The sequence below is a fragment of the Myxocyprinus asiaticus genome, chromosome 11 (genome assembly GCF_019703515.2).
Source record: "Myxocyprinus asiaticus isolate MX2 ecotype Aquarium Trade chromosome 11, UBuf_Myxa_2, whole genome shotgun sequence".
In the NCBI taxonomy this organism is placed as follows: domain Eukaryota; kingdom Metazoa; phylum Chordata; class Actinopteri; order Cypriniformes; family Catostomidae; genus Myxocyprinus; species Myxocyprinus asiaticus.
Genome location: NC_059354.1, coordinates 23059251 through 23125525, shown reverse-complemented (window position 1 = coordinate 23125525; position 66275 = coordinate 23059251). Strand labels below are relative to the sequence as shown.

The window sequence follows — 66275 nt, the reverse complement described above, 5'->3', positions numbered from 1 at the left end:
GGTTAAGTGCAAGTTTTTTCAGCAGCTGGGTTACTCGAGCCTGCTTAAATGTAGTGGGGAAAATGACTGTAAGTAGACATGTGTTAATTATGTGTGTGAGTGCATGTAGGATGGACGGAGAGATGGCCTGGTGAAAGTGGGAAGGAATGGGGTCAAGGGAAAAGGTGGTGGGGTGGTTGAAGAGGAGGAGTTTAGAGACCTCAGTGTCAGTCAGAGGAGAGAACATAGAGACAGAAGAGCTGCATACAGGAGGCAGATGTTTGACAGAATGTGGTGCTGAGAATGTATTGCTGATGGCTGTAACCTTATTAGTACAAAATCTGGCGAAGACATCTGCTGTCAGTGATGTGTCAGGCAGTGGAGGGGGAGGACAGAGAAATGTGTTGAATGTTCTAAACAAGCTGTAAGTGTCTATGGTGGTGTTGATCTTGTTCTGGTAATAGGAAGTTTTAGCAGATTTAACGTTATCTGAAAAAGTTGCAAGCAGAGACTGATACTTACCCAGATCTGCTGGATCTTTAGATTTCCGCCATCTCCTCTCAGCCGCCCTGAGGGATGTATCCATGTTTCTGTCAGTGCAAGGATTTTGAGGTTGGACTGTGTGGTGAAGGCTGGAATGAAGTCAGCTTTTGTTCATAGCTGACTAGCAGAGTCCCTGTATTCATTAATAGGTAACTATTCAGGAATTCGTGCAGGATTAATGAGTAGTACTACATTAACACTTTAGTTACTACTATTAACAAATATGGAAACATGATTAACCAATCAGTTAGTAATAGCAAACTGATGACTGAGGTAGTTCACTGTTGGTTAATCAATAATGACTGAATTTAATTTTCCTCATTGAGAACTATCAACTAACTATGGCTGATTAAAAATAACTACTAATTAATTACTAATCAAAACATTAACATGTGTCTAAAATGTGAATGATTATGTTTTTATTGTGAACATGTTCATGAAATGCTCCTTCAGAGAAACATGTGCCTCATGTGTGTTCTTTGCTGGAATTAATTTATGAACATAACAGCTCTCTAAATCATGGCATCATAGTCAGCTTACAGATGTATGTGCCCAACATGTGTATTCCTTGGGATATCTCTTCTTTTCATTAAAAATTATTAACTTCACCAAGTTTGATATTGCTGGAGGTCTTTTTAAAATAATTTTGGTAACCCATAAGTAATGAGTCAAGTGTTACCACATACTGTAAACATGAAGGAATTACTAATTGTATTGAAGTAGAATTAATGAATACTTTTGTTTTTTTTCAAAATATTTTTAAAATCATTTTTTTATTCATAGATACTGTAGGTAAATCTTACAAGTGTTTAATTTTATGTGAAGCGCTTTTTTTTTTCCGAGTAACTTAATGGATCCAATGAAAAAAAATAATGAGTGTCACGTCCATCAAGCTTCTAATTCAATCAGGGTTCGCCATATTCAATGCTTGTACTAAAACTGAAAGAAGAGTGAGTGTGATTTTGCTCCGCCCTCCCGTCGATCCGCCAGCACACGATAAACTTTAACATACATTCTGTTCTGTTCATACTGAACATTGGCAAAGGAAGTACAGTTTTTATTTTGATAAAAAACTGTACATATTTACAGAGTGGTCTGTCTAGGGCGGAAGTACACATGCGGAATCGGCCTCATGCTGCACGCCGGTTTTCTTTCCGTTTTCTGTTGAAGTCTTGTGGAGATCAACACACTTGTCCCTTAGACACATAATTTTATTATTTTACTTTATGTTAAGAGATAAGACTTTTAAAACATGTAGTAACCATGAGCACCAGCAATTAAAAGCGTTATCCTGCCAAAGGTTTGTAGCCTTTGCAATTATGTTCAGTTATTTCAATGGTTCATAATTCAATGCCAGAATTTTTTTTTTGTAATGTCTGTGAATGTTTGTTAACCATCTGTTTGATTAAATTAATAAAATGTAGGAACAAACACTTGAGTATTCATTACTAACTGACAAGTAACACCTCAGTTACTATTAATGGTTTATAATGTGTTTTCACTTTAGAATAATGGTGCAGATAACCTTTAACTCCCAAGGAAGGAAACAGTAAGATCTCATTAATTAATAATGTGTTACCATGACCCTCACTTTAAAATAATAGTCTAGATAACCTTTAACTCCCAAGGAAGGAAACAGTAAGATCTCATTAATTAATAATGCGTTATCATGACCCTCACTTTAGAATATTGGTCCAGATCATTAGGAATTCCTTCATACTTATGTGGTAACACTTGACTCATTACTTATGGGTTACCAGAAATATTTAAAAAAGACCTTCAACAATACCAAGGAATACACATGTTGGGCACATACTATATCCTTATATTTCTGTAAGGTAAGCAGACTATGATCATGGCCGTAACCACCATAGACATTGAGGGGGACAATATTCATTCATAATATTGGTCTACTGATGTTTTTTTTTTATTGTAATTTGTTTTTAAAAAAATTTAATTACATTATTAAATTTGGTCCCCATCAGTCCTGAATATGTGGTTACATTCTTGACTATGATACACTACCAGACTCTGTAGCCTTGATTTAGCGACCTGTTACATTCATAAATTAATTCCCCACAAAGAACCCATGCATGATCTTGTTAATAAAAACATAATCATTCACATTTTAGACACATGTTAATGTTTTGATTAGTAATTAATTAGTAGTTATTTTAAATTAGCCATAGTTAGTTAATAGTTCTCAATGAGGCAGATCAAATTCAGTAATTATTGATTACCTAACAGTGAATTACCTCAGTCATCAGTTCACTATTACTTACTGATTGGTTAATCATGTTTCCATATTAGTTAATAATAATAACTAAAGTGTTAATGTAGTACTACTAATTTGTCCTGCATTAATTCCTGCATAGTTACCTATTAATGACGGACCATTATTATAAAGTGTTACCCATTTTTTACTTCTGCTCAGAGATACTGTATGTCATGTTGTGGTGTTTTTTTTTTTTTTTTTTTTTTTTTTTTTTTTTAGATACATGTAAATGCTTGAGAGACATAATTTCAAATTAAATCTCAGATGCATATTTTTCTGTTACTAATTTTTCTGTTCAGTGTTAGATGTTCTGAATACTTTTTGGGGTCCTATACTTTTACAAGGCCTGTATTCGTTTTTCAATATCAATCATCTGCAAATCTGACCACTGCTCAGATAACTTGATTGAAAATGTAAAATTTGTTTTTATTAATTTAAAAAAATACAGTTCTGTGCAAAAGTTTTAGGCACTTAAGGTGTTTCACAAAAACATTTGTCTTAAGATGGTTATTTTTATCTTCAGCTTTAGTGTGTGTTGGGCCTCATGTATTCAGATAGAAGACAAAGGCAGGCCTAACATAGTCGTAAAAACTAACTCAAGCCCCCACATTCCAAGTCGTAAATTATACTGATAAAAATCGCGCCAAAATCAAACAAAGGGAGTCCAAAAAGACTACAAATCCCATGAAGCCTTGCTCACTAAAGGATCGAACTCTCAACTCCTATTGGATGAGGCACATAACAGAACGTCCCTCAAACATGACATCATCAGGAGTTGAAATACCTCTGAAATGCTCCCAGAATTTGCTTCCAGCGACTTTGTTCACCAAGTATAGACGTAGTTTATCGCTGCTCTCAGGTGCAACCTCGTGGCACAAGGAAGTAATGTCCGACTTGAAACTGTGGCCATAAAATCTCCATCTCGCTGGACGAGTTGAGATTACTCTGTGTTCAACTGAACACTCCGAAGGAGACCGCCGAGCAATTCGCATCTTCATCCGTTTGCCTACAGAAGTGAAGAGATTAAAGATTTCTCTTCCATCTTCAATCAAGTCGACATTTCTGAGTTCTCCGCCAGCCCGCCGAGAATCAACAGCCGTACCGCCCGCCGACAGAGCGGGGAAACGGCCTCCCGTCATCACCCGAGCCTCAAGGAACCGGGTCAGAGTTAAAGGACGGAGGAAAACACATTCTACCTGTGTCCTCATGCGATTCAAGTAAGAGGTTTACGTCTGGGCAGAGATAGAATATTATAGTGTGTTATTCTTGTGTTTCAAGGTTTTTGCTTGTACAGTTTACGGACCGCCATGTCCGCTCATTATTAATACTCAGGGTATTAATTATCACAAATTTGTTTTGCTGTATTGTGGTCCAACCAAATTGGATTGTTGTGCAATTTCGCCATTGCGGGTGAGACAGCAACTGAGTTCATCCATTAAAGAGTCAAATAACGCGGGACTGTTTACGAGCCGTCCACCGCGTCTCTGAGCGATGAACTAACAGCTGTATTCTCTCCCACGACCGCGACGGCTTTAGGGCCGTCACTTCTCTCTCTCGTACTAACCACACACGCACACATACACGCATGCGACCCCTCACAAACATTCTGACACACATTTTTGGCGCATAGATAGCTTAAATGCTAAAGCCCAGCTTTGTCCCTAAACTATCGTACAAGCGGACACACGCTGTAATTGGTAGACGCCATCTCCGCCCCCATTCGCGGTCATATTCCCTGGCCGGAAGTCTCGCGTGACATACTCTCCGCGAGAGTCACGTCCGCCATTTTGAGCGCATCCCTCCTTACACACACACACACACACACACACACACACACACACACACACACACACACACACACACTGTCACACACACACCTTATGTGTTATAGGATTATTTTATTTCCATATCTAATCATATCACTGTTTAGTTTGTAGTTGTAAGTCGGAAGTTTATTGACTGCATTGTATTAATTATAAATTGATATTACTGCATAAATAAACTTTGTTTATATTACAAAGAGAAGTGTTTTGGTTTGTTTTGCATACGCCTGTGTCATGCTGACGGGATGTCAGTGCTCGGATTCAAACCTTCATTCATTGTTTTTTTTTCTGGAAAATCGCTATTCTTCGGATGTGGATTTTCCTAAGAAAACAATCTAATATTGAGACTGTTTTACTATTTGGTTATTAGTCCCTGATTTCAGGGTGGTGCCCCGTCAATGTTAATCCTTATTAATATTCTACTGATTTTTGATAATTGATAATTATCTTTGATGATTGAATTTGAATGATCAATAAGCTAGTATTAATTTTAATTAATGTTTCATCGATATTAACAATTAACGATTATCTTCGATAATTGTTGATTTAAAGGATTTAAAAAAGCTAATTCTATTGATTTTAATAATTAATAATTATCTTTGATAATTAATAATTATTGCTAATGACCAAACTTGCTCCTAAACATAGCACACTACATTTACTGGAGCCCCATATGAGGTTTTAATGAGTTAGATTCAATTGATTAATTCAAATATTAATTAATAACTACAGAAATAATTATTAATTATTTCTGATAGTAACACTGATCTAAACAACCAGTAAAGCCCTACATGTGTCAATAGGAAAAATAAATTTTAGACTCACAAACATTACTTTTGCAAATAGAAAAGATTAGAATAGAAGAACATGGCACTCTGCAAGAGATGGCATTGCCCCCACAGAGCCCCCACTGATCACCGAGTCACTCTGGGATTACATGAAGAGACAGAAGCAATTGAGACAGCCTAAATAGAGAGAAGAACTGTGGTGAATTCTCCAAGAATCTTGGTACATCCTATCTGCCAACAACCTAGGAGAATTGGGGCTGTTTTAAAGGCAAAGGTGGCTACACCAAATAATGATTTAGCTTTTTTATGTTTACTGGACTTTGTATGATGTTAACTGATAAATAAAAACTATTTATGGCATTATTTTTGAAGACATCCTCACTATGCAACATTTTTCACAAGTGCCTAAAACTTTTTCACAGTACTGTATATATACAGTAAGTGTCCAGAGAGAACAATTAGGAAAATTTGTGGATTTTCTGTCTCTGAATAATGTTAGTGGTGTAAATGGTGGCTGTCATATGTCATCTCAAGAGGCAGTTAGTTGCAATGTGCCTGTTTTATAATGTTCAAAACACCCACAAATATAGTGTTTAACAATTTATGTGGCAAAAACAGGCAGTCCTGAAGAAAAGGTTGACGGAATTAAAAAACAGCATCCAAATTCATATATTGTGTTTATAATTTATATAATGTATAATATATATTGTGTTTATATATATATATTATTGTTGTTATTATTAGTAGTAGTAGTATTAGTATGTGAAATTCTTATCTCTAGAAGAATAAAGACTGCAATCAAAGAATAGTGTATAGTAATGTACCTTTTTAAAATGAAAATTAATTTGTGAGTCTCTTTGAAAAAAAAAAAAAAAACAATTGAATGCATAAAAGTGGTACAGAATTAAGATTATTTTGACAGCATAAATGAGCCAAAAAAATAAAAATAAAAAAATAAATCTGAATCATTGTCATTAAACAAAGTTGGAAACACTGATGTGAACTAATCATAAAACTTCTATTAAAATATTCCCACAGAAGTTGGGTCAAAGGTCTTCTGAAGAACAATTGAAGGGAAAATTACAAAAGCATGTTGGTTGTATGTTGCCCTCTATTCCAACTTGCACAGTCAGGAATTGACTAACAAAAGACACTGTTTCATCTTTAGTCTCAGTCTACTATAAAGGTACGAGTGACAGCGTCAGTCAACAAGCAGAATCAGCTTCAGCTTCTTCTTTGTGGAACTACTGAGGATCAGCTAGCACAACCATGATGGGCAAGGTAAACTTGTTCCAGATACCAGTTTCCACTTTCACTCAAATGACTTTGATTTGGTATATTTCACTTTAAATCCCTAAAACATTAACTCTTAATTTTTCAGGTCATCTTCTACGAGGACAGGAACTTCCAGGGTCGCTCTTATGAGTGCATGAGCGACTGTGCTGACATGTCCTCCAACCTGAGCCGCTGTCACTCTTGCAGAGTGGAGAGTGGATGTTTCATGATGTATGATCATCCTAACTACATGGGAAACCAGTATTTCTTTAAGAGGGGCGAGTATGCTGATTACATGTCTATGTTTGGAATGAGCAACTGCATCAAGTCCTGCCGTATGATCCCCATGGTGAGCTTCATTTGTGATAAATTAATTCATTTGAACAAATGTTATTTAAAAGGAATATTCAGTTATATATATATATATATATTTGGATTTCGGAAAGAGAGGGAGAGCTAGATTTATGTTAGATTTTAATCCATTATTTTTATTTTTTTTTGGCTAATACACTGAAATACAATGGACCTTTCTCCCAATACAGTACAGGGGATCCTACAGAATGAGGATCTATGAGAGGGAGAACTTCATGGGCCAGATGTATGAGATGATGGATGACTGTGATAACATCATGGACCGCTACCGCATGTCTCACTGCAATTCCTGCCACGTAATGGACGGTCACTGGCTCATGTATGAGCAGCCCCACTACAGAGGCAGGATGCACTACTTCAGACCTGGAGAGTATAGAAGCTTCAGCAATATGGGTGGCATGAGATTCATGAGCATGAGGCGTATCATGGATTCTTGGTACTAGTGTTCCAATAAAATAATTTCTCTATAAAACTAAACATTGTGTTATGAAAATGATAATTTATCCAAAAAAAACACCTAATGAGTTAATTAAATAAAAATAAAATAATAAAATAAAATGCAAATCATGGATTAATGTTTTCAAAAGGCCACATGCCTTGATTAATGATGTCTTTAAATGATTTTTGCTGATACTAGTAAAGAAAAAAAAATACAGTACATACAGTATACGTGTATATGAATATAAGTATTTCTCTCATATAGGGGGTTTGTTTTCTTAGTAGTTAAAGATCTGTGCTTGTTCAAAAGCCAGAAAGGGTAATGAGATACCACCATTGCACCTTTGACTGTGGCACTTAACTTCATAAACTCATAAAAAACTTTAACCTAATCATTTTTTAAGAGGGCATTGTTTTTAAATTTTAATGCTTCCTGAATAATTATCAATTTATCTTATCTACAAAACAATTCAAGTATTCTTAGCTAATGTGTCAGTATAACTATTTCATAGTTATTTTCTCATTTTCCTGCAACACCAGTTATGTAATTTTTTCACCATGGGACACTTACTGTACACATGTACACACAAATATATCTTTAATTCTTATTACCACTCCTGTATGTGGTTCAAGAACATTTCCATACAGGTCCTCAAAATGTATAGACAAAAATGAACTGCAGTAAATCTGCAGTCTGGTTGCAGTAGTACTGCAATCTATGTAGTAAAAGTGCAGTTTTGTGTAGTACAATGATGCTGTACTGCAAAATGACAAACTATACTGCACATCCAATGCCTTTTAACTGCAGTACTGATATAGAGCACTGCAATGCAATTGCAGGTCAGTGAAGTATACCTGCATTCCACACTGGTATAACTGCAGTACAATGCAAAATAATAGCAGTTCAGTATAGTACAATTTCAATGCAGTTGAGCTGTAGTTTGTGTAGTTCACCTGCAGTTCAGTGCAGTTAAACAGCTGCACTGCAGTATAAATGGAGCTTCAATTGCAAATGTAGTTTTTACATTTAAAAAAACATCTCCGGTTACACATGTAACCTCGGTTCCCTGAGATGAAGGGAATGAGACATTGCGTTACTGCTATGGGGGAAATCCTTTCCCCAATGATCTAGTTGAAACCCTTTTCAATAATGCCAATCCTCTGATTGGCAATGGTGCTTGAGCCCCGCCCCTTCAGGTGCGCAGTAGGTGTATATAAGCAGATGCTCAAACACCATTACTTCTAACTGAGGGACAGAGCATACTCCTACCTCAATCGTCTGAAATAGTAGTGCGGCCAGCTTTTGCAATGTCTCATTCCCTTCATCTCAGGGAACCAAGGTTACATGTGTAACCGGAGACGTTTCCTTTAGATTCAGTTCACTTGACATTGCGATACCGCTATGGAGAACAGAGTCCCATCCCGCTGCACTACGTAACATTACACCGCCAGGTGGTAAAAACACTTAATAGGTATATGTGTAAGGAGAAACAGGCCATGGGCCGATGACTTATGAGACATGAATTAAGTGTACATGTAATGAATATTCCCACATGGTTACAGCCAGATGGGAGCTAATGAAGTCTGGGAATCTATATGTATAAATAGACACACAGTGTAATTTTAACCGTTTTGCAAATATAGCTGGGAAAAAAGGCTTTATTGTATAGGGAGTGCTGGCTAATTAAAAAGGGGTTTATTATCATCACAGCTGATGTAGCGTAAGCTGCATTCTTTATAACTGGCAGCAGACCCAGATTAAGTGTAGGGTTTACCACTGAGTACAAAAAAGCGCTCTAGACAGAGAGGACTTGTGAGTGCGATTGCATCGACAATCCAGTGCGAGAGCCTTTGTTTGGAAATGGCCATGCCTTTTGTGTGACCTCCAAAACAAATATAGAGCTGATCCGACAGTCGGAACTGGTGGATGCATTCGACATACGTGTTCAATGCCTGCACCGGACATAACATATCCATAGACTGCTCTTCGACCAAATTAAATGGTGGGGAACAGAAGGCTTGTAGACGGATTACCTGAGCACTGAAGGTCGTAGATAACACCTTAGGTACGTAGCCTTTTTTAGGTATAATAGTGGCTTTCGAAAGATCTGGTCCGAATTCCAAGCATGAGCTGACATTCCACAGTTCCTGCAAGTCGCCCACCCATTTAACTGAGGCCAGAGCCAACAGGAGTGTGGTCTTTAATGAGAGCACACGCAATTCTCCCGAGTCCAAAGGTTCGAATGGAGGGTCTGTGGGTGCCTTCAGCACTAGGTTTAAGTCCCAAGTAGGCACCGTAGCAGGGCGAGCTGCCTCGCTCCTCTAAGGAATTTTATGGTCAGATCATGTCTGCCTGTAGAGGAACCCATCTCTTGGGCATGAAATGGCAAGATAGTTGCCACATAAACCTTAAGCGTTGATGGGGTAAGACAAGCATCTAATCGCTGTTGAAGGAATGTAAGGATCTCAGCCATGGGGCAATTCAATGGGTCCTCGCAACGTGAAGAGCACCAGTTTGAAAACGCCTGCCATTTCAGTGCATAGAGGCGTCTCTTGGACAGTGCTGTAGTCTGTAAGATGGTATTTAACACCGACTGAGACAATTCCAGCCGGTTCAGTGTGCTCCGTTCAGGGATGCCAAATCGGGGCCGTCTAATATCTCTATCATATCTGGAAACCAGGACTGATTGGGTCATTTCTGTGCAATTAACAGAACTGTTCCCTCATCTTCTCGGACTTTGCTGATGACAGAATGAAGGTGGCTTACCGGGGGAGATGTGTACTTGCGTTCTGCTGGCCATCTGTGGGCCAATGCTTGGGACAAGGAATACAAGAGGGAACAGTGGGGTGAATAGGTCAACTTCCGCTTTGCCGAATATTTCCCAAATCCTCAGAACTGTCTGAGGGTGAAGTCTCCACTCCCCTGGTAGTGCTCCCTGGAGCAAAAACAGATCCTTGCCGTAATTCAGGTGGCCTGGGACATATGTCGCGGAGATGATGACGCCCGCTCCATTGGAGGAACACTACTGTTGTTTTGGTCGATCGAATCAGAACGTGGTGATTCACAACGTCAGAATGAAAAGCCCTCATGGCTAGAAAAACAGCCTGTAGTTCTAGACGGTTGATGTGCCATGCTCATTTCACACCTGTCCATACCACGTAACAACCCATGTTGGACGCATCCATGGTCACCACTTTTCATCTGAATACTTTACCCAGCATCACACCCTGATGATAGAAGACTGGAGCTGTCCAAGGTGCTAAAGCAGCCAGACAGTGGCTAGTTACCACAATGTTCATGCGTCCGTGGCACCAGGCATGATGTGGTACATGTTGTTTGAGCCAATAAAGGAGAGGTCTCATGTGTAACAGACCTAACGGAATGATGGCAGATGCTGCTGCCATAAAACTCAATGTTCTCTGAAAAGACTTCAGTGGACATGCTTTCCCCAGTTTGATCTGGGAAAGACACTGAAGAATGGCCCGAACAAGCTCGCTCGTGAGGTGCGCATGCATGGTCATGGAGTTGAGCTGAACCCCTGAAAAGGAGATCTGTTGGCTGCAGGAAAGTGTGCTTTTCTCCCAGTTGACATTCAGGCCCAGGTTTTTTAGATGACAAAGCAATAAGTCCCTCTGCTCCCTCTGTAGTCGTCATTTTTATTTGTATTGTGCTTTTCACAACACACATTGTTTCAAAGCAGCTTTACAGGAAATCATGCATTAACAAAAAAATAAATAAAAAATGAAACTGTAATATCTATAATGTCTTACATTGATCATTATGCAGTTTGATGAAATATGATTGTCAAATGTGTATAGAAATTAAATAATTAAATAATAATTGTATTTAGAACCCCTGTGATCAAGCTGAAGGCGACTGTGGCAAGGAACACAAAACTCCATAAGATGTTGGTTAATGGAGAAAAATAACCTTGGGAGAAACCAGGCTCACTGTGGGGGCCAGTTCCCCTCTGGATAAACAACATGAATATAATGCCATGGATCTAATGTAAAGTCATGGTTTTAAACCACTGTACCATCTCCGATTTGGCTAGTAACAGCCAATTGTCAAGGTTATTCAATACACGCACACCATTCATCTTCAACGGGGCGAGCGCCGCATCGATACACTTTGTGAACATGTGAGGAGCAAGAGCCAAACCAGATGGAAGGACTTTGGATTGATACGCGGTTCCATTGAAAGAAAATCTCAGAAAAGCCTTCCACTGCGCTTCCAAAGAGGCCATTGAGCGACACTGGAGTGTTGAGGAGAGTGGCTTTCTTTGCATCATGCGTGTCCATAAGAGTCAGCCAGATGTGAAGATCAAGGACCACCAAGTTGCTTATCACTTTTCCAATAGCCTGAGCGGTGGCCTTAGTAGCTTGCAGCGCCAAGTCTGTTGCTGCGTGAAGCTCTGTCTCTGGATCAGTGCCTTACTTGTTGATGCTCTTGTGGAGCATAGCTTGAAAGACCTGGAGCACCACCATGCTGTGAAGTGCTGATCCAGCTTGGCTGTTTATGTTACTGTTTCTGTACACCACATTTCATTTTTTACTTTAAGCCCCAGAAAAAATATCAATATGACTTCAAATTCAAAAATATGCTCATCATAGAAGAGTTCTATTCAAGTATATGTTTAGTGTGAATTGCATTTTTATGTATTTTTAGCTGAATAGATCTGGACAAAAGAAAATGAGCGTCATGTCATTGACCCTTACTACACATGGCCATAACATGCAACTGTTACCCTCTGTTGTTGTATTTTAGTACAGTAGAATCCATGTTATGATCATGAAAGAAACAGACACACACATTTTTTTCTACTCTAATAACCAAACTAGTAATGGAAGTTTGGGCTGTTTCTGTGAAGGATGCTTAGTGGTTCAAAAAGTTGTTCTACACACAAAAGTGTTTTATGGGCGAAACCCTGTAAAATTATTTGATTTAAAAACATGTACATGGTTGTAACTGTACATTTGTCATAGTAATATCTTACCTTCTGTTCTCTTCTTTTTAAAGAAAGACAAAAGATTTGTTCTCTTGGCCATTTTTGCAAGTCTGTGAAACTTTTGAAAACTTGCATTACCTTCAGTGGCATAAGTTTCATGCGATCAATAAGACGGACAAGTCAACCCATCATCGCTAAACTCTGACATACCTTTTTGCCAGTGTTTTCAGAAACCAGATTGCACAAATAAAGCATCACACTGGCAGAATATTTTCAAACTGTGCATGTGTACAGATCTGATTGGGGGATTTCAGTTCTTGAAATCTGGCAACCCCAAACGTGTCGAAATCTAATTCTGATCGGCAAATCACCAATATTTAAAGTCTGTTATTTATCAAACATAGATAATTAAATATTTTACTTGCATTATTAGTTCTAAGTAATACATGTCACAATTGATCTAAAGGGGATGGTAAGGGGGGATGGTGGTTTTACAAGTGTGATGGTATTTGGTATTTCTTGCAACAAGGGGGATGGCATCCCCTCGCATCCCCCCTCAACCTGAGCCCTGAAGGCAGGGCTTCGAAAGACATCTGCCAATGAAATTGGCGTGATGGAAAACCATTCAGAGAGATCAGGGGTTCAGGAGTGACCCCTACCGTTGACTCGACGTAACGTCTCGTTCCCTCTTTTCAGGGAACCGGGGTTACCATAGTAACCTAGACGTTTTTCTTGTTTGAAATCTCGCAAGCTTTCAGTATACAGCCTACAGAGCCCTTCTAATAGAGGAGCCTACAAGCTTAGCCTAAAATAGCATAACGTGGTGCTCCCATAGACATTCTATGGTGGTTCACTGGCGAGGAGACAAGAGTCTGTTTTTTTAGGGGGCCAAGCACCAAAGGTGCTGGAACCCTATTGTTTTTGTACTGATTTTCCGGTTTTTCATATTATTATTTTTCTGCACTAAAAGTATCTGGGCAGCAAAAACTGTAAGTCTTAGAGAACCCAAACTTGGCATGATGGTTCCAGATGCGCAAAGCAACTCCGGCATAAGCACACACCTCCATTTTACCCTAGGTGGCGCTATAATAAGCGCTTTAACGTTTTTGCTCATATCTTCACAACCGTAAGGGCTAGAATTAAAATTCGAGCCATAAAAAACGTATACCTCTGCCATTTAGAATTTCTGTAAAACCTACTTTTTCTAACTCCTCCTAGGCAGTTAGTCCGATTTGCACAAACATTTTTATACATCATCTACCGACCCTCCTGACAAAAAATGATCAAAAGAATTTTGATACGACAAATCTTTACGAAGATATTAGCAATACAATTCCTTCGTTTGAATGCACTTTGATTCATTGATCAATATCTACTAAAGACAAAGTTCAAACATAACGAATCTCTGTACACATCATCAAAAGGCCATGCTGAGGATTTCTGTTCAGTATTGCCCATAGGGGGTGCTACAACAAATATAAATGTCATAACTCTGCAGCCATTTGATAAAAAAGGTTCAAGTTAAATATGCACCTTCTTTGGTTTGAGTGCTAACATATCCTTAACATATTAATATGAAAAACAAAACAAAATGGCCGCCAGCAGCCAATCAAACTTCAGCACCTAATAACTTACATGAATGGCCAATGGTCATGAAACTTATTATACACAAGAAGGGTCTCTACACTAAACTGTATATAACATTTTGTGAGAATCGGTCACACGGTAAATAAGACCACTTTGACATGAAGGACAACATTTTTAATATATCTTGAAAGGCCACTTATGCTTAAATATGCAGACTACATTAAAACATCTAACAAAAATGCTACAAACAGAAAGGAAGCACCTGAATTGTTTTAGGAACATAAAAGTCTCTGACTTGCCTGTAAAGATAAGATAGAAAACTTATTGACTAGCTATAATATATAATATATATAACTTAATGGAAGCTTTAAATGTAAGAGGCAATTCACAGTGAGTATTATTTTGGCCATATGGACAGGTAATAATGGGGGAACAGGAAAAGGAAATCATACAAGCCAAACTTGTGCCCACCCAATATGTCAGAACAAGTGACCTTGCTGTGAGAACGTAACTCGGACGCAAAAATAATATAGATGGGTTGGTCTTGGAAATCAAATATTTGCCAAAATACTTCAACAGGTGAAATATTATCTTTGGTTATTTGGTTATGTCACCAATACTGAATACTCACTTTTGTTCTTTTTTGTGCGACACAAGCAAAATTTTTATTATTTGTTTCTTTCAAATTCTTTCATTTGAGAATATAAAAATTGTTCTGACAAATGTGAGTACTAAGATCTACATAATGAGCTTTAGTTATAATGGCCACTATTTCAACATGCACAGTCAGGAATTGACAAACAATAGATGCTGTGTACTCTTTTTAGTGTTGGTCTAGTATAAAAGCACAGGTGACAGCAGACAGCCAACAAGCAGTATCAAATTCAGCTTCTCCTTTGTGGAACTACTGAGGATCAGCTAGCACAACCATGATGGGCAAGGTAAACATGGTTCCAGCTCCCATTTCCACACACTTTCACTTATATATTTTTGGTTTGCTATATTTCACTTCAAATCACTAAAATATTATCTTACAATTTTTAGGTCATCTTCTATGAGGACAGGAACTTCCAGGGTCGCTCATATGAGTGCATGAGCGACTGTGCTGACATGTCCTCCTACCTAAGCCGCTGTCACTCTTGCAGAGTGGAGAGTGGATGCTTCATGATGTATGACCGTCCCAACTACATGGGAAACCAGTATTTCTTCAGAAGGGGCGAGTATGCTGATTACATGTCTATGTTTGGAATGAGCAACTGCATCAGGTCCTGCCGTATGATCCCTGTGGTGAGCTCCATGAGCATGTTGATTTATCTGTAGTTCATGAAGGAATGTTAAGAATATTTTATATTCAGAAGAAAGTTTTGGTTATTTTCAAATTAAAGGAAAACATACAGAAGATTCTTTGAGAAAGAAAATTTAGGAGAGGGATAACTAGATTATCGTGGATTTATATATACATTTGATCTCAAATTGGTACTTCCAAATAAACTTGAAAATAATGCACTTTTCTTCTATTACAGTACAAGGGATCCTACAGAATGAGGATCTACGAGAGGGAGAACTTCATGGGCCAGATGTACGAGCTGATGGATGACTGTGACAACATAATGGACCGCTACCGCATGTCTCACTGCCAGTCTTGCCATGTGATGGATGGTCACTGGCTCATGTATGAGCAGCCCAACTACAGAGGCAGGATGCACTACTTCAGGCCTGGAGAGTACAGAAGCTTCAGCAATATGGGTGGCATGAGATTCATGAGCATGAGGCGCATCATGGATTCTTGGTACTAGTGTTCTAGTGATTCAATAAAATAATTTATCTACAAAACTAAACTTTGTGTCCTGAGTAATTTAGAGAAGCACCTCATGGGTTGAACATACAAAATAACAAATAAAATAAAACATTCAAATTTTTTTTCTATTTCTCATTTAGATTAGGTGATGCTGATGCACTGATGGCTAAAATGCTTTTCATGAACAGTTTTTCATGATAAAATGTTATTAAACATCAAAAGCCTCACAAGGGCTGTTTTAGATATTAGAATATGTGACATGACATTTATGAGAATCAGATGTTTCATGGATTCCTATTTTTAAAATACATCTGTTCAAGATTATTTAATAAATAAAGAATAAAATTATAAATTAATTGATTTCAACAGACATGCTTTCTTTGTTTGCTTTATTTACTACATTTTTGCAGAGCTTCATGTTGATTTTGGGGAGTTTCACATAGAATAAGAATGATAGCTTGCAACAAAATGTATGCTATGGAGGTCAATCCCTCATAGAAGCTATTTTAAAATTCACTCAGGTCATCATAGTTTTGGCTTTCCAAAATTCAACAGCATTGATTCATTGGTGTGTTTAAATAAAAAAATAATTCTGATCCTTGTAAATATTAATTTTACAAGTGCTACCCTCACATATGAAGTGGGTTTATTTACTGTTTAAAGATAAGCAACAGTATAAATTAAAACCCAAAAATGGTATTTTGCCCAAGAGCAAGGGACTTCGCCTCATATTTATCAGAGGGACTGAAGTGGCATGTACTGTGTGTTGCTTTGAATGTGAAAGCTAAATGAACATTATGTAATAAAATGTTGGTGCAACAGACTGTACACATGCTCATACAGTATAATGTCTCACAGGGTCTACGGTATGAAAGCTGACAAGGAATTGGTCCTGATCCCATTTCTCATCTCTGACCCCTACTTTCATGTCTACAGTCAGCTTTCCTCTAAAATAAAAGGCAAAAATAAAATAAAAATAAAAAGGAATATAGTTTACTTAATGTTTTTAAAGGAGAAATTGCTGTAAAAGACCTCAATGACTTCACTTTTTACTTAATATGCTATGTTTGCTTTTTTCTCTCTCTCTCTCTCCCTCTCACTCTCTCTCTCTCTCTCTCTCTCTCTCTCTCTCTCTCACACACACACACACCTTTAATTTTAAAAGAAAAAACTGAAATATCACATTGACATAAGTATCCAGACCCTTTGCTATGACATTTGCTCAGTGTCTTGCTCAATTTAGCTCAGGTGCATCCCATTTCTCTGGATCATCTTTGAGATGTTTCTACACTTTGATTGGAGACCACCTGTGGCAAATTCAATTGATTGGACATGATTTGGAAAGGCACACACCTGTCTATATAAGGTCTTACAGCTGAAAATGCATATCAGAGCAAAAACCAAGCCATGAGGTCAAAGGAACTTCCTGCAGAGATCAGATACAGGATTGTGTCGAGGCACAGATATGGGGAAGGCTATAAAAAATTCTGGCTGAACTGAAGGTTCCCAAGAGCACAGTGTCCTCAATAATTCTTAAATGGAATAATTTTGGAACAACCAGGACTCTTCCTAGAGCTGGCCGACTAGCCAAACTGAGCAATCGGGGGAGAAGGGCCTTGGTAAGAGATGTGACCAAGAACCCGATTGTCACTCTGGTTGAGCTCCAGAGATCATGTGTGGAGATGGGAGAAACTTGCAGAAGGACAACCATCACTGCAACACTCCACCGATCTGAGCTTTATGGCAGAGTGGCCAGACGGAAGCCTCGCCTCAGTGCAAGACACATGAAAGCCCACTTTTAATTTCCAAAAATACACCTAAAGGACTCTCAGACTGTGAGAAACAAGATTCTCTGGTCTGATGAAATGAAGATCGAACTGTTTGGCCTCAATTACAAGCGTTGTGTCTGGAGGAAACCAGGCACCGCTCATCACCTGCGCAATACCATCATAACGGTGAAGCGTGGTGGTGGTAGCATTATGCTGTGGGGGTGTTTTTCAGTGGCAGGGACTGGGGGACTGGTCATGGTTGAAGGAAAGCTGAACGCTTGTTGACATTATGTGCTATAGCAAATTAATTGGCAAGCCTAGTCAAGGTTTGAAACTGTGGAAAATATTTAGCTGGGTGTAATACCATCCTTGGTTATGTCTTCATGTACACTCAAAAAATTAAGTAATTACCCTTACTTAATTGAATTGTTGAAAGTTTTAAAAGTAATGTAATCTCTTTCATTCAGATTAAGCCAGTTTCATTGAACCAACATAATTTATTTGGATTAGTTTTAACTCAACTTTATTAAGTTCATCAAACTCGATTTACTTGTAATGTAAGCTGGAACTGCTGACAATGATGACGATGACGAGGATGTGAAGATGAAGAACCCAAGTGCAGTTTATTTACAGACCGTGAAGTCCACTAACCCAAACTACAAACATGAAGCAATCATAACATGAAACTTGACTATGACCAGACTAGACTTGACTTGACTTGACATGGCTTGACTTGACCATGGCTTGACAAACACATACGATCACAATCAATACTCGACCAATAGACAATGCAAACATGAGGGCTTAAATACAAGACATGGGAGAACATAAACCAATGAACAAACAGAACTGATAACAAGATAATTAAACAATAAACCAATGAAAACATGACACATGAACATGGAGGGAAAACAGAAATCACATGACTAGGGAAACAAGAACACATGACATGAGAGCCAAAGCGGAGCCAGGTGACCGACAGACCAAGGAGGAGCCAGAGGGACGAGGGACCCCGGCACAGCCGACAGGCTGAAGGACCATAGTGGAGCCGAGGGAACGCCGAGCTGAGGCAATGTCGAGGGACCGACAGGCCAAAGCGAAGTCCAGGGCTCAGAGGGTCCAGGCGGGATCGGAGGGCCGAAAGTTCCCCTTGCCTGCTCAGGAGAACTAAAGGTGGGTATAAGGGTGGGAACCATCTCCAGGTCCCACTGCTCAGGTGTGGCTGTGACATGGCATGGAGCAGGCTGAGGCGTCGCTGTGACGTGGCATGGAGCAGGCTGAGGCGTCGCTGTGACGAGGCAAGGAGCAGGCTGAGGCGTCGCTGTGACGTGGCATGGAGCAGGCTGAGGCGTCACTGTGACGTGGCATGGAGCAGGCTGACGCGTCGCTGTGACGAGGCATGGAGCAGGCTGACGTGTCGCTGTGACGAGGCATGGAGCAGGCTGACGTGTCGCTGTGATGTGGGACTCTGGCTCGGTGGCGGCCATGACGTGGGACTCTGGCTCGGCAGCGGCCATGTCGTGGAACTCTGGCTCGGCGGCGGCCATGTCGTGGAACTCTGGCTCGGGATCCGCCTCCCCCACAGAGAACGGGGAACCGATGAATCGAAGGGCGAGGTCGATATATTGAGCCAGGCTAAGGGAACTGCGATCGCCAGGCATCAAAAAAGAAATGGACTCATTTAGTCCAAATCTAAAACAACCCTTGAGGGCAACCTCATTGAAATCTACCTGGCTGGCTAGACCGCAGAAGTCCTCAACATAGTCCTCCAGAGGACGATTCCCCTGATGTAAGCGCAGAAGTAAAACTGCTGGGTCCATGGGTGGTGGAGTATTCTGTAACGTAAGCTGGAACTGCTGACAATGATGATGATGATGAGGACGTGAAGATGAAGAACCCAAGTGCAGTTTATTTACAGACCGTGAAGTCCACTAACCCAAACTACAAACATGAAGCAGTCATAACAAGAAACTTGACCATGGCTTGACCATGGCTTGACCATGGCTTGACCATGGCTTGACCATGGCTTGACCATGGCTTGACCATGGCTTGACCAACACATACGATCACAATCAATACTCGACCAATAGACAATGCAAACATGAGGGCTTAAATACAAGACATGGGAGAACATAAACCAATGAACAAACAGAACTGATAACAAGATAATTAAACAATAAACCAATGAAAACATGACACATGAACATGGAGGGAAAACAGAAATCACATGACTAGGGAAACAGGAACACATGACATGAAACAGGAACTAGAATTTCAAAATAAAAGACATGAAACAACAGAATACAGCTGACATTACTAAGGTTTATTTAATAAAAATGTTGATGTTGGAGCAACTTAATTTATTTTATTTATCATAAGTGTATGCCAAGTGAGCAAGTTTTAGGACAGTGAAACTGTTGAACTATCAATTAAATAGCAAATGCTTAAAGAGCTAAGAAGCACTCAAATCAAGCATACCTTGAAATTTGATGGTCCATCCCCAACCTAAGTACAAGCGAATCATGTTGTGACAAAAATGTTCGCTTTAATTCATAACAAGCAGCAAAAAATTGCTTTTTTTTTAAAGTGTAATTATGTCCAACACTTACTACAAGCACTTCTGAAGATGACTTTTTGTGTGACAGAAGAAAAACATTTATAATTAACTTTCATTATAACAAACAAACTTAATAAACTTAACATAAATATTAGAGTTGTAATAAATGTGAGTACTGCAACCTACATACAAGCTTTAGCTATAATGGCTTCCATTCCAACCTGCACAGTCAGGAACTGACTAACAATAGAGCCTGTTTAGTCTTTAGTATTGGTCTAGTATAAAGGTACGAGTGACAGCATCAGTCAACAAGCAGAATCAGCTTCAGCTTCTCCTGTGTGGAACTACTGAGGATCAGCTAGCGCAACCATGATGGGCAAGGTAAACTTGGTTCCAGCTACTATTTCCACACAATTTCACACAAATTACTTTGCATTTGTCTTTAAATCACTAAAAGATCAACATTTAATTTTCAGGTCATCTTCTACGAGGACAGGAATTTCCAGGGTCGCTCTTATGAGTGCATGAGCGACTGTGCTGACATGTCCTCCTACCTGAGCCGCTGTCACTCTTGCAGAGTGGAGAGTGGATGTTTCATGATGTATGATCATCCCAACTACATGGGAAACCAGTATTTCTTTAAGAGGGGCGAGTATGCTGATTACATGTCTATGTTTGGAATGAGTGACTGCATCAGATCCTGTCGTATGATCTCCATGGTGAGCTCCATGAACATATATTTGTAATACATCAATTAACCTCAAAAGAATGTTCAATTTATAATAATTTTGAAACTTCAAGCAGAAAGTTGGTTCTGATTTTAGAAAAGTCCTTTGCCTAAAAAAGAAGTCCCACCATGGCTTAAAATATCACAGAGTATCCTTTCATAGTGATAGGTTAGAGGCAAAACTAGATTGTTTTAGATTTATCTTTTCTTTTACTGTAGATTTTTTTTTTATGATACTCATATATAATGAGCTTCTCTTCCAAAACAGTACAGGGGATCCTACAGAATGAGGATCTATGAGAGGGAGAACTTCATGGGCCAGATGTATGAGCTGATGGATGACTGCGACAACATCATGGACCGATACCGCATGTCTCAATGCAATTCCTGCCATGTGATGGATGGTCACTGGCTCATGTATGAGCAGCCCCACTACAGAGGCAGGATGCACTACTTCAGGCCTGGAGAGTACAGAAGCTTCAGCAATATGGGTGGCATGAGATTCATGAGCATGAGGCGTATCATGGATTCTTGGTAGTAGTGTAATATTGTTTTAATAAAATAATTACTCTACAAAACTGAACATTGTCTCCTGAAAATCAGTATTGCCACTAATATTTGCATGAGTAATACACAAAAAGCACACATGAGTTAAAAAGCAAAGCATGACAAAGGAAACACATCAAAACACAACACAACAAAACCAAACCATTTCGTGTGTTTTTTTTTTTTTTTTTTTTTTTTTTCTAGAAGAGTGGACTCTTTTCACTTTTATATGCTGAAGGCTAAAATGTTTTTAAAGGATATTCATAGTAGAGTGCTATAACACCTGAAGGATTCACAGAGGATGACATACTCTAGGCCTGGAGAGCAGGGCCAGTCTTTGGGTTTCTTAAAGTGTTAGTCATGAAAATGGGCTTCACTGATTTAAAAATGTTCATATTAACATTCATAGAACCACAGCAAATGAGATGAAGGCTTTCTTTCTATGTTGGATATTAGTTCAGACAGATTTATTACTGTTGTATTTAGTTGCAAATTATGTAATACAGTGAAGAGGAATGCATATTTTATGAACTCTACACCCAAAGCCAAATCCTCCTGGGAAGATTGTACTTAAGAGGTTGGAGATTGTAAATACAATGTGATGCATGTTTAAGTGATTTTAGTAGGAAAGAACAGACCCTCTTTTTTAAATTTCATATTTCTTTATCTCTTTTTCTCATCCTGGCAATGACAGGAAGCTTTTTAGCGCCAATGCAACAAAAAATGCTTTATCTATCTATTTTTTGCATACAACCTAAACTACACATTCAAAATCCACAAGCAAAATGGAATTATTACCAATAACAATTTGCTTCCGCTATGATTCTGAAATCAACACGCCCCCCAACTAGGAAATTCGGGAAGTTTCCCCCTCGTAATTATTACTTTGTGGTGGCGTTCATGTGCTCTCAATGATTTGAATGCACTATAGCCATCAGTGGAGTCCAATATAAACTTAGAGGAAAGAAACTGAATCTCCGAATTATACTAATCACTGATTATGCAATTGCAGTTATTTCCTAGTTTAAACACAGGACGAGCTATCGAAGGTAAACGCACTGCATTATGATGCATAAATGTCTGATGGGAGATGTCACTTGTCAGTTATATGGCAGAATGGGATTGATGTAGTGTACTGGAATATTCGATACAGGAACATGTCGACTTCCCGTGTGATCATGTTGAAAGCAGGCAGCACTAATTTTTCATCCATCAGGAAAGACAAAACATTTTCTGGTGTTTGCATGACCACATTCTTACAACACAGTCAATAAATTAAAGACATAACACTATGCAACACAATTTTTGTTCCATCTTACCGGATGCTTGCAGCCTCTTGATGCCATCTCAGAAAAATGCAGATATGTATCCACTTAGGCAGCTGGAACTAAACTGAACTGGTGGGCTTAAGGCCCCTGAATTTATACTACTATTTATATTACTGGAAAGTTCTAGAAGTTACTCCAAGTTTATTCAGCTCTGAATCTATCTAGAATGTTCTAGAAAATAGGTACATTTCAAAATATCACTGTCCTGGTCACAAAAGCAAAGTTTGTGGGGAATAATAGCCATTTTCTATACTTTTGAGGCATAAGCAATTAGGAAATAACACTTACTACTTTTAGAAATTTGTTACACAGTGTGATCATAGGCGTAGATTTTGCTTGGGATCCCTACCAAATTTCAGACAATCAGAAGTGTCACAACCAACATTTGGGCAATTTAACCTCATAAAAAATACTTTAACTTTATGCTGTTTTTATTTTCATTTGAATGACTATTTAAGTTTCTCAGTTTCCTTATTCATGTATAAATTGTTGTCCGACCGCTTTGTAAGCGGCGCATAAATGGCACTGTCCCTTGTCAGCTGTTACATTTCTCAGTGCTGTCACAAAACAAAACAGTCATTTGTGATTACTGCATAGCGATGTTTTTTTTTTTTGTTGTTTTTTTTTTTATCATTTTCTGGAGATTGCAAGGGCGGATTTCCATACATAATGTATTTAATTAGGCATGCTTTTCGTGTACAAATGTTTTCTGTCTAAGTAAAAATAGAAAACAGAATTCCTGAGTTTTGCATGTGGCACAATGGATTCTGCTTTTACGGCCAGTTAGTACCCTATTTAGGATGACAGCTTTGAATTTGAACGACTGTTTTGGTGTGGGATTGCACATGTAATGTTCCCTCTAATATCAGTTAATTCTCTATCATTCTCATATCATCACACGAAAAACGTCATGGTTACTTGTGTAACCTCCATTCCTGATGGAGGGAACGAGACTTTGTGTCAATGTAGTGACACTAGGGGTCACTTTTGGGAGCCCGAGACACCTTTGATAAAAGGCCAATGAAAATTGGCGAGTGGTATTTGCATGCCACTCCCCTGGACATACGGGTATAAAAGAAGCTGGTATGCAACCACTCATTCAGGTTTTATGCTGAGGAGCCGGTATAAGGTCCGACCATTTCAACGGGTAGTTCAGCGTTGTGGCAGGAGGGACACAACGTCTCGTTCCCTCCATCAGGGAATGGAGGTTACACAAGTAACCATGACGTTCCCTATCTGTCACTCACTCGACGTTGTGTCGATGTAGTGACACTAGGGGTCCTAGTGTAACTGTGCTACGTGAACTGGTGGTGTGTGGTGGGCAGACTACTGTGTGCCTCATAGCCAGCACACCAGGTCAACACGTAACCTCCCCCAACATAGTTATGAGTGTCGAACGGCCCTTTTTGGGGACAAGTCGACTACCCAAAAAAATAGAGACAGGCTTAACCCAGTCGTGGCCTCTTTTCCCCTTCTTTTTTTTCCACTCCCTAAAAAAGAAGGGGGATTATCCGACTGAGCCGCCAGGTCTAGTCGGGGGGTGTCCCTCCCAAGACACCGCGGAGACCACACCTCGCCCAAAGAGAGGGGGGGATATTTAAGTGGAAAAATACGTCACATGGTCTTTCCAACCATGTGGAGAGTCTTCAAGGTAGATCCTGCCCAATGGGGGAGGAGTTACTACAAACATGGAGACTGGGGCAGAGGGGCTCTGCCTAAGGAAGACGCAGTTTGCCAACAGGGAAACGAATTAGAGGAAGATATATATCGCATGAGGTTAGCCTTACAGGGAACCACCACATGCCGAGCACCTACCCCAGAACAGGACTCTTAGTTCGCACGTGTACTGGGCCGGCAGCGAGTCTCTCCGAAAACTCGACTGCCACAGGGCTTGGAGGAAGTCAACAGGGAACAAAGTTTGTGAACACTACTGGGAATTAATGGCGCACGTCTTCAGCTCCAAGGGAGGTGGAAGGCGCTATGTGCAAGCAATACACCCAGCCAGCTATCCCGGGCTTATCTGCTTGTGTCGCGTGCCACTACCTGGGACGAAACCGGTTCCACCCGGAGGTTGTAGAACCTTGCACAGGTGTTGGGTGTTGCCCAGCCCACTGCTCTGCAAATGTCTGTTAGAGAGGCACCCCTGGCCAGGGCCCAAGGAGCCGCTACGCCCCTGGTAGAGTGGGCTTGTAGCCCTACCAGGGGCGGCATGTCCTGGGCGACATATGCCAAAGTTATGGTGTCAATGAGCCAGTGGTCGATGCTCTGCTTGGAGACAGTGCTTCCTTTCAACTGTGCACCAAAGCAGACAAAGAGCTGCTCAGAGATTCTAAAGCTCTGCGTGCGGTCCATATAGATGCGTAAAGCACGCACTGGACAAAGCAACGACAGGGCCGGGTCTGCCTCCTCCTGGGGTAGCACTTGCAGGTTCACCACCTGGTCCCTAAAAGGGGTGATGGGAACCTTGGGCACATAGCCCGGTCGGGGTCTCAGCATCACGTGAGAGTATCCCGTACTGAACTCCAGGCATGTTTCGCTGACAGAGAACGCTAGCAGGTCACCTACCCTCTTGATGGAAGTGAGCGTAGTCAGGAGGGCAGTCTTCAAGGAGAGTGCCTTTAGCTCGGCTGACTGCAAAGGCTCAAAGGGGGCTCTCTGTAGACCCTGAAGAACTACAGAGTCCCATGAGGGAACCAGGCGTGGTCTTGAGGGATTCAGCCCCCTGGCACCTCTTAGGAACCTGATGATCAGGTCGTGCTTCCCTAAGGACTTACCATCGACTGCGTTGTGGTGTGCTGCTATGGCGGCAACGTACACCTTCAAGGTGGAAGGGGACAACCTCCCTTCCAACCTCTCCTGCAGGAAGGAAAGCACTGATCCGACTGTGCATCTCTGGGGGTCTTCCCGATGGAAGAACACCACTTAGCGAACAGATGCCACTTAAAGGCATACAGGCGCCTCATAGAGGGGGCCCTAGCCGGAGTGATCGTGTCTGCCACCATCCAGGGGCCAGACGTGGAGATTCCAGATGTCTGGGCGCGGGTGCCAGATGGTGCCCCGTCCCTGAGAAAGAAGATCCTTCCTCAGGGGAATTTGCCAGGGGGGTCTGTCGCGAGGAGCGTGAGGTCCAAGAACCACGTCTGGGCGGGCCAGTAGGGTGCTACAAGGACGACCTGCTCCTCGTCCTCCCTGACCTTGCACAGGTTCTGTGCAAGTAGGCTCACTGGGGAAAAATGCATATTTGCACATGCCAGGGGGCCAGCTGTGTGCCAGCGCATTTATGCCGAGGGGGTCTTGGTCCGGGTGTACCAGAGCGGGTAGTGGGGAGGACTCTTGGGAGGCGAACAGGTGCACCTGTGCCTGTCGAATCGACTCCAAGTCAGCTGGACCACCTGAGGGTGGAGTCTCCACTTCCGCCTGAGGGTAACCTGTCGTGACAGCGTGTCCACTATAGTGTTGAGGTTGCCCGGGATGTGAGTGGCTTGCAGCAACTTAAAGTGCTGCTGACTCCAGAGGAGGAGACGGCGGGCGAGTTGTGATACACAACGAGAGTGCAGACCACCTTGGCAGTTGACATATGCTACCATTGTCGTGCTGTCTGAACTAACACGTGCTTGCCCTGGATCAAAGGCCGAAACCTCCGCAGGGCGAGCAGAATTGCCAAAAACTCGAGGCAGTTGCTGTGCCAATGCAGTCATGGACCTGTCCAGAGGCCGGCGGCTGCAGGCCCATTGCAAACAGTGCCCCAGCCCGTTTTGGAGGCATCTGTCCTGACCACGACGTGCCTGGAGACCAGTTCTAAAGGAACACCTGCTCGTAGAAACGAGAGGTCGGTCCAAGGGCTGAAAAGACGGTGACAGACCGGCGTGATGGCCATGCGATGTGTCCCGTGGCGCCATGCCCATCTCGGGAATCGAGTCTGAAGCCAGTGCTGAAGCGGCCTCATATGCATCAACCCAAGCAGGGTGGCTACCGCCGAGGATGCCATATGCCCCAGGAGCCTCTGAAAAATTTCAATGGAACCGCTGTTTTCTGTTTGAATGCCTTCAAACAGGCCAGCACCGACTGGGGGCGCTCGTTCGTAAGGCGCGCCGTCAAGGAGACTGAGTCCAACTCCAAACTGAGAAAAGAGATGCTCTGAACCGGGAGGAGCTTGCTCTTTTCCCAGTTGACCCGAAGCCCTAGTCGGCTGAGGTGTGAGAGCACCAGGTACCTGTGTGCGCACAATATGTCTCGAGAGTGAGCTAGGATTAGCCAGTCATCGAGATAGTTGAGAATGCGAATGCCCACCTCCCTTAACAGGGCAAGGGCAGCCTCTGCGATCTTTGTAAAGACGCGAGGAGACAGGGACAGGCCGAAAGGGAGGACTTTTTACTGATATGCCTGACCTTCTAACGCGAACCGCAGGAAGGGTCTATGTCGAGGAAGGATCGAGACGTGGAAGTACGCATCCTTTGGGTCTACCGCCGCGAACCAATCTTGATGCCGGACGCTCGCCAGAATGCGTTTTTGCCTCAGCATCTTGAACGGGAGTCTGTGTAAAGCCTAGTTCAGTACTCACAGGTCCAAGATTGGCCGCAACCCACCGCCTTTTTTCAGTACGATGAGGTAGGGGCTGAAAAACCCCTTCTTCATCTCGGCTGGAGGGACAGGTTCTATCGCACCCTTCAGTAGGAGGGGAGCTATCTCCGCGCAAGATAGCAGCGTTTTCGTCCTTCACCAAGGTGAAGTGGACACCGCTAAACCTGGGCGGACGCCCAGCGAAGTGAATCGCGTAGCCGAGTCAGACGGTCCGGACCAGATTTCGTGATGGATTGGAAAGCTCAAGCCATGCATCCAAGTTCCTCGCAAGGGGGACCAAAGGGACAACGTCATCGGATGTATTGGCAGGTGGGGCCTCGCGGCGGGGCAGAGCTCGAGGTGCCACACCATGTCGTGGCCGTGCTGAGTCTAAGGACATCGAAGCAATTACCTGGCTCCTTGTGACCACCCCCGGAACAGCCTGGGACGGGGGAGGAAGAGGCCTGTCCTCGTGACCCGTGGAGTCTGTCACATCGGGGGCGGATTTGTGCCACAGCTGGGCGCTCAGGGGCGGGAGACCGCCGCTGGAGCGCCAAACCTGCCAAATAGAGTGGTTGACGGTGGTCGTGATGATGGCCGTGCACACCGGATATGTGACCCAGGGACAAGGAAACCACTCTTGCTGATCTCTTGAGTACTGCAGCCACTTGGGCATGCAGCACAATTAAATGCAAAAGGTAACAAAAAGATGGAGAGATCTGCTTACCAGCTCCAGAGCAGTGGGTTTCTTGTCCCTGGGTCGCCCGTCTCAAGAGCGCTTTGAAGCCTTTCACGGGTTCTGGGCGGCCGCGAGACGGGTGGCGTCTGCTTCCTGTGGTGGGCTCCATGCCGGGGCTGGGCCGAAGGGGCGGTCTGCAGCAAAGCTGGTGCAGTCACCACAGTGGGACGCCCTTGGCGATGAGTAGACGGGGTGTGGGATCTTGAGCCGCGCTGGGGCAGGATATGCCAGCTAGCATCTGTCTACTGCTCCACCATCGAGAACTGCTGGGCAAAGTCCTCGACGGTGTCACCGAATAGGCCCACCTGGGAAATGGGGGCAGCAAGGAACCGTGTCTTGTCGGCCTCGCCCATCTTGACCAGGTTGAGCCAAAGGTGGTGTTCCTGGACCACTAGTGTGGCCATCGTCCGCCCGAGAGACCGCGCCGTGACCTCCGTCGCTCGGAGAGCGAGGTCAGTCACCGAGCGCAGTTCCTGCATCAATCCTGGGCGGAACTACCCTCGTGCAGTTCCTGTAGTGCTTTGGCGGACTTGCAGGAGAGCCATGGCGTGCAGGGTGGAGGCTGCTTGTCCAGTGGCACCATAGGCCTTGGCCGTCAGAGACGACGTAAACCTACAGGCCTTGGATGGGGGCTTTGGGCACCCGTGCCAGGTGGCGGTGCTCTGCAGGCATAGGTGCACCGTGAGCGCCTTTATCCACCGGGGGATTGGCGAATAGCCCTTGGCCACCCCACCATCAAGGATAGTGAGGGTCGGGGAAGCTGAAAAGATCGGGACCGGGCAGTAAAAATTGCCTCCCGCGACCTTGTCAGCTCTTCATGCACTTCCGGGAAGAAAGGAACGGGGCGGGGCGTGGCTTTGAGTGGCGCCGCAAGCCCAGGAACCAATCACCAAGCTGTGAGGGTTCAGGGAAAGCAGAGGGTTCCACTCTAGCAGATGCTCTCGGCTGCCCGGGAAAGCACGTCATCATCTCCGCGTCAGCCTGTGACTGGGCAATCATCCCCGAAGGGAGGAGCCCAGCTGAGGCTTCCAACTGGACGAGCCCGCTCTCCGATGCTGCGCTCGAGAGCTCATCACTTTTGTGGGCTCCGAATAAGAGGTCGAACTCGCCGTGAGATGAGCCGGCGGACTCATCCGGAAGCCCGATCGGGGCAGACGAGTGTGCTGGGGAATGGGAGGTCCGCGGGGGGATACCCGGCGGAGGCGGTCCCATTGGGGTCCCCAAATCACCCCAGTGTTAGCCGCGCTGGCCTCATACCTGTGGGTAAAAGGACCGAGGCGGGGAGCCTCTGGGGTGGCTTGCTTTCTTACGAAGGCCAGCCGCAACCGCAACATTGCCATGGACATGTCCTCGCAATGAGAACATGACCAGTGCCCAGACACGAAAGACAGTGATCGTGATCGAGAAGACGAGAGATAAGGAGCACAACCAGGAATAACACACAATCGGAAAAGCATCTTTAGAAAGACGCGTCTTTAAAAAGACGTTCCATGTGTGCCGCTCTTTTAGAGAAATATACTCTTCTATTTCTGCCGAAGCGCCCAGGGGCATTCTCTGCAGTGCACCAGTGCAGAGGGGGCAGAAGCTGCTGAAATGCGCCATCAGATCCAGAAGAGGTGAATGAACAGCCGTGGGAATTCAGCTCAGTGAGCATGACTGTTCGGCTCCAAAGAGAAAATCTTAATGAGTGGTTGCATACCAGCTTCTTTTATACCCGTATGTCCAGGGGAGTGGCATGCAAATACCACTCGCCAATTTTCACTGGCCTTTTATCAAAGACCAGAGGTGTCTCTGGCTCCCAAGAGTGACCCCTAGTGTCACTACATCGACACAACTTCGAGTGAGTGACAGATAGGGAACTAAAGTGATCTGAATCATATCAGGCATTCACAATGAGCACAGAGAAATGATGCCTGTTTCTTACTTAATAGTGATTGTTTTATCTGTGTGTAAATCCTATCTCTAGTTCTCGGGACCAGGGGTTTCTTAAGCCTTTTGATGATAACATCTAGAAAAGGTCTGCTGGAGCTTACAGTCAGGGGTAGATTTTCTCATCTTTGTTTCACCCCTGTGTGATGTTCTTGATCATCTGCAATAAAGAAACCTGCTGAAGCTTTATCCAAGTCTCCTGTCTTCTCTGCGAGTTTCCAACACCAGACAATATCAGTGATCCATTAGCACGTTTAATCTTCTGCATGCTCAGCGGCAAGCTAACAATCGGGCTGCAGAGTTCCAACAAGGCCATACGCATCTGCTGTCAGCCACGACTAGTGTTGGGAATCGTAAGGAATTTTACAATTCCGGTTCTGATTCCTCTTAACGATTCCGGTCACGATTCCAGAAATTCTTTTGTACCTTTTTTTTTTTTTTTTTTATAATTATTTGGAAATGAGAAATGCAATTCCTCCTGTATTTACTACCCTCTGCTGTCTGTTACCAAATAATGAGATAATTTCACATTTCTACAGAGCAGATATAACCAATCAGAGATAAAATTTAATACAGTTCTTGTAAAAAGGTGTGTTTGCAGACTTTTTGGAGTCATAAATACAATCCAAAAATAGATCCTAACTATTGTAACAATATTTTAGAGATGAGAGACGATGGATCTACATGCAGGCTTTTTAATGGAGATGATGATATAAACAACGTGGAGTAATGTAAGGAACCAAATAGTAACATTAATACGTAAAGACCAATGATAACAGAAACATACAAGGAAACATAAGAACTGACAATAAGTGAGTGAAACTAGAGGGTATATATATACAAACAGATGATTGATGAGGGAACAGGGAACAGGTGAGGAAGATGGGGAACAGATGGCTGTGATGAGGGCAGTGCAACATGGGAAATGTAGTATGGGGCAAACTAACAACAGAAGACAAGAAGCATGTCAAAATAAGAGTCTTTATGAACAGAAAGGTGACAAACTGTGACAACTATATTTTAAATAAACAAATATAAACCAGCAAGAAATGTGATTGCATATTTCATTAATTCATTTATTCTTTAATAAAATTCCACGTATTACAACAAAACCTGTGTATCTTCAATTACACATTGTCAAATGAACAATCAGTCAGTAACTGTACTGCTTGATTTAAATATGACACAGGTCATTTGTTTTTGTTTTTTTGTTTTTTTGTGGTTTTTAAAATCCATTTATTGAATGTTTTTTGTGATTAACATTTTTACTGATTCCACAGTAGACACAAAAAATAAAACATATGTACATGGAATCAACATTTAACATTTAATCCCCACCACTCCTGAAATGAGGGTGCTCCAGCTGACTTCCATCCCCTCAAAACAATCGGTCTGGCAACCATCACACTTGTCAGGACCCAGTTCTTTATGTTTTTTTTCCCCATATCGATGACCTCCCCATCGCCCAAAACACAGAGTCTGGGGCAAAACGAAATCCGAGTGCCCAACATGTCACACACAACACTCTGAACCTTCATCCAAAACCCCTGGATCTCAACACACCACCAAAAAACATGGGCCATATCTCCATCTTCCAACTGGCATTGCCAGCAGTTGGGTGCGTCTTTAAGACCGAGCCTATACAATCTAGAGGGGGTCCAATATAATCTATGTATAATCTTGAATTGCATAAGGCGCACCCTTGCATCTCTAGATGCAGACTTGATGTTTTTTTAAATCCTAGCCCACACTCCTTCCTCCAATACCAAGTTTAAATATTTCTCCCATAATCTCTCGATAGAAGTTAAAGCTCCATCCCCCAGACTCTGAATTAGCAGAGAATAATACACGGATGTCTCATGACCTTTTCCAAAAGCAGTAATCACCACTCACAGAGTATCTGCCACTGGGGGGGGGGGGGGGGGGTTGTATGCTACTCCTAAAAATAGTACAGAGCAGGTGGCGCAGCTGTAAATACCTAAGAAACTGAGATCTAGGAATCCCAAAATGTTGAATCAAATCTTCAAAAGATCTTAACACTCCGCTCTCATATACGTCATCGAGTGTAGTAACCCCCCTCACAATAATTTAGGGTTCAGCCATATGCTTGAAGCAACATTTAAATAAATGTCTGAATTAAACATTCTGGACACTTTTGTCCATACTGAGTGCAAATGCGAGATAACGGGGTGTAACTTAACTTCTCCAATTATTTTGATAGAAAGGCTTTGCAATGGCGAAATAGGGGCAAGAACTTCCCGTTCAATACAAAACCAGGGAGGGGCTCTCTCAGGTGGAAGCAACCAATGAGCCAAATGTTTAAGACCATATGCATAATAATAAAACAAAATTTTGGTTAGGCCATGCACACCATTGTTGATTGGCCTATGCAATTTATTAAAATGTAATCTAGGATGCTTAGCATTGCAAATGAAGGACTTCGCTATGCTATCAAAGTGCTTGAAATAAGAGAGGGGAACATCTACAGGGAGAGACTGTAGCAGGTAGTTGAATTTTGGAATACAATTTATTTTAATAACATTAACCCTCCCAGTCATAGATAAATGTAATGAAGCCCACCTGCTCACATCGCTCAAAAACCTTTTTATTAAGGGGTCAAAATTAACTAAATAAATCACACAAATTTGCTGGGAATAAAATGCCCAAATACTTAATGCCCTGTTTGGGCCACTGGAAGGCACCCGGCTAGAAGGCCATTACTGGGCAATATGCTGTCAGAGCCAAAGCTTCAGATTTAGACCAATTGACTCTGTATCCTCAGAATTTAGAAAAGGTATTAATAATTCTGTGAAGGCAAGACATAGATCTAGTGGGGTTGGAGGCAAATAATAAAATATAATCTGCGTAAAGCAAAAGCTTATGCGCCATAACTCCTGCCACCACCCCTGGAAAATCATCTTCCTTTCTTATCGCAGCTGCTAATGGTCCAGGGCAAAACAGAACAATAATGGGGAAAGAGGGCAACCCTGCCGGGTGCCCCTATCCAGAGTAAAATAATCTTGTTTGTACAGCCACTACCGGATGTCTATAAAGCAACTTAATCCATTCAAAAAAAGTGTTCCCAAACCCATATATTTCCAAAATCTTAAAAAGATAATCCCATTCTACCATATCAAACGCCTTTTCGGCATCAAATGAGATAGCATCTACCGGAGTCCGCTCATACGCCACTGACCACATGATATTGATGAAACGCCTAATGTTATCAGAAGAGCTGCGGCCCAGAATAAACCCCACCTGATCTGTATGTATGAGACGTCATAATTTTACTTAATCGGTTAGCCAGGATTTTTGCCAATATATTTACATCTGGCTGGATCAGGGAAATTGGACGGTAACTCTTGCACTTGCTTGGATCTTTGTCCTTTTTAAGAATCAGACTGACCTGGCTTGTGTCATGGTTGGCGGAAGCTTTCCATTCTTTAATGATTCCATATAAACTTCTAACAAAAGTGGAGCCAGTTCTGTAGCATAAGATCTAAAAAATTCAGCAGCAAAACCATCTGGCCCCGGAGCTTTGCCTGTAGGCAAGGCTTTAATTACCTCGCCAAGCTCCTCCAAGCTTATCTCAGAATCAAGAGAATTTTTTTGCTCAGTCGTCAGTTTAGGGAGTTCTAATGGTTCCACAAAGTTTCTAATATCTTCATCAGTAGACAAAGACGTGGAACTATAGAGATCAAGATATAATTCTTTAAAAGCATTATTAATATAAATGGCCGAGGTAAATATTTCACCACCAGCAGATTTCACTGAGGGAATGGTAGAAAAAGACTCTCTCTGCTTTATGTATCTAGCCAAAAGCTTCCCTACTTTGTCCCCCGACTCAAAGTATGACTGTCTTGCCCTGAATAGCCAAAACTCCACCTTCCATGACGAACTAGTATTATATTTGTATTTCAATCGGGTCAATTCTCTGAGGCCAACAGACAACATTCGGCACTTCAGCTCTGCCTCGGCACTTTTAATATTCCCTTCCAACTTCCACGAGTTCTCGTGCTTTGTATTTTTTGATGAATGAGGCATACTGTATGATCTGACCCCTAAGAACTGACTTAAGTGCCTCCCAAGCCACGCCCACAGAGGATACTGAGGACCAGATTGTCTCCATATAAACAGTGATTTCAGCCTTTAGCATTTGTTGAAATTCAGGATTTTGCAAAAGGGATAATTAAAGTGCCAATTATATGATTTATTTTTCTCCGTATGTGGCAACACCTCTAAACTCACGAGGGCATGATCTGAGACTAAGATGTTTCCAATTGAGCAATCAATTGGATTGATTTTGTTCATTCAACAGATTAAATGAGGGACTTCTCAATCTATTCTAGAATAGATCTTATGGACTGATGAAAAAAATGCATAGTCCCTACCAGATGGGTTCAAAAGTCTCCAAATATCTGCAAGACCAAGATTTTTACACATCCAGTGAAGCGTCAGTGCTGGTCTAGGAGGCTTGCACACTTTTGCTTCACTATGATCAAGGACTGAGTCCATCAATAAATTAAAGTCTCCTCCCAATATTATATCATGAGGGGTGCCAGCAGCTTGCAACATCCCTTCAAGATCTATAAAAAAGCCCTCATCATCAACTTTAGGTGCATAAATATTAGTCAAAATCAACATTTGCCCCTGAATTTAAACAATAATGACTCTTCCTAATTAATCTTTAATCTGTTTGAGACGTTTGAATTGTAGATGTTTTCTTATCAATATAATGACTCCCCTGCTCTTAATCGAGCCAGCACTAAAGAAAACATGTCCAACCCATATCTTCCCAAATTTTTCAGCTTTCTGCGGGGAAAGATGTATTTCTTGAAGAAACACTATACTTATTTCTTATATTTAAGAAAATAAATAACCTGCCTTCTTTTTATGGGGTGCCCCAACCCATTCACATTCCATGTGGAGAGAGATAATCCACTCATATTAACATTTGACATATTAGTAAAAATAGATTGTGTGTCAAAAATAAAATTATAAAGACCACATTCCACATTGGTGCAACAATCAACCTCTGAACTTTCTCCAGAACAAAACAAACAGAAAAAAGAAAAATATGCGCTTTAACCCCGTGCACGACAGCGCCAACCGGTGTCCATCCCTCTAAACTCAAACGCCACGAGAGTCCCCGCGACAACTTTGCCGTCAGATTGCTCAAGTCCGGTGTTTCTATACAAAATTTGCAAGTAATCGAAATAAACACACACACACACACACAAAACTATGCTGATTAATCCACTTAACTGTCTCGAAGGTGTGTGTTCTCCACAAAACAAGCTCCAACTGCTAGCGGAACCAGCAAAAAAAAAACAAAAAAAAAACGGGCCGTTCAGTCCTTCAGGTAGTCAAACTCCCTCCAATGTCCTGCAAGAAATATTCCACAAAACCAACTTCAGCCAACAGGAGGCATAAGCACGCAAAACGAGCAGATGTATCCACAAGCTGTCCCGAAGAAAATATATTACACAAAACAAACTCTAGCAGCTAGGCAGAACCAGCACAAAAAGAAACAAAAAAGGCGCTCAGCTTCCTCGAAACAGTCGAGTGTATGTTTAATGAGACAGGTCCACTAGACAGCCACATGAAAATCACCAAAAGGCTTACTCACTCCAATGTTTTTATGAAAGACAGTGCTTGCTGAGGACAATTGAATGTTTTACGGTCATCCTTAGTATCTAATCTCAGTTTGGCCGGAAACATCAGTGCAAAAGCGATCTTCCGTTGATGTAAGAGATTCTTGCATTCCTTGAATCAATCACGTTTCTCTCTTGTCTAATTTGCAAAGTCTGGGAACAAAATATTTTTGTGGTTCTTCCAAGAAAGCTTTCCTTTGCTGCTCGCCTCATGTAACATGAGATCTTTATTGGATGATCTCAGAAATTTTGCCAGAATTGATCGGACCCTGTCTCCCTCAGTGGATCTGCGAGCCGGGACTCTGTGAGCTCGCTCGATTTTCAGCTTATGGCTCGAGCAGACTAGGGAAGAGCTCGTCTAGGAATTTCACCATATCACGGCCTTCTTCATGCTCAGGAATTCCAACAATTCGGATGTTGTTTCATCGATTACGATTCTCCAAATCCTCCAGTTTTACCCAAATGCATTGCAAATCTATCTTGGAAGCTAGCGGATTAGCAGCTAATTCCCTCTCCGATGACTCCAGATAATCGATCCTTCTCTCAAAGTCCGACAATCTTGTAACTAACTCAGAGAATTTAGTCTCCATGGAAGTAATCAACTGACGTATTACAGCAAGATCCTCCAAGTCTACAGTGACTTTCGTCAGCATTGCCAACGCATTCATCAATTCACGCTGGATTTCTTTCAGCCTGTTGCTACGGGGAATCAGCCCAAGCATGTTAGTGTCTTTTAATATTTCCAGAGTCCGAGGATTTTGAATTTTTTGACTTCCTAGAACAGTTAAGAATCAGGGTGTATCGAATCTCACCGATTTATGACACAAATAGTAATAAAATTAGCAAAGTGCGCAGAGCTCACCGCTCACACATCCGTTCCTCGCATGGCATCACTGGAAGATCGACATAGGTCATCATTAAATTAACAGCAACAGTTCCAGAGACAGTTTAGACTGTGTCATGTAGCCTAATGTTGTATTTCAGGCTTGTGAAACTTCAACAGTTCTTATTTCATTTCGAGTTGGAAATCCATAACTTGAACATCAGTGTAAGATTACTTGTATACCGGACTATAAATGGAAGCACTGTATGTTTCGCACTGTAGATTCAAAAGAACCGGCTCCATTGAATAATTATGTGGGGAATCAAACTATACTGGAAGCGTGTATGTTTTTCACTGTAGATTCAAAAAAGCTGTGTGTTTTACGCTGTAGAGTCAGTAGACGGCAGCGCTGCTGCAGAGATTTGCTGCTGGAAATGCTGTCCGAGTTTTTCAGGACAGTGTTCCAGCCGCATCGGCGGAAAATTGAACGCAGGAGAACGTTAACAGAACCTAAAGTCATGAAGATCATATGATTCCGGTATTTTTTAAAGAATGGAACTGGTTCTGAACAAGAACCGGTTCTCGGTTCCCAACCCTAGCCACAACATTCTAACTCATATGGAGGGATTAATGTAAAATTTTGAAATTACCACCAACCCCAAGAACTGGCATGCCACTAGTGTTCCAGATTGGCTGTGGTCTAGTAAACTAAGATACTAGTTATAAAAAGATAACAGAAATCACAGTATATTGGTTGTGCCCATTTCCTCTGGTCACAGATCATGCCCACCTCTGTCCATCCATATTGTGAAAGGACAGAGCAAAGGATACAAACTCAAACGTGACCCACATATTTCTAACCTTACTAGACTTCCATGTCAAAATAAAATATAAGGTACAAAAAGTTAATAGAAATGGATCCACATGGCCAAAGTCTTGTGTGGCAGTACTTCACTTAGTTAAGGGACTAAAAAGGCAGACACCTTTAAACATCATTCCAAAACACCAAATCCACATGGCCAGGAGGTGGGAATCTGAAAAAACAAACAAAAATGATAACAATGAAAACTCTTTAGTATTTCTTTCGAGTTTTAGCATTTAAAATGTCAAGTTTATTTCAGCAAATACAGCATAAACCTCAGAAATTCTAGAGTCTAGAGAATTCTAGAGAAATTTGACAAATGTGAGTACTAAGGACTAGACTCTAAGCTTCAGCTAGAATGACCTCTATTCCAACATGCACAGTCAGGAATTGACTAACAATAGACATTTTGTAGTCTTTAGTCTTGGTCTAGTATAAAGGTACAGATGACAGCATCAGTCAACAAGCAGAATCAGCTTCAGCTTCTCCTTTGTGAAACAACTGAGGACCAGATAGTGCAACCATGATGGGCAAGGTAAACTTGGTTTCAGCACCCATCTTCACACACTTTCATTGAAATTACTTTCATTTTGTATGTTTTACTTTAATTCACTAAGATAATTTTTTTTAGGTCATCTTCTATGAGGACAGGAATTTCCAGGGTCGCTCTTATGAGTGCATGAGCGACTGTGCTGACATGTCCTCCTACCTGAGCCGCTGTCACTCTTGCAGAGTGGAGAGTGGATGTTTCATGATGTATGATCATCCCAACTACATGGGAAACCAGTATTTCTTTAAGAGGGGCGAGTATGCTGATTACATGTCTATGTTCGGAATGAGCAACTGCATCAAGTCCTGCCGTATGATCTCCATGGTGAGCTGTGAGCATGATTTTGATCTATTTGTAGTTAATGAACTTGAAGTAATTTTCTTAAAGGAATATTTCATTTATATTTATTTATAAAAATTAATTAGGAGGCTGGGTTCCATTTTTCCGGACACAGATAATTAAAAACAATAAAATAAATACTTTAGCTCAAAAAGCACAGAGGCCGAAATAGATTGTTTTAAATGTATGTTTACATGTGATGTTTCTGCCTGAAAACTTACATTTTATGGACTTCTTTCCAATAAAGCACAGGGGATCCTACAGAATGAGGATCTACGAGAGGGAGAACTTCATGGGCCAGATGTATGAGATGATGGATGACTGTGATAACATCATGGACCGCTACCGCATGTCTCACTGCAGTTCCTGCCATGTGATGGACGGTCACTGGCTCATGTATGAGCAGCCCAACTACAAAGGAAGGATGCACTACTTCAGGCCTGGAGAGTACAGAAGCTTTAGCAATATGGGTGGCATGAGATTCATGAGCATGAGGCGCATCATGGATTCTTGGTACTAGTGTAATATTGTTCTAATAAAATAATTACTCTACTAAACATTATCTCCTGAAAATAACTTGACTGGGTTAGGGTTAAGGTTACCTCTAAACCTAACCATAAAGGGCCTCAGTAAACTGCCCTGAGTAAAAAGAATATTCTGGTGCCTAGATATGGCTGGGTGATGTTGCTGTTGGGTTGCTAGGGTGCTCTGGATGGTTACTAGGAAGTGGCTAAGAAGGTAACAAGTAGGAATGTCCCAAACCGATACTGGTATCAGAATCAAGTCCAATACTGTGCTCATGTACTTGTACTTGAATGCTCCATTACCAAACCATCTGACATACGAATATCATTGTGTAAACATTCAGTACACAAATTAAAATCAAGTTATGTCCTACTGTGATTATTAAACCACAAAGGGTGAGATTTAATTAGGTAAATATATAGTTTGCATGTGCTGCACGCTTCAAAGTGACTGTATGAAGCCAGCCGCTCATACACGGAAAACCATAGATATCTATATGGAAAACATCATCATGACCATCGCACACTCTGTTTGTAGCAGATGACAGGGAGCGGAGCGCTAATTTACAGCGTGCAGCACATATAGACTAAATATTTATTTAAATAAATAGCAGCCTTTTGCGGTTATAATTGCACAGCTTCTGCAACCCAAACGGGATAAATCTGCCTCCGAAGGGCACTTTGAGGGGAGAACATTCATGTTAGTCATGCTGTAATATCACGTTAAACAGCATTTCCAATAAAAATTATTTAAAAAGTACGTTCCGAATAAATGTTATTTTTGAGTCACACACCTTTCAGCCCTCCAAACCTCTCACAGTGGATGGTAAAGTGTTTGAAAAGAATAGAGCAGGGGTCGGCAACCTATGGCACGCGTGCCAGCATTGGCACGTGGAGGGGTAATCACTGGCATGCCAGCAACGGTGAGAGAGGAATAGACTATTTTATTTATATAAATTCCACACCTGCATTCAAATCTACATCTTGATGTAATCCTTCCTCATGATCACACAGCGTGTTTTTATGAGCTGAATGGGAGGCTAAACAAAAAGTTAAAATGTGATGAGACTGCAGTATACCCAACAGACTCGTGCAGCGCATGCAAGCCATTTGTGCATCACGAGCAGGTAGCGCTTCACTTTCTGTTAATCGCATGAATAAACGTGCCCGCTTTGCTTCGGTCAGACTACATTCCGTGTTTCATTTGTTTCTTTTTGCTTTCAGAACAACATGTAATGCAATAAGAAAAACACCACTATTAATCTGTGAGATTTCCAGCCCAGCATACAGGTACGCCCTCCTTAAACCATGGACATTCAAAATTACATTAAAGGATTAAAAGAGAAAACATAAACCCACATGGTGGGGTTCAAAAATATGTCTATTCAAAATATAAATTAAACCTGGAAATAAAGTTTTAAAAATAAAGCACAGCCATTGACCAGGAAAATAAAAAATAGCACTCCATGTCAAAAAGATTGCCGACCCCTGGAATAGAGCATAGGGATGATCACTTCTGACTGGAATGCACCAAGAGTCATGTAGCAACCTGCTTTTCCAGAGGTGAGAAGCAACCTTCAAAAACACACAGAAATGGAAAGGGCCTTACTCCAAAATAAAAGCTACCACCAAAATAAAGTTCAATTTAAATGGAAAAAATTACGACAGATATATCAATACTTTTACTTTTACTTTATTGCCAAACAACATAGTTGTCTGGAATTTTTCCTGGTGAGTTCACAACAATAATAACATACAATAAAAACAAAAAACAAAACAAAGAATATCATCATAAGTGCAATAGCAAATCAACATTACGCACCACTTGGTACAACATAAGAAAACAGCCCATCATTGTATGGTATAAGGTACAGATGTGTGAGTCCTGGAGGAATTAAGAACATGAACAATCCTACAGAAAGTACTATTTAGGAAGCGTGTGAACTTAGATTTAATTGTCCTGAGGCACCTACCTGAAGGTAGAGGAGTTAACGGGCACTTAGCAGGATGTGTGGGATCTTTCATGAATTTCATTCCTTTACTTTGCATATGTGACACATAAATATCAGAAATGGCAGGAAGATAATGAACAATAATTTCTGAGGCAGATCATACTATGCCACTGATCTGCCTTCTCTGCTGAGCTGTGGAGTTGCCAAACCACACTGTGATAGAGAAAGTTAATACGCTTTCTATCACTGCTCTATAATAATTGGACATACCATCTTTTGATACACCAAACCTTTTTAAGCAATATTTCACATATGTGATGTTGTGTTTTGCAGCACTATCTTTGACCAAAATAACTCCAGTGTTGTATTTTGGATTGTGCTGAGAGGGTCTGTATAAAAACACATAATTTCATAAAAATAATACAATATTATGGTAAAGATTAATTGTTCTATTTTCATTTAACCTTTTTAATGAATTCATTTATTTAGACACGGTAATCAAATTGAAATACACTGTTGAATATGAAAAAAAAAAAAAAGCTATCGTATCGCCATCTGCGAGTACCAAAAAGGAAGTATCAGTACATGTACTCGTTCTCCAAAAAATGGTATCGAGACATCCCTAGTAACAAGGTTGTTACTGAATGGCTGCATGCTAGCCTGGAGTCAAATAAGCCCACCCCCAAGTCTCTATGAAATTCAGATTTCTGATCACTTAGAAAACTCATAGCACACATCTTCTCAATAAGCCGTATGATTTGAACCATTAATCACATCCATAGCACAAATGGTGTGGGACAAGTTATGCACCAAAGTTTTGTCTGGAAATTGAAGAATTGGGTAAGGAATTCTGGAGAATCCTTAAACTAAGGTCAGAGCAATAGCAATAGTGGCACCTTGCAAAAAAAAAAAAAAAGGCACCACTAATTATCTAAAGGTAAAAAAAATAAATAATAGTAATAATAATACAAAATAATAATAATAATAATAATAATAATTATATATATATGATATATATATATATATGTGTGTGTGTGTGTGTGTGTGTGTGTGTGTGTGTGTGTGTGTGTGCGCGCCTTGCATTTTACTAGCAGGTGCTTAAGATACAGCACTCTTAAAATAGGGCCTTGCTGTAATTCTTGTTTCCAGTTTCAGTTGTGCTCAAAAGTTTTCATATCCTGGCAGAAATTGTGAAATTTTGCCATTGATTTTGTCTTTTATTTAAGGATAGTGATCATATGAAGCCATTTCTTATCACATAGTTGTTTGGTTCCTTTTTAAATCATAATGATAACAGAAATCACCCAAATGGCCCTGATCAAAAGTTTACATACCCTTGAATGTTTCGCCTTGTTACAGACACACAAGGTGACACATACAGGTTTAAATGGCAATTAAAGTTTAATTTCCCACACCTGTGGCTCATGATCAGTCATATTTTCAAAATCAATGCCAAAATTTCACAATTGCTGCCAAGGTATGCAAACTTTTGAGCACAACTGTACATCTATCTATCTATCTATCTATCTATCTATCTATCTATCGATAGATAGATAGATAGATAGATAGATAGATAGATAGATAGTCGCTTTTGTAAGTCACTTTGGATAAAAACGTCTGCCAAATGAATAAATGTAAATGTAAATGTAAATGTAAATATAAATATTTTTTTTTTTTTCTTGTTTATTGCATAAACCTCACTAAACAAGCCTTAATATGATTATAATAAAATAATAGATTCTTAATATAAAATAACATCTTGTTTGCATTGGTTCTATGAATGTAATGTTTAATAAAGCCCATTTTCATGATCTTGCCAAAGGCCCTACAAATCCAAGGGCCAGACCTGCTTTCCAATTCTGGAAAACATCATCCTGTTTGTATGATGCCTTCAGTAATTTAAAAACATTTTACTATGACTGTTGTTTAAAAGGATTTTATTCTTCATGTAAATCCAAATAAAACAAAAAAAAAATAACCACCTCTTCTAGTCCCAAGAGCTATATTTTCTTATATTTGTGAGTCTGTTTAATTATGAGTTGTTTTTGGAGGGATACTCATAAAAATACTAATGGCAATAAGGATTTTCAAGACACACTTTTTAGTGTTTTAGAGAAATTATTTTATTTAATCTAGAACACTAGTACCAAGAATCCATGATGCGCCTCATGCTCATGAATCTCATGCCACCCATATTGCTGAAGCTTTTGTACTCTCCAGGCCTGAAGTAGTGCATCCTGCCTCTGTAGTGGGGCTGCTCATACATGAGCCAGTGACCATCCATCACATGGCAGGACATGCAGTGAGACATGCGGTAGCGGTCCATGATGTTATCACAGTCATCCATCAGCTCGTACATCTGGCCCATGAAGTTCTCCCTCTCGTAGATCCTCATTCTGAAGGATCCCCTGTGCTGTATTAGTTAGAGGAGTCCATTTTATTTAAGTTTATCAGGAAGAATGTCAAGTATCAAATGCAAACCATAAATCTAAAACAAATTTGTTTGCCTCTCATCCTATATCATCAGTCTTTGATAGCACATATCAACTGCCAATCATCTGGGCTTGTTTTAACTAAAGGAATTAAAAAAACTAAACAAATAATAATAAATTGAACATTCCTTTAAGAGAATTGTCTTAAATGACTTGATTACAAATACATCAAAATGTTAATGGCACTCACCATGGAGATCATACGGCAGGACCTGATGCAGTTGCTCATTCCAAACATAGACATGCAATCAGCATACTCGCCCTTCTTAAAGAAATACTGATTTCCCATGTAGTTGGGATTATCATACATCATGAAGCAGCCACTCTCTATTCTGCAAGAGTGACAGTGGCTCAGGTAGGAGGACATGTCAGCACAGTCGCTCATGCACTCATATGAGCGACCCTGGAAATTCCTGTCCTCGTAGAAGATGACCTGAAAATTAAAAGTTAATCTTATAGGGATTTAAAGTGAAACATTTGAGTAAAATCGCATGGAAATGGGAACTGGAACCAAGTTTACCTTGCCCATCATGGTTGTACTAGCTGATCCTCAGTCGTTCCACAAAGGAGAAGCTGAAGCTGATTCTGCTTGTTGACTGACTGCTGTCACCCATACCTTTATACTAGACCAAGACTAAAGACTACACAGCCTCTATTGTAACTCAATTCCTGACTGAGCAAGTTGTAATAGAGGGCATTACAGCAAAAGCTTAGTCTCTAGATCTTAGCACTCACATTTGTCAGGATTCTATAATTTCTTAAGTTTATAGTTGTTTAAAGTAAAGCATTTGAAATGATACAGTATAACACTACAGAAACTCAAAAAATAAATAAATAAATAAATAAATAAATAATGTATGGGCAATTCCTTGATTCCTACCTCCTGGCCATATCAGTTTGGTTTGATCTTTGCTCTTGTGGGTTTACGTTTCGGTATGATGCTTTAAAGTGTCTACATTCTCATTTCACTATCTAAGTGTGCTTATAATAGCATATACACTACCATTCAAAAGTTTAGGGTCACTTACTCATTCTTTCTTTCTTTATTTTTTTCACATTTTAGAATAATAGTAAAGTCATCACAACTATGGAAAAATAGAAATGGAAATATGGGAATTATGTTGTGACTAAAAAAAATCCAAAATAAATCAAAACTATGTTATATTTTAGCATCTTCAAAGTGGCCACACTTTGCCTAGATTTTGAAGAAATGTACTCTTGACATTTTCTCGACCAACTTCTTGAGGTATCACCCTGGGATGCTTTTTAAACAGTATTGAAGGAGTTCCCATCTATATGCTGGGCACTTAGTGGCTGCTTTTCTTAATTATTCAGTCCAAGTCATCCATTTCAAAAACTTTTTTTTTTTAAATAAAATTTTAGTTTTGTAATTAAATGAATTCATATGTTTGCACAATTATATTTTTGTCTACAAAACTAATTTCAAACATTTAAGCATATACCTTCAGATCAAAAGGTTTTTAAGATCATGAGAAACATTTCAGGCAAGTGACCCCAAAATTTTGAACAGTAGTGTATATCCCTGTTATTTTTTATGTTATTTGATATGTTGCATTATGCTTTCATGTGACTTTTGGTTTAGTTCTTCTAGTCCTTTTAATTTGAAGATTTTATGTCATGTTCTTGTTTTGGCACTCTTCCAGGTTTTATTCCTATTGTTTCCTGGTGTGACTTATTTATTCATTAACCCTTGTGTGTATTTATGTTTCGATTGTCTTTGTCTAGCTTTCATCTACAGTTTTGTGACTTAGTGTCTTTGTTCTCTTGTGACATCCAGTCCTAGATTTCAAAAGTTCATTAAAACCAGCATTACGGTTCAAACTCTTACTCGCCTGAGCCTTTTGGTTATACCAACTCCATTTCTGTTGACTGTAGGTACCTGTTATTGAGTTATGACATGGAAGCCCAGAAAGATAAGAATACAGTGGGAACTTCTGAGTTTGTATCCTAGGCTCTGTCCATTCGCAGAAGGAGCATGATCTGTGATCAGAATGAATGTGCAAAACCAAGATACAGTGATAAATATCTTGGTTCACTAGTCCCAGGGCACCACATCAACAGACATGCATTCGTTTCCTTAATGGCAGGCAAAAACTGTTATACTTATGAAACTCCTTTTAACTAATACGTGTAACATATGTTCTGGAATTTAGTTTCGTATGGAGTCTTATTCTGAAATGAGTTCCTGTTCTTGTCTCTGTTTCTTGTTCCCCTCTGATTGTTCCCCAGGTGTTTCTTATTAACCTTGTTTGTCCCTGTGTATATATTGCCCTCGTGTGCTCTCTGTCTTTGTTGGTTATTGTCCATTATGGGCTGTAATGGTTGTGATCCTGGTTTTTGGTTTCCAGTGTTTCTTGTGTTTCCTTTGTTTAGTTTAATTAAAGCTGCTCTTAGATCCACTTCCTTGTCTCGTATCTCCACACACGTTACAATACATCAGACAGAATATTAACAGTACTGCATAATGAAGCAAATTAATTTCAAATGACTTATTTCATCATGGCTTTAAATACTACAGCACACTAGCAAATGTGTTTGGAATGAACTGCTTAATTGCACTATAACAACAGTTTAATGCTACTATCCCTAGAAATCTGTTTGATTTAATATACAGTTTTCTACATGGAGAAAAGCTTTCACCCCATTTGCTGTAGTTTTATGAATGCAAAACCATTTGAAACCAACAGCATTGTCATCATAGATTTTGTCTTCTGACATGTGCGAGTCGCCATAAACATGTAAGGTGTATACCTGGATCCCAATGTTGCTACTTTTGTTCTCACAATCCTGAGTAGCAACAACATAATCGGAGGTACTGCGATAATTAGGTAGGCCATTAACATCAGACTTACAGAAGAGATAGTTCATAGTTTTATGACCCCATCTAACTTCTAGCCAACTTTTCTTCTTGCAACCGTGGTTCCATTGTGCTGATGGTCTGCACTCAAGTACATTCTGATCATCTTATCTGACAACATCACCAGGGCATGCATAGTTTATGACTAGTGAGTAGTGTGTCTAATTAAATGGATATAATTTAGGATTAACAAAGTTTTACATACACCAATTGGATAAACATGGCCTCTGCAAAGAGCACATTGCTATCTAAAATCTCACATATGTTCTCTCTGTCATTCTGTGTAATGTCTTTACTGGTGTTCCAACAAGAATTTTGACCAGCTCAACCAGCAAGACCTCCTTGGTTTAACAGCATTACCTGAAAAAGTTTACTGGTCGACCAGCTTCACTTTAGTTGGTGAACAACATGGCTATGTCCACCAGTACAAACCAGCATGAACCATATATCAGCTAATTGCATAATGGTATTGGCAGAAAGTATGGCAAGTGAACAGTACAAAATGTATAGTGCTATGGACATAAATAATGCCTCAAATTGTTCGGCTTATTGGGATGGTTGCAATAACTTTTATAATTGATCAGGTTTATGATGTTCATATAAGGGGTAATTTTTCATGATTAAATAATAAATAATAATAAACCACACACATGTTGCCAAAAGACGTTTTAGTGATTCCCAGTAAACATAAGTAATTGTTGTTATGAGTGGATCAAGTCTTAACTGACCAATCACTTGCCATATTGTGTTCATATACCCCTTGCAATAAACAACAGGCTGGGGCATAAGGCCCATTTTTTAAAAATCTGAATATCTGGTCAAGATTATTTTTAATGAAGCAAAAACAAATACAATGATTTAAATTCATCAGTCAAACTTTCTTAATTTGTATAATTAGCTACAAGTGTCTTGAGCATTGGTACATTTGGGGAGCTTTGATAAGATAAAAAATTATAGCTTGCAAGTTTTATTTATTTTTATTTTTTTTAAATGGTAGTGGGTCTATCTTTCAAAGACATTTAAATAACATACCATAAGATACTGCTCAGATACTATAGGCTCCACAGGCATCAACAAGACTTTTTAGATTAGAGGCACCATTGAAAGCATTCTAACAACCTGCATCACTGTCTGATTTGGGAATTGCAATGCCTCAGACTGCAAGACCCTACAATGCATTGTAAATCAGCTGAAAGAATCATCTGACTCTCACTCCCATCCATAACAGACATTTATCATAAACGCTGTTTACACAAGGCCACACCCCTTGCACCCCCTCTCAAATTCTTTGGCCTGCTGCAATCTCAGAAGAGATACCATAGCATACAGGTCAGAACACAAAGACTGCAACAGTTTTTTTCCCCTAGGCTGCCAGATTCCTTAACACCCTGACACCTTCTAGATGCTGAAGGAGGAAAAATCATTAGAACTTTGTACTCCTGCCAGCCTCTTTGCACAACACTTTATTACATATTGTAGACCTGCTTCTATTTCTACTACATGACTTTCATCATTACCACTGCTATAACTACTAGCACTTAGATGGTTCACCCAGTGTACATTGTCTTGAGAGCATGTATAATGTCAATACTGTTTACAGTGTGTATTTGTTGACTTTTTGTATATGTATACCAAAGGCTACTGTCACTCATAGAATGGCTGAAGATAAAGCATCACAAAATTTATGCTAGTATATACAGTATATATACATGAAGAGTATTGTTTACAGTGTGTTATATCTGTATCACATAGTTTAGTTTATTCTTACTTGTGTAAGCTGTCTTGTCCTGTCTGTAACTGTGCACTGCAGACCTATTATATCATAATTTCTTTCCACTGTATACCTGTTTATGGCTGGAATGACAATACATTTTAAACTTCATACTTGAAAGCTGAGATTTCAAGAGTTTCACAATTCAAAATAATCATAAGAGCAAAAACTATGTCATCTATGCATTCCATCACCAAATGCATGTAGGGACATGTGTACTAACTAATTAACTTGAGGACCTGAGATTGAGAATTGAGATTAAGAAAGATAGTTATCAATAACAGTTTATGGAACAAGGTATTTCTAAAACAAAATATGCCGGCATCAATCAATAGTTTCCCCAGGCATCCACAAGGTTTATTCACTTTAGCAAGGTACCTCCATCACAATTGCATTAATCTTCGTTTAGGTATTTTCCCAAATCCCTCACCCAATTTTTTTCTTCGGTACAAATTATACCATCTAACTAGTTTGTACCATGGATATGAATAATGCGTCAAGTCATGTAGCTTATTAAGGAGATGGTTGCAATAACTTTAATAAGTGCTTAGGTGTATGATGTTGTGGAGGTGGAGGCGTGGCCGAGTGCTGTGGTGTGGAGAGTGAAGCGGAATTAAACATAGAATTGAGGTGGCGGTTAGTCCTCGTCTCACCCATCCACTGATTTTGAGTATGAATTGGCCAGCATTTCAATCGTTATTGAGGGGTATATGTGTGGAGGGGTCCTGCAATAAAGCACAACGGTGTGTGTGGTGTGATTCGCTGGCTGGGGAGGCGGTGCCAGGGCCGTCTATGTCAGCTCCAGGTTGGGAAGACTCAAGGGAGGGGGAAATCTCGGCTTCCCCAGCTCTTAGAGTATTCCTGGCAGGGGATTTCCCTTTGGAGCAGTCATGAGATGAGACAATTAGGCATGCCTTTGACCAAGTGAGGGTGATTGATGGTCAACACATCCAGCCAGACATGGCGCTCACATATCCGTATTTTTCAGTTACTAAAGAGCGGTTGTATCAAGTGATGCAGGATGCTCAGACAAAGGAAGATACAACCCAACTGTTAATTCCGAAGATCCGTCGGGAAATGCTTTTCCAGGCAGCTCATCATAATCCGATGGCAGGTCACTTAGGGCAAGAAAAGACACTGAACCATCTATTGGCCTGTTTCTATTGACCAGAGCATTCATAGGGATGCTCACAGGTGGTGTGTGGCATGCCGTGAATGTCAGTTGGTGAATCCACTGGCCATCCCAAGAGTGCCATTGCACTCTGGGGGTTGGGGGGGGGGGAGTCAGTGGCAGGCCGGACGACTCCCCGGCCTGAGTCGGGCAGTGAGGGTATGTGGAGGCGCAGGCGTGGCCGAGCGCTGTGCTGTGGAGAGTGAAGCAGGGGGGAGATGACTGGTGAATGATTTCCACCTGTGCTTAACACCTGTCTTGTGTTTCAGTAAGGAGTGACGGGGGCTTTTAAGGAGAGGGGACAGTGCCAGTAGAGAGAGAAAGCCCAGATGACAAGCTACGCATGTGTTGGCCGCTGCCGTTATTATTATTTATATTAAAAACCTTGAGTTATATGAGTGTGAGCTGTATCTTTGCGCATTGAAACGAACGTGTTTGTATTGAATAAAAGAGACTTTCCTGTGTTGGAATCGCTGTCTCCTGCTTCCTCATTCCCTGGAACTCAGGAACTTGCTACAGATGTTCACCTGGCAGGCGAAAAAAATGGGCGAAAAAATCCTATAGATTTAACCTTGAAAAGTGAACAGAGTGATCATATTTCTGGATCAGAATGTCATAGAGATTTGGGGGTGGGCTCATTTGACTCGAGCAGTCATTCAGCATTCCAGCACCCCTGAAACTGCCTAATCATGAACCATCCATATCTTGGCATCAGAACATCATAGAGACATCTAGTTTCTGCTCTTCAGTATCAAATCCTGAAAACCTCTCGAAATGTTAAAGAAGAATTCTATCAACAACTGTCATCCCTGTATTCTATCACTGAATTTGTGTAGAACATGAGGGAATAGATTGACCAAGCAATATCAGTGGTCCATCAGCACATGCTTGATGTACAGCAGCACACCTACAATCAGGCTGAGTTCCTACAATGTCATAGACATCTGTAACATTGTAATTTACATGGAGTGATGATTGGAAAATCTTGAAGAATTTGTGGGATCACCATCAACCCCAAGAATTGATGAAACATTTCAACAACACAACACAAGAGCTCAAATAACATTAAAGTTGGACTAACAGGAATGTACACACTAAACCTATGCTTAATTTTAAAACACAAATCCACATGGCCAGGAGGCAGGAATCAGAAACAAGAAACAGCTCAAACTATACACTCTTTAATGTTTCTTTAATGTTTGAGTATTTTAAAAGAATAGTTCACCCAAAAATGAAATTCTGTCATTATTTACTGACCTCAGTTGCCATCAAGTGAATGGTGACTGAGGCTAACATTCTGCAATTCTGATCTTTTGTGTTCCATGGAAGAAAGAAAGTAATACAGGCATGGATCAAAATTACGTTAAGTAAATGATGATGGAATTTTCATTTTGGGATGAATTTTCCCTTTTAATGCTCCAATTTTAGTAAATTTAAACTTAAGAAATTCCAGACAAATGTGAGTACTGAGACCTGGATACAAAGCATTACCTATAATGGCCTCTATTCCAACTTGCACAGTCAGGAATTGACTAACAATAGACTATGTAGTCTTTAGTCTAGGCCTAGTATAAAAGTACGGGTGACAGCAGTCAGCCAACAAGCAGAATCAGCTTCAGCTTCTCCTTTGTGGAACTACTGAGGATCAACTAGCGCAACCATGATGGGCAAGGTAAACTTGGTTTCAGCTTACATTTCCATGCAATTTTCACTCAAATGATTCACTTTAAATGCCTATAAGTTTAACTTTGAATTTTCAGGTCATCTTCTACGAAGACAGGAACTTCCAGGGTCGCTCTTATGAGTGCATGAGCGACTGTGCTGACATGTCCTCCTACCTGAGCCGCTGTCACTCTTGCAGAGTGGAGAGTGGATGTTTCATGATGTATGATCATCCTAACTACATGGGAAACCAGTATTTCTTTAGGAGGGGCGAGTATGCTGATTACATGTCTATGTTTGGAATGAGCAACTGCATCAGGTCCTGCCGTATGATCCCCATGGTGAGCTAAATTAACATTTTGATCTATTAATTATAAACTAACTTGAGGCAATTTTGTTAAAAATAATATTTAATGTATAATTACTTGAAAACAAATACAGTAGTAGGGAGCTGGATAGGGTGTGGGGGTGGCACAGAGGATCCTTTCAGAAGGGTGCGATATGACAGACAGAACCAGATGTTCTAGATTTATGTTGACATGGTTCTTCTTGATAGACTTAAATATAATAAACTTCTCTTCAAATACAGTACAGGGGATCCTACAGAATGAGGATCTATGAGAGGGAGAACTTCATGGGCCAGATGTACGAGATGATGGATGACTGTGACAACATCATGGACCGCTACCGCATGTCTCATTGCAATTCTTGCCATGTGATGGATGGTAACTGGCTCATGTATGAGCAGCCCCATTACAGAGGCAGGATGCACTACTTCAGGCCTGGAGAGTACAGAAGCTTCAGCAATATGGGTGGAATTAGATTCATGAGCATGAGGCGTATCATGGATTCTTGGTACTAGTGTTGTTTCAATAAAAAAATTCTCTACAACACATAACATTTTGTCTTCAAAATTATTTTTAAAAAGTCAAATTGTCACAAAAAAAAGAAAAAAAAAAACATTCACAAATGAGAACGAGAAAACGAGAAAGCCACTGCATACGAGATAAACATTTTCTGTGTAGGAAACTGCACATTAGTAACAGATTGATATATAACAAATATGAAAAGGGGTCATTCCGTTAATGTTACAGCAATGTTAAAAAAGCTAATTTTAAATATTTTTAATAATAAGTAATGTGTAAATGAAACTAAATATATTAATAACCAAATACACATAATAGAAGCGTAGCATCACTCCAACAATATTTATATTCCAACAAATATGGAGTAGATGTAAATTAGGATTGACAAAATTACAGTACATAATAAGAACATACACAGGCTTCTTTAAAGAGCACATTGACATCTTAAACTGAAACCTCTCATATTTTCTCTCTGTACCTCTGTGTGACTTCTTTACAACAAAACAAGAATGGACAGAGACTAGAAAACAGCCGGTAACCTATTTCAGCCTTTCACAAACCACAGCTGATAATTCCCTTGTTTATGTAACATGATCATATGATAAACACTGTTGCCTGCTTTACTAGTTGAGTGTTGATGTTGTTCATTTTGTTTCCATTTGTCATAAATAACTGATTTTACAAAAGGGCCCCTTGCCAGGCTGGGGCTCTAGGTGATTGCCTATATGGCATATAGGATGGGCTGGCTTTGCTGGAAATAAAAAGGAGCTTCAAGGATATGGGGAATGAGTGGCACAAGATTCATGAGCATAGGTGTATGTCATATTCTTTATTTATTATATTAGAATATGTCTGTTCAAGATAATATTTCATCTGATTTGCACACAAGTGTAAATAACATGAGATTTTTTTTTTTTTTTTTATAAATCAAAAGCAAATAAAATAAATTAAGGGGCCAAGCACTTAAAGGCCAGAATATGCAACAAATTAAGCATGACCCAAAGAGCCAGAGAATGGGAGAACCTAATATTAGGCTGAATGGTTCAAAAGTAATGAGCAGACTGATTTATTTGGTAAACATTTTCCATCTGGTTCACTGCCAAAAAATAAATAAATAAATTAAAAATAAATAAATAAACTATATATATATATATATATATATATATATATATATATATATATATATATATATATATATATATATATATTTATTTATTTATTTATTTATTTTTCTTAAGTATTGGTCTTTTTTTTTCCCAATAACAATATCTTAACATCCTTAAAATAAGATGAATTTACTTGAGAAGCAATACTGCATAAGATATTAAGACTTGTTTTCAGAGAATATATCTTGAATTAAACTCATACATGCTTGAAACAAGAAAAGTGTTTACCACTTAGAAAATGTTAAATAAGAAAAATAAGCTTAATTCAAGACTGATGTAAGACTTTTTTTTTCTTACCCCACTGGCAAACAGTTCCTTTTTAATTCAGACATGAATGCTGCATCATAGCCGTGGTTGGGTGGATTACTTTAAGAAAGTATTCTGGGCTGAATACTCTCTCTTAAATGTATTCAGTAAAGTATTTCGAATACATCACATTAAAAGTAATGTATTCAGAATACAAGAATTTATTTAGAATACATATTTATAAAGGCAAGGCACAATTGGAGGAATTAAGCATGATATGTCATTATTATCTTATCTAAGGCGCTACACCTCCACTTTTAACTAATCTACTGTAAGTGAATCTAAATAGCTAGTTTCTTTCAATTAGATGTGGAGTTGGACACTAATGTTTTTCTTTATGGAAGGAAGAAGACAAACAGAAGGCAGTTTGTGGTCAACTACAATATTTTAATATTTTAACATCATTTTAATCTTTTTCTTAACCCATTATTTGATTGGACTGACCAAGAATAATACATTTTGACACAAAATTAGATAAGAAATGCAAATAAACCATATTTATTTTCGAGATAAGTGATAAGTTTTAACAAGGCTTGCTTGCATATTTCCATATTTATGTTGATTTACACATTTAGTTTTCTATCTCTTTTATTACCAACACTTTTATTTTGTGTGCTTTTGATTCTATTACTTATCCTTTGTTTTTTGTTTTTGTTTTTGTTTTTTGTTGTTGTTTTATATTTTTTGTGAATCACTTTGTATGAGTTTTTTTTTTAAGTGAGAAATAATATTAATATGCCTGTATGTTAATATGTGTCACACTGAACTAGCCCCATACGTCTATAAGTCACAAATTTTACAGTAGATATTTACATTACGTTTTCCTGTCGTCATTTTTTAACCCATGATTGTGTTTTCAAATTAGCCCAATTTTGCATGAAACCCTGGCAACGCTGCAGTCACGCGCTGCTGCTGATCTGGGGATGAGAGAGCGAGAAGACGCGTTTGCAGCTCGCATCTGCGTTCTTCAGAAAAACAATCAAGTTTCTCATTTGACTGACAAGAAATTATTTTGTGTTCATTATGAGAGAAGTATTCTAAAAGTATTCTAACAAAATTTTTTAAAGTAACTGTATTCTGAATACAGATGCTTGAAAATGTAACAGGGACTGAATACAGTTTTATACCTTTTTGTAATCTGAATACGTAATGCAATTACATGTATTCCGTTACAACCCAACCCTGATCATAACTGACACTATGGGGTTATCCTCGCAGGTGTAGCCAATCTCTGAAACTTTTTAAAATCTCGGCAATTTTAATTGGCAGAGAGCGAATTGGCTCGGCCTCCTTTGCGCGCACAGCGGGCATATATAACGGTGGTGCACAGTGCTATCTCTTCTGAATTTTCTCCTTTAGGGTGCAGATAATCTCTCTCTATCTTACTCTGCACGAAAAATTTGATTTTCTTCTAGTAGAGTCACTGTCAAGACTGCACCTCTCACAATGGGTGGATCTGAGTTTTCCTTTACCCCCTGTGATAGCGGAAACCACTGAACAGCCGTGTTGGAATATTTCCTCCTGTGGAAAGCGGGCGGATAAGACATCTTCGCCACTTTCATCACACCACTGGGATAATTCTACAGCCCATGGGCCTCAACAGGAAATTACGTTTCATACATTTTCTTTTTTGCTGTGTGAACAGAATATCCCCTTGTCCGACGGGCATGAGCACTGTGTCCTCTGCCTGGGTCAAGCTCACGCAGAGGTGGCGCTCGGTGGGTCAGACTGCGCACACTGTGAGACTCAAAACGCTGTGCTCTTGGCTCTCCCTCTTTCTGAGGGATGAGTCCGGTCACTTCCCCTGCCACCATGCTCCTTCTGTGGCTCCCAAGGGACCACACGAGGGAGCTTCTTCGAGTTGCATGAAGAGCTCATGAAGATGTGGCATTCGCCATACTCAGCGCGAACGCTTGTCTCGGGAGCCCCTGCCCTCACGACGCTGGACTGCACTGAGGAACGAAGATATACATTGATTCCCCCAGTTGAAGAGGTGGTAGTGGACCACCTGTTCCCCTCCTCAACCCCTCCAGGCCAGCTCACCCATCCAGGCCCTGTAGGACCAAATCCACCCCAGTTGGACAAGGCCAACAAGTCGGCGGGTCAGGCTGGCTCGGCTATGCACTCCATGGCAGTGCTGCAAGCCTACCAGGCTCATATGCTAAGGGAAATGGACACAAGCAGACCGGATCCAGAGTTCTTCACAGAGCAGCACTGTCACTGACATGACTCTCGGGGCTACCAAGATCACCGCCCAAGCCATCAGAAGATCAATGGGTAGTCTGGTGTCCGCCGAGCGACATCTCTGACTTAATTTGTCAGAGGTGCGTGACAGGAACAAATCCATGCTGTTCCCTATCTGTCACTCACTCGACGTTGTGTCGATGTAGTGACACTAGGGGTCACTCTTGGGAGCCCGAGACACCTCTGGAATTTGATAAAAGGCCAATGACAATTGGCGAGTGGTATTTGCATTGTATAAAAGGAGCTGATATGCAACCACTCATTCAGATTTTCTCTTCGGAGCCGAACGGTCATGCTCACTGAGCTGAATTCCCATGACTGTTCATTCACATCTGCTGGATCTGACAGCGCTTTTCAGCGGCTTCTCCCCCCTCTGCACTGGTGCAATGCTGAGAATGCCCCTGGGCGCTTCGGCAGAAATAAGAGTATATTTCTCTAAAAGAGTATATTTCTCTAAAAGAGCGGCACACATGGAACGTCTTTTTAAAGACGCATCTCTTTAAAGATGACTTTCAGATTGTGTGTTATTCCTGGTTGTGCTCGTTATCTCTCGCCTTCTGACAGTCACGATCACTGTCTTTCGTGTCTGGGCACTGCTCACGCGGAGACAGCATTCATGGATGGTCATGTTCTCATTGCGAGAACATGTCCATGGCAATGATGCAGTGCGGAGCGACGGAGGTCACGGCACGGTCACTCGGGCAGACGATGTTCACATTAGTGGTCCAGGAGCACCACCTTTGGCTCAACCTGGTCGAGATGGGTGAGGCCGACAGGACACGATTCCTTGCTGCCCCCATCTCCCAGGCTGGCCTATTCGGCGATGCCGTCAATGACTTTGCCCAGCAGTTCTCGACAGTGGAGCAGTAGATGGAGGCTATACGGCATATCCTGCCCCGGTGTGGCTCAGTATCCCGCACCCCATCTACAGTTCGCCAAGGGCGTCCCCCTGCAGTGACTGCACCGGCGCTGCCGCAGCCCACCCCTTCGGCCTGGCCCCGGCGTGGAGCCCACTGCAGGAAGCAGATGCCATCCGTCTTGTGGCTGCCCAGAACCTGTGAAAGGCTTCAAAGCGCCCTTGAGATGGGCGACCCAGGGACGACAAAACCTGCTGCTCTGGAGCTGGTAAGCAGACATTTTTTTTACCTTTGCATTAAATTGCGCTGCATGCCCAAGTGGCTGCAGTACTCAAGAGTTCAGCAAGAGCGGTTTCCTTGTTCCCTGGGTCACATATCCGGTGTGCACGGCCGTCATCACGATCACCGTCCACCACTCTATTTGGCAGGTTTGGTTCTCCAGCGGCGGTCTCCCTCCCCTGAGCACCCAGCTGTGGCACAAATCCACCCCCGATGTGACAGTCTCCACGGGTCATGAGGACAGCCCTCTTCCTTCCCTGTCCCAGACTGTTCCGGGGGTGGTCACAAGGAGCCAGGTAAGTGCTTCGATGTCCTTAGATTCAGCACAGTCACGACATGGTGTGGTGCCTCGAGCTCCGCCCCGCCACAAGGCCCCACCTGCCGGTACGTCTGACGACGTTGTCCTTTTGGTCCCCCTTGCGTGGAACTTGGATGCGTGGCTTGCACTTCACCTTGGTGAAGGACAAAAATCCTGCTACCTTGCGTGGAGATCACTACCCTCCTACGGAAGAGCGCAATAGAACCTGTCCCTCCGGCCGAGATGAAGAAGGGGTTTTACAGCCCCTACTTCATTGTACCGAAAAAAGGCGGTGGGTTGCGGCCAATCTTGGACCTGCGAGTACTGAACCGGGCTTTACACAGACTCCCGTTCAAGATGTGGACGCAAAAATGCATTCTGGCGAGCATCCGGCATCAAGATTGGTTCGCAGCGGTAGACCTGAAGGACGCGTACTTCCATGTCTCGATCCTTCCTCGACACAGAACCTTCCTGCAGTTTGCATTCAAGGGTCAGGCATATCAGTACAAGGTCCTCCCTTTCGGCCTGTCCCTGTCTCCTCGCGTCTTCATGAAGGTCGCAGAGACAGCCTTTGCCCCACTAAGGGAGGTGGGCATTCTCAACGATCTCGATGACTGGCTAATCTTAGCTCACTCTCGGGACATGTTGTGCGCACACAGGGACTTGGTGCTCTCACACCTCAGCCGACTAGGGCTTCGGGTCAACTGGGAAAAGAGCAAGCTCCTCCCAGTTCAGAGCATCTCTTTTCTCGGTTTGGAGTTGGACTCAGTCTCTTTGACAGCATGCCTCACGAACGAGCATGTCCAGTCGGTGTTGGTCTGTTTGAAGGTGTTAGAACAGAAAACAGCGGTTCCACTGAAACTTTTTCAGAGGCTCCTGGAGCATATGGCATCCTCAGCGGTGGCCACCCCGCTTGGGTTGATGCATATGAGACCGCTTCAGCACTGGCTTCAGACTCGAGTCCAGAGATGGGCATGGTACTGCAGGACACATCGCGTGGTCATCACGACAGTCTGTCACCGTCTTTTCAGCCCTTGGACCGACCTCTCATTTCTACGGGCAGGTGTTCCCCTAGAACTGGTCTCCAGGCGCATCGTGGTCACGACGGACACCTTCAAAACGGGCTGGGGCTCTGTTTGCAATGGGCACGCAGCTGCCGGCTTGTGGACGGGTCCGCGACTGCATTGGCACATCAACTGCCTTGAGTTGTTGGCAATTCTGCTCGCCCTGCGGAGGTTTCGGCTGTAGATCCAGGGCAAGCACGTGTTCGTTCGGGCAGACAACACAGCAATGGTAGCATATGTCAACCGCCAAGGCAGTCTGTGCTCTCGTTGTTTGTCACAACTCGCCCGCCGTCTCCTCCTCTGGAGTCAGCAGCACTTCAAGTTGCTGCGAGCCACTCACATCCCGGGGAACCTCAACATTACAGCAGACGCGCTGTCACGACAGGTTACCCTCAGGGGAGAGTGGAGACTCCACCTTCAGGTGGTCCAGCTGATTTGGAGTCAATTCGGACAGGCACATGTGCACCTGTTCACCTCCCAAAAATCCTCCCCACTGCCCGCTTCGGTACGCCCTGACCGAGGACCCCCTTGGCATAAATGCGCTGGCACACAGCTGGCCCCCTGGCATGCGCAAATATGCGTTTCCCCAGTGAGCCTGCTTGCACAGACCCTGTGCAAGGTCAGGGAGGATGAGGAGAAGGTCGTCCTGGTAGCACCCTACTGGCCCAGACATGGTTCTTGGACCTCACGCTCCTCGTGACAGCCCGCCCCCCCGGCGAATTCCCCTGAGGAAGGACCTTCTTTCTCAGGGATGGAGCACCATCTGTAACCCGCGACCAGACCTCTGGAACCTGCAGTGGTAGACACGATCACTCAGGCTAGGGCCCCCTCTACAAGGCGACTGTATGCCTTTAAGTGGCGTCTGTTCGCTAAGTGGTGTTCTTCCCGATGGGAAGACCCCAGAGATGCGCAGTCAGATCAGTGCTTTCCTTCCTGCAGGAGAGGTTGGAAGGGAGGCTGTCCCCTTCCACCTCGAAGGTGTACGTTGCTGCCATAGCAGCACACAACAACGCAGTCGACGGTAAGTCCTTAGGGAAGCACGACCTGATCATCAGGTTCCTGAGAGGCACCAGGAGGCTGAATCCCCCCAGACCGCACCTCGTTCCCTCATCGGAACTCTCTGTAGTTCTTCAGGGTCTACAGAGAGCCCCCTTTGAGCCTTTGCAACACAGCAATGGTAGCATATGTCAACCGCCAAGGCAGTCTGTGCTCTCGTTGTTTGTCACAACTCGCCCGCCGTCTCCTCCTCTGGAGTCAGCAGCACTTCAAGTTGCTGCGAGCCACTCACATCCCGGGGAACCTCAACATTACAGCAGACGCGCTGTCACGACAGGTTACCCTCAGGGGAGAGTGGAGACTCCACCTTCAGGTGGTCCAGCTGATTTGGAGTCAATTCGGACAGGCACATGTGCACCTGTTCACCTCCCAAAAATCCTCCCCACTGCCCGCTTCGGTACGCCCTGACCGAGGACCCCCTTGGCATAAATGCGCTGGCACACAGCTGGCCCCCTGGCATGCGCAAATATGCGTTTCCCCAGTGAGCCTGCTTGCACAGACCCTGTGCAAGGTCAGGGAGGATGAGGAGAAGGGAAGCACGACCTGATCATCAGGTTCCTGAGAGGCACCAGGAGGCTGAATCCCCCCAGACCGCACCTCGTTCCCTCATCGGAACTCTCTGTAGTTCTTCAGGGTCTACAGAGAGCCCCCTTTGAGCCTTTGCAGTCAGCCGAGCTTAAGGCACTCTCCTTGAAGATTGCCCTCCTGACTGCACTCACTTCCATCAAGAGGGTAGGAGACCTGCAAGCGTTCTCTGTCAGCGAAACATGCCTGGAGTTCAGTCCGTGCTACTCTCATGTGATGCTGAGACCCCGACCGGGCTATGTGCCCATGGTTCCCATGACCACTTTTAGGGACCAGGTGGTGAACTTGCAAGCACTGCCCCAGGAGGAGGCAGACCCATCCCTGTCGTTGCTGTGTCCAGTGTGCGATTTACACATCTATTTGGATCGCACGCAGAGCTTTAGGATCTCTAAGCAGCTCTTTGTCTTCTTTGGTGCACATCGGAAAGGAAGCGCTGTCTCCAAGCAGAGGATCACCCACTGGCTCATTGATGCCATAACTATGGCATATCACACCCAGGACATGCCGCCCCTGGTAGGGCTATGAGCCCATTCTACCAGGGGTGTAGCGGCCTCCTGGGCCCTGGCCAGGGGTGCCTCTCTAACAGACATTTGCAGAGCAGCGGGCTGGGCAACACCCAACACCTTTGCAAGGTTCTAAAACCTCCGGGTGGAATCAGTTTCGTCCCAGGTAGTGGCACGCAATACAAGCGGATAAGCCTGGGATAGCCGGTCAGGTGAATTGCTTGCACATAGCGCCTTCCACCTCCTTTTAATCTGAAGACGTGCACCATTAATTCCCAGTAGTGTTCACACACTTTGTTCCCTGGTTGACTTCCTCCGAGCCCTGTGGCAGTCGAGTTTTTGGAGAGACTCACTGCTGGCCCAGTACACGTGCTAAGAGTCCTGTTCTGGGGTAGGTGCTCCGCATGTGGCGGTTCCCTGTAAGGCTAACCCCATGCGATATATATCTTCCGCTAGTTCATTTCCCTATTGGCAAACTGCATCTTCCCTCTGCCCCAGTCTCCATGTCTGTAGTAACTCCTCCCCTGTTGGGTATGATCTACCTTGAAGACTCTCCACATGGTTGGAAAGACCATGTGACCTATTTTTCCACTTAAATATCCCCCCCTCCCTTTGGGCGAGGTGTGGTCTCCGCGGTGTCTTCCCCTTGGGAGGGACACCCCCCCGACTAGACCTGGCAGCCCAGTCGGATAATCCCCCTTCTTTTTTAGGAAGTGGAAAAAAGAAGGGGAAAAGAGGCCACGACTGGGTTAGCCTGTCTCTATCTTTTGGGTAGATGACTTGTCCCCAAAGGGCCGTTCGACACTCATAACTATGTTGGGGGAGGTTACGTGTCGACCTGGTGTGCTGGCTATGACACACACAGTAGTCTGCCCACCACACACCGCCAGTTCACGTAACACAGTTCAGCCAATTGTGGTGTTTCGTATAGGGACCCCTAGTGTCACTACATCGACACAACATCGAGTGAGTGACAGACAGGGAACGTCATGTTTACTTGTGTAACCTCCATTCCCTGATGGAGGGGACGAGACGTTGTCTCCCTCCTGCCACAACGCTGAACTACCCACTGAAATGGCTGGACCTTATATCGGCTCCTCAGCATAAAACCTGGATGAGTGGTTGCATACCAGCTCCTTTTATACCCGTTTGTCTGGGGGAGTGGCATGCAAATACCACTCGCCAATTTTTATTGGCCTTTTATCAAAGACCAGAGGTGTCTCGGGCTCCCAAGAGTGACCCCTAGTGTCACTACATCGACACAACGTCTCATTCCCTCCATCAGGGAACGGAGGTTACACAAGTAACCATGACGTTAGACGCCCCAGTGTCTCAACAGGGCCTATTCGCGATGCCATTTGTGCTTTCACCAAAAGGTTTCAGGTGGCGCAGAAGCAGTCCCAGGTGTATAAGCACCTCCTGCTGAGGCACTCACTCATGCTCCTCCTTGGGTCAACAGCCATGCAAACTCAGCATGCCCACTGCACCGCCACCGTGAAAAATGGATACGGAGCCCCTGGTGAAGTCCCAGCGACCCTGGCTCAAGTGCAAGGTCACTGTCCTGTGGCGCCCTCGTACCGGTGGGAGGCCTCTCACCAAACTGGGGCAGCGTTCCTGACATCACTGGCATGAAGCGGTGACCAGAGCCCACGGACGTGTTCGTTTCAGCCGCCAAGAGGACCCAGGTCGTCCAGCTGAGTCCCCATAGAGCTTAAATCGTTCTCCCGGATGGTTCCCGGGCCCAACAAGAAAATTGTGTTCATGTTTCCAATGTTGTTGGCTTTGTGCCAAGAGTATGTCAAGAACCAATAAAGAATGCAAGCACAGATGCAAGTGCTTGGGGAACAAACATATTCACCCAAGGGCGAGCGGCACACAACCAGACACAGAGAGGCTCCTGTGTCATTTGGCTCATTACGCGGATGCATGGCACCATCTTGCAGGTATTTCCAGCTGGATACTGAGGATGACAGAACAAGGGTATGTATTACAGTTTGCGAGGCGGCTGCCTCACTTCAACATCGTTATTTCCTCCACGTAACTGTGTGGGATGTGCCGATTCTCCTCTCAGAGATATTAAATCTCCTCGCAAAAGACACGAGGAACTTATATTTGTTCCCAACAAACAAATATAAGTTACCCCATCTTCCAAATGACACCTCTTCAAAAGCCGCCACCCTCCCCATCTCCGTACACCACTCCAAAATGGAGGCACACCAGCTGACCTCCAACCCCTCGAAATAATCTGCCTGGTGATCATCACACAGGTCAGAACCCAATTCTCTGTGTGACAATTCCCCACATCAATGACGCCCCATCACCCAAAACAAAGAGTCAGGGGCAAAATGAAACCCAAGTGCCCACCACGTCACACACAAAACTCTGAACCTTCAACCAGAATTTATGGATCTCAATACACCACCAAAAAACATGGGTCACGTCTCCATACTCCGATTGGCATCGCCAGCAGGTGGGTGTGTCTTTAAGACCAAGCCTATACAATCTAGAGGGGGTCCAATAAAATCTATGTAAAATCTTGAATTGCATAAGGCACACCCTTGTGTCTCTAGATGCAGACTTGACATTTTTTAGAATCCTAGCCCGTACTCCCTCCTCCAATACCTAGTTGAAATCTTTCTCCCATATTCTCATGATAGAAGTTAAAGCTCCGTCCCCCAGACTCTGAATTAGCAGGAAGTAATACACTTATGCCTCATGACCTTTTCCAAAAGCAGTAATCACCACTCCCAGAATATCTGCCGCTTTTGGGGGGTGGGGGGGCGTGTATCAATGAGCCAAATGTCTGAGACCGAATGCATAATAATAAAACAAAATCTTGGGTAGGCCTAGCCCACCTATGTAATCTGGGAGGCTTACCATTCCAAATGAAGGACTTCGCTATGCTATCAAAGTGCTTGAAATAAGAAAGGAGGATATCTACAGGGAGAGATTGTAGCAGGTAGTTACATTTTGGAATAGAATTCATTTTAATAACATTAACCTTCCCAATCATCGATAAATGTAATGAAGCCCACCTGCCCACATTGCTCGAAAACCTTTTTATTAAGGGATCAAAATTAACTCTAACTAAATCAGACAAATTTGCTGGGAATAAAATTCCCAAATACTTGCCCTGTTTGGGCCACTGGAAGGCACCCGGCTGGGAAGCCGTTTCTGGAGAGTATGCTGTCAGAGCCAAAGCTTCGGATTTAGACTAATTAACTCTGTGTCCTGAAACCTAGAAAAGGAATTAATAATCAATGGCTGAGGTAAATATTTCACCACCAGCAGATTTCACTGAGGGAATGGTAGAAAAAGACTCTCTCTGCTTTATATATCTGCTTCTCTATATAAAGCTTCCCTGCCTTGTCCCCCGACTCAAAGTATGGATGTCTTGCCCTGAATAGCCAAAACTACACCTTCCATGACAAAATAGTATTATATCTGTATTTCAATCGGGTCAATTCTCTGAGGCCATCAGACGACATTCGGCGCTTCAGCTATGCCTCGGCACTTTTAATGTTCCCTTCCAACTCCACGAGTTCTCGTGCTTTGGATTTTTTTGATGAATGAGGCATACTGTATGATCCAACCCCTAAGAACCGCCTTAAGTGCCTCCCAAACCACGCTCACAGAGGTTACTGAGGACCAGTTGGTCTCCATATAAACATTGAAAATCAGGATTTTGCAAAAGGGATACATTAAAGCGGCAACTATATGATTTCTTTTTCTCCATATGTGGCAACACCTCTAAACTCACCAGGGCGTGATCTGAGACTAAGATGTTTCCAATTGAACAATCAACAACAGATGAAATGAGGGACTTAGATATAAAAATTAAAAAAAAAATCTATTCTAGAATAAATCTTATGGACTGAAGAAAAAATGTTATAGTTCCTCCCAGATGGGTTTAAAAGTCTTCAAATATCTGTAAAACCAAGATTTTTACACATCCTGTGAAGCGTCAATGTTGCTCACTATGATCAAGGACTGAATCCATCAACAGATTAAATTCTCCTCCCAATATTATATCATGAGGAGTGCCAACAGCTTGCAACATCCCTTCAAGATCTATAAAAAAAGCCCTGATCATCAGCATTAGGTGCATAAATATTAGCCAAAATCAACCTAAATTTCTGCTAAAACAATAATGACACTTCCTATTTTATCTTTAATCTGTTTGAGACATTTGAATTGTAGATGTTTACTTATCATTGTAATGACTCCTCTGCTCTTACTTGAGCCAGAACTAATGAAAACATGTCCACCCCATATCTTCCCAAATTTTTCAGCTTCCTGTGGGGAAAGATGCATTTCTTTAAGAAACACTATATCACATTTCTTACGTTTAAGAAAATAAATAACCTTCCTTCTTTTTATGGGGTGCCCCAACCCATTCACATTCCACGTGGAGAGAGACAATCCACTCATATTAACATTTGACATTTTGACATATTAGAAAAAATAGATTGTGTGCCAAAAATAAAATTATAAAGACCACATTCCAATATTAGTGCAACAGTCAAACCCCGAACTTCCCCCAGAACCAAACAAACAGAAAAAATAAAAAACGTGTGTATTAACCCCACGCACGACAGCGCCAACCGGCGTATATCCTTCTAAAATCAAACTGTCCATGTATGCCTATGAGAGTCCCTGCGACAACTTTGCCATCGGATTGCTCAAGTCCGGTGCTTCTGTACAAATTTTGTGAGACAGAATTACATAACAGAAGAAAATCTATAATACAAACTCCAGCCAATAGGCAGAATAAACACAAAGAACATGTAGATTCATTCACAAAACTGTCTTGAAGGTGTGATCCTCCACAAAACAAACTCCAGCCGCTAGCAGAACCAACACACACACACACACACACACACACAAAAAAACATTCAGTTTCCTCGGACAGTCAATCGAATGTTCAGTGAGCCGGCTGTTCATGAGTGCAGCAGATGACCTAATCCTTCCAATGTCCTGCAAAAAATACTCCACAAAACAAACTCCAACCAATAGGAGGCATAAACACAAGGAACATGCAAATTCATCCAAAACTGTCCCGAAGGAGTGTTATTCCACAAAACAAACTCCAGCCGCTAGATGGAACCAGCACAAAAAGAAACAAAAAAGGTGCCCAGCTTCCTTAGACAGTCAAGTGTATGTTCAGCGAGTCAAGCTCACTTGGAAGCAACATGAGAAACATACCATGACTTCCTCAGTCCATTGATTTGATGAAAGACAGTGCTTGTTGTGGGCATGTAAATGTTTTGCGGCCATCCTTAGTATCTATTCTCAATTTGGCAGGGAACATCAGTGCAAAAGCGATCCTCCGTTGATGCTCGAGTTTATTGAAGAAGTGTTACTACACAAAACAAACTCCAACCACTAGGTGGAATCAACACAAAAAGAAACAAAAAAAGGTGCCCAGCTTCCCCAGACAGTCAAGTGTATGTTCAGTGAATCAAGCTCACTTGGGGGCAACATGAAAATCACCAAATGGCTTACTCACCCCACTGTCTCTATGAAACACAATGCCTGCTGTGGGTATGTAAATACTTTGCGGCCATCCTTAGTATCTATTCTCAATTTGGCCGGAAACATCAGTGCAAAAGCAATCTTCCATTGATGTAAGAGTTTCTTGCATTCCTTGAATCGATCACGTTTCCCTCTTGTCGAATTCGCAAAGTCTGGGAACAAGAAAATGCTGTGGTTCTTTCAAGAAAGCCTTCCTTTACTCCTTACCTTGCATAACACAAGATCTTTATCGGATGATCTTAGAAATTTGGCCAGAATTGATCGGGGCCTGCCTCCCTCAGCCGATCTCTAAGCCGGGACTCTGTAAGCTCACTCGATTTCCAGCTTATGGCCTGTTATGTTGAGCAGACTCAGGAAGAGCTTGTCTAGGAATTTCACCATATCTCGGCCTTCCTCATGCTCAGGAATTCCATTTTGATTCTCAAGGTCTTCTAGCTTTTCCAAAACGCATTGCAAATCTGCCTTGGTCGCTAGTGGATTAGCAGCTAATTCCCTCTCCGATGACTCCAGATATTCGATCCGTTTCTCGATGTCCCTGATTCTTGTAACCAACTCAGTGAATTTAATTTCCATCGCAGTAATCGATCGACATATTACAGCAAGATCCTCCAAGTCCGCCACGACTTTCGCCAGCATTACAGACATGCTTGAGAGTTGGCGTTGAATTTCTCCCGTCACTCCTTCCAAACCGAGACCGTGGTCTGCGGTCCTGTAAGGGACTTTTAATATCTGTAAGTGTCTTTTAATATCTCCAGAGCCCAAGTATTTTGAATTCTTTGACATGTTGACTTCATAGAACAGTTATGTAGCAGGGTGTATTGAATCTCACCGGTCTATGACATAAAAATAATTCAAA

The 66275-nt window shown here is 42.0% G+C and overlaps 5 protein-coding genes across 8 annotated transcripts; 4 read left to right on the top strand and 1 right to left on the bottom strand.

The window, feature by feature from the left end:
- The first annotated feature begins 6576 nt into the window (after nt 1-6576).
- LOC127448323 (gamma-crystallin M2-like) lies at nt 6577-15867 on the top strand. Of its 3 annotated transcripts, none has more exons than XM_051710769.1 (3): nt 6577-6689; nt 6790-7032; nt 7226-7532. In XM_051710769.1, exons 1-3 carry the CDS (start codon nt 6678-6680, stop codon nt 7496-7498), a joined length of 528 nt encoding a protein of 175 aa, XP_051566729.1. In that variant the 5' UTR covers nt 6577-6677; the 3' UTR covers nt 7499-7532. The 3 variants fall into 3 exon arrangements, with proteins under 3 accessions (XP_051566729.1, XP_051566727.1, XP_051566726.1); XM_051710767.1 differs by lacking the exons at nt 6790-7032; nt 7226-7532 and adding exons at nt 15074-15316; nt 15553-15867 and having other exon boundaries at nt 6640-6689; XM_051710766.1 differs by lacking the exons at nt 6577-6689; nt 6790-7032; nt 7226-7532 and adding exons at nt 14885-14970; nt 15074-15316; nt 15553-15867.
- A 4588-nt stretch (nt 15868-20455) lies between these two features.
- On the top strand, nt 20456-21463 carry LOC127448335 (gamma-crystallin M2-like). Its single transcript, XM_051710782.1, has 3 exons — nt 20456-20534; nt 20630-20872; nt 21149-21463. Exons 1-3 carry the CDS (start codon nt 20523-20525, stop codon nt 21416-21418), a joined length of 525 nt encoding a protein of 174 aa, XP_051566742.1. The 5' UTR covers nt 20456-20522; the 3' UTR covers nt 21419-21463.
- A 16312-nt stretch (nt 21464-37775) lies between these two features.
- LOC127448325 (gamma-crystallin M2-like) lies at nt 37776-38767 on the top strand. Its single transcript, XM_051710772.1, has 3 exons — nt 37776-37856; nt 37953-38195; nt 38458-38767. Exons 1-3 carry the CDS (start codon nt 37845-37847, stop codon nt 38728-38730), a joined length of 528 nt encoding a protein of 175 aa, XP_051566732.1. The 5' UTR covers nt 37776-37844; the 3' UTR covers nt 38731-38767.
- Nucleotides 37845-51552, top strand: LOC127448324 (gamma-crystallin M2-like). Of its 2 annotated transcripts, none has more exons than XM_051710771.1 (3): nt 37845-37856; nt 50759-51001; nt 51250-51552. In XM_051710771.1, the coding sequence occupies exons 1-3, from the start codon at nt 37845-37847 to the stop codon at nt 51520-51522; spliced, it is 528 nt and encodes a 175-aa protein (XP_051566731.1). In that variant the 3' UTR covers nt 51523-51552. The 2 variants fall into 2 exon arrangements, with proteins under 2 accessions (XP_051566731.1, XP_051566730.1); XM_051710770.1 differs by lacking the exon at nt 37845-37856 and adding an exon at nt 50606-50670.
- LOC127448329 (gamma-crystallin M2-like) lies at nt 42827-43755 on the bottom strand. The gene is made up of 3 exons (XM_051710777.1): nt 43699-43755; nt 43369-43611; nt 42827-43099 (listed from the first exon to the last, which is right to left on the bottom strand). The coding sequence occupies exons 1-3, from the start codon at nt 43708-43710 to the stop codon at nt 42827-42829; spliced, it is 528 nt and encodes a 175-aa protein (XP_051566737.1). The 5' UTR covers nt 43711-43755.
- Nucleotides 51553-66275: the final 14723 nt, after the last annotated feature.

Excerpts from the sequence above, each read along its gene's own strand:
- LOC127448323 (XM_051710767.1), top strand. Across the intron at positions 15,317-15,552 it reads CCTGCCGTATGATCCCTGTG|TACAAGGGATCCTACAGAAT; the intron begins GTGAGCTCCATG and ends CTTCTATTACAG.
- LOC127448335 (XM_051710782.1), top strand. Across the intron at positions 20,873-21,148 it reads CCTGTCGTATGATCTCCATG|TACAGGGGATCCTACAGAAT; the intron begins GTGAGCTCCATG and ends CTTCCAAAACAG.
- LOC127448324 (XM_051710771.1), top strand. Across the intron at positions 51,002-51,249 it reads CCTGCCGTATGATCCCCATG|TACAGGGGATCCTACAGAAT; the intron begins GTGAGCTAAATT and ends CTTCAAATACAG.
- LOC127448325 (XM_051710772.1), top strand. Across the intron at positions 38,196-38,457 it reads CCTGCCGTATGATCTCCATG|CACAGGGGATCCTACAGAAT; the intron begins GTGAGCTGTGAG and ends TTTCCAATAAAG.
- LOC127448329 (XM_051710777.1), bottom strand. Across the intron at positions 43,100-43,368 it reads CCTGCCGTATGATCTCCATG|CACAGGGGATCCTTCAGAAT; the intron begins GTGAGTGCCATT and ends TAACTAATACAG.